The sequence below is a fragment of the Juglans regia genome, chromosome 9 (assembly GCF_001411555.2).
Source record: "Juglans regia cultivar Chandler chromosome 9, Walnut 2.0, whole genome shotgun sequence".
Taxonomy (NCBI): domain Eukaryota; kingdom Viridiplantae; phylum Streptophyta; class Magnoliopsida; order Fagales; family Juglandaceae; genus Juglans; species Juglans regia.
Genome location: NC_049909.1, coordinates 11,020,335 through 11,092,423, shown reverse-complemented (window position 1 = coordinate 11,092,423; position 72,089 = coordinate 11,020,335). Strand labels below are relative to the sequence as shown.

General features: G+C 37.8%; 2 protein-coding genes and 1 non-coding gene across 4 annotated transcripts; 1 reads left to right on the top strand and 2 right to left on the bottom strand.

The window, feature by feature from the left end:
• Positions 1–15,580: 15,580 nt before the first annotated feature.
• Positions 15,581–15,687, bottom strand: LOC118349503. The gene has a single exon (XR_004802460.1). It is a non-coding gene; the product is annotated as a small nucleolar RNA R71 (small nucleolar RNA).
• A 28,543-nt stretch (positions 15,688–44,230) lies between these two features.
• LOC109000293 (protein EDS1B-like) lies at positions 44,231–51,106 on the top strand. The gene is made up of 3 exons (XM_018977126.2): positions 44,231–45,012; positions 49,143–49,910; positions 50,156–51,106. The coding sequence occupies exons 1-3, from the start codon at positions 44,671–44,673 to the stop codon at positions 50,867–50,869; spliced, it is 1,824 nt and encodes a 607-aa protein (XP_018832671.2). The 5' UTR covers positions 44,231–44,670; the 3' UTR covers positions 50,870–51,106.
• Positions 51,107–59,864: 8,758 nt separating this feature from the next.
• On the bottom strand, positions 59,865–61,603 carry LOC109000292. 2 transcript variants are annotated; one of them, XM_018977124.1, is made up of 3 exons: positions 61,370–61,603; positions 61,195–61,261; positions 59,865–61,030 (listed from the first exon to the last, which is right to left on the bottom strand). In XM_018977124.1, the coding sequence occupies exons 1-3, from the start codon at positions 61,442–61,444 to the stop codon at positions 60,144–60,146; spliced, it is 1,029 nt and encodes a 342-aa protein (XP_018832669.1). In that variant the 5' UTR covers positions 61,445–61,603; the 3' UTR covers positions 59,865–60,143. The 2 variants fall into 2 exon arrangements, with proteins under 2 accessions (XP_018832669.1, XP_018832670.1); XM_018977125.2 differs by having other exon boundaries at positions 59,865–61,035; positions 61,370–61,592.
• Between the last annotated feature and the right edge of the window lie 10,486 nt (positions 61,604–72,089).

Genomic DNA, 72,089 nt, shown 5'->3' with positions numbered 1-72,089 from the left:
TTGTAATTTTTATAAACTTCATTAAACACAATAAAAACATATCACTCTTATGTCTTTAATTGTTTATTTCAATTATCTTTATTAAAAAAGAGTTTTGGATATTTATCCTTTGTTTTAGCTTGGTTAAGACTAAGCAAAAATTTGAAAATTTGACTCTGGCTCCAACTCCGACTCCGACTCTGACTCCGACTTCGCTTTGGCTCTTATTCATCTCCGATAAGTCAGAGTCAGAGTCAGAGTCTAAGTTTTTTTTAGTTTGAAAGTTGGAGTTAGAGTCGAAGTTGAAGTTGGAGTTAGAGTTGAAGTTGGAGTTAGAGTCGAAGTTGGAGGTGGAGTTGGACCGACTCAAACTCCGACTCTGACTTTGCCCTTTGACTCCGACTTTGACTCCACCTCCTACTTCGATATTATACATATGTTATGTAAATATGTATTTATATATATATATATATTAATCATATATATTTTATATAACTATAACTTACATAGTGAGTTAAATTCAATAATATACTAGTATGAGCTAATTATTATAAAATAATATACTTATACTATAATAATAGTTTAGTATATGTAAACACCTTAATATTACTATCATGTAGCTCTAATGTATAATAACATTTAATACTAATGTATAAACACTAATCTATAAATTTATAATAACATGTAATACTAATGTATAAACACTAATGTATAAAGTTATAATAACATGTAATACTAATGTATAATAACTAATATATAATCACATTTGATACTAATGTGTAAACAATAATCTATAAGTTTATAATAACATGTAATACTAATGTATAATAACACTAGTATAATAATATATAATACTAAGTTTAGTATATAATTAATTTAGAAATAAGTTAGGAATTGATACAATAACATGTAATTAAACACTATAATACAAGTCTATAATAGGAATAAGTTAAACATTAATATAAAATATTATATTACATGTTATTAAATATACTATGTTATAACATGTAATTATATACTATGTTAAATAGTAATTGTTAATAATCAATACTAACAATTAAACTCACAATTTAAAGATTATAAAAACCATAAATACAAAAATTTATGGCTAAAACAAAGATTAAAATTGGTTTAGGGTTTGATGTAGGGTTAAGGAAAAAAAAAGGCCCAAAACACGACTCGTATGAAGAGCCCAATACCCTGCAGCGGTGCAACCTAGGCTAAAGGGGCCAAAACAGACTCAAAACAGCGTCGTTTGACTCTGTTTCGGTCACAAAACATCACACAAAACGTAAAACGACATCATTTTTGGATGTAAAAACAGCACTGTTTTACATGGTTTCCCCTTATTTCCTCAAGGCTCCCCCCCAGATTCCCAAACCGCGTCGTTTGACTCTGTTTTGGTCACAAAATGTCACACTAAACGTAAAACGACATCATTTTTGGATGTAAAAACAATGTTGTTTTACATGGTTTCCCTTTATTTCCTCAAGGCTCCCCCCCAGATTCCCGAACCTTCAGCCTTCATACTTTGAGTTTGTGAAGATTTTTCCTCTAACCCTAGCTGGACTCCCTCCCTCAGCCGCAGCCAGTGGTCGGTGTCGTCTCTCTCTCTCTCTCTCTCTCTGTTGTTTTGATGTTGTGTTGTGTCTGAAGTTTTTTCAGGGTCTTGAGGCTAATGAAGTTGCAAGGTTTCCTTGAAATTTTCTCTCTCTATCTTTCCCTCTCAATATCACGAAATCAGAGTGATTTTATGTTGGCTTTCTTTCGTTTTGCTGTTTGATTTCAAAATTTGAAGTGCAAATGGTTGTGTAAAATCTATGTGATTTTGTGATAATATGGTTGTGTAAGATCTATGTAATTTTGTGATGATATGGTTGTGTAAAATTTGTGTAATTTTATGACGATATGTGTAAAATTTGTATAATTTTGTGATGATATGGTTGTGTAAAATCTGTGTAATTTTTTGATGATATGGTTGTAGCTTTTATTAATTCACTCTTTATGTGTGCATTTTTTGTCTGCTCTACGGTTCTGAATCATTGGACTCTAACTATCCATGACTTTGTGAATCTATAATTTGTACTCTAATGTTAACTTCATGCAGCAGCCTTTTCCAATAATTTTTTGTTCTCTATAATATGTTCTCTTATGGTTTTTAGGGCAAATGATTGTTGACCCTTTTCATAAATCATTTAGGGCGTTGAAAGCACACATCTACCTTTGCCCTAAAAATCGTAAGAGTAGATTGGACAAGAGTCAATAATTCTTGGTCCTAGAGACAAGAGTTGAAGGAGGAGAATGGGAGAAGACACTAGGAATGAACAAGTATAACGAGAAAAAAAAATAGAACTACCCTTGCTAGGATGGTGATTGTTAATGAGTTGCCTTTTTCAGTTGTTGAAGGCCGGAGGTTTTGGGACTACACTAAATCCCTTGATCCTAGGTTTCCTATTCCTTCTCATTTTACGATAATGAGGGATTGTATGAGGCTATTCTTGAGAGAGAATGATAGTCGAGGGGACATTTAGACCCCTGGGCTGAGAGCCCGTCTAAGGCCAAGCCCATATCTGAGGCTGAGTCCATCCGCGAGCCCAGGAAGACTTGTGGATGGCTTGAGGCTAAAAGCCTTATAAGTAAAGGACTCACAACCACAACTACGGGTGAGATAACCTCGAAGAGTTGGGGATGAGGCCCAAGGAAAAATACAAATATCTTGCATGAGATAACTCCAACAAAACAGGAGATATCCTCTCCATTTAAATGATGGATCACGAAGGATAAGCATGAAGGACTGGTGATCAGAGTTAGTTGCCACCACGCCGCATCCTTCTATAAATAACTTGATGGAGGTAACATCTTCTATCATGATCTCTACTTTTATATACTTATTCTTATATTGTTACTGACTTAAGCATCGGAGTTTACACAGGGCGACTACCGCTGTCTCTTCATTGCTGCATGTGTCATCCATGCGATTGCTGGTATGAAACACGTACTTAACAGTGGCGGTGTCTGTTGGATCTTTACAGACTTCAACGTAATTTTCACATGCCAACCATCATGAGATCACAAGTCGACTGAGATCCGGGACCGAGCATGACGGAGGCAAAAGGAAGGTTAGCGGAAGTGGAGAAAAAGCTTAAGCAAGTCATGGCAGTTGTTGAACAACTGCAGAAAGAGAATGAAGAACTATAGCGGCAGAGGGATAAGCTCCTTGCCCAGAACGAACAACCAGAACGGATGCACACAGTGCTGAAGGAGTTAATAGTTAAGAAATGGAGAAGAAGAAGATGCATGACGAAATACGCAGTTTAGTAGTCAAATATGAGGAGATTGCCAAAAGGATGGGTGGCTTCTCCTCCGTGGAGCAACTCCTCACATTCACGGACCTCCCTTACAGCGAGGAAGTCATGGCGGTCCCCCTATTGGCTAAATTCAAAGTACCATAGATCGACCTGTACGACGAGTCTAAAGATCCTATTGATCACCTTGAGAACTTCAAAGCATACATGACTCTCCATGGCTTCCCAGGGGAGGTAGCTTGCTATGCCTTCCCGTTAACTTTGAAGGGCCAAGCACGGGGATGGTTTGAGGCCTTTCGGGCCGGAATCATTTGGCAGCTTTGAGGAGCTCGCTAAACAGTTTCTTACTCAGTTTATGGCTAGTAGAAGACATTGCAAACCGGTGGCCTATCTGTTAATGATAAAACAAAAAGAGGTAGAAAATTTGAAGAATTACCTAACACTCTTCAACAAGGAGAGACCACTGAGGATCAGGATGAAAAAATCATTTTAGCTGCACTATTGGGAGGAGTCTAGCCTCGAAGCCCTTTCATGGCTGAACTGGCTAGACGAACTCCATCCACCCTAAGGGAGTTCATGGATCGGGCAGATGACTTTGTCAATGCAGAAGATACACTACAAGCTATGATAGAACAACGGAAGTAGGAGGCAAAGGCAGAAAATAGACACTAGAGCAACTCTAAGGAAGACAAAAAACCAAACGGGTGAAGCAACCTAAAAGATAGATGAGATCATGGGCTTTGACTTATGCATAACAACCACAATGTGCAAGAAGATGGTAGAAACACGAGAAAGGAAGAGTTTGCACCTCACAAAGGACAACACCATTGCACCTACCACCAAAGTTACACCCACTGGATTGAAGAGTGCATCACCTTGAAAATGCAGATTGAAGAGATGACTAGCAATGAGGAGTTGGAAAGAATGGTGACTGATTACATAAAGCCACCGAGGGAACCAAATCGGAAAAGATGAGGTAGGAGCCCCATGCGCCAGAAACAGGAGGAGCAGAGAAGAAATAATTCCCCGCTACTCAGAGGAGATCAGGCGCAGGCCCCCTTGGGCAAAATCTACACTATAGTAGGCAAATTTGCTAGCGGCGGCACCACGACATCCAGAAGAAAGGCCCATGCACAAAGAGCAAGATATCATGAGGTATATATGGCAAATCAGCCGCGAAAGTACCCTATAGCATAAACAACCCCAACCATCTCATTTGGGGACAAGGATTGCGAAGAGGTTATGTACCCTCATGACGACGCCTTGGTTGTTACATTGTTGATCGCCAACTACATGACCAGACGAGTCTTGCTCGACAATAGAAGCTCTGCTGACATCCTCTTTTGGGACGCATTTGTTCGAATGGGGATCCCGATGGACAAGTTGCGACCATCTCCCTTCCCACTGAAAGGGTTCTCAAGAGAAGCTGTTCAACCTGTCGGTGCCATCGCCCTTCATGTAACTACAGAACAAGGCGCCCACATAGTCATCAGAATGACTACCTTTCAAGTAGTCAAGGTCCCGTCATCTTACAACACCATATTGGGGTGCCCAACCCTTAATAAATTAAAGGTGGTCACCTCCACATAACACCTCAAGATGAAATTCCCAATAGAAGCCGGAGTGGGCGAAGTCCAAGGAGAGCAGATATTAGCCTGAGATTGCTATGTTCAAGAACTGACGACAGAAGCACCGACGGTATGCTCTGTAGACAATTTAAAAGAGTAATTACCACCAACACCTTAACTAGAAGAAGGGCAAGACATGGAGACCAATGATGAAGGTAGCCTGTTACAAGTCGAAGCCAACGAGCCCTTGCATGTAGTGAAACTGCATCCAGAACGCCTAGTTGCTACCACAAGGGTTGGCTCCAAGCTCCCGCCAAAGTATCAAGAAGCCCTGGAACAACTGTTGATCGAGAATATAGATGTATTCACCTAGAGCCACGAACAAATGCCCAAGATCGATAGTTCGATCATAGAGCATAACCTTTGTGTTGATCCTGAAGCCATGAAAGTATGGCAAAAGATGAGGTCATTCAACGTTGAGAAGTGCACGGCTGTAGCAGAAGAAATCGAGAAACTCCTGGCGGCAAGCTTCATATGGGAGGCACACTATCCAGAATGGCTTTCCAACATAGTACTAGTCAAAAAGGCCAATGGCAAGTGGAGGATGAGCATAGACTTCACCAACCTTGACAAAGTTTGCCCCAAATATAGCTTTCCATTGTTGCGAATTGACGTTATCGTGGATGCCACAGCCGGACACCAATTTTAAAGCTTTATGGACGCCTACTCTGGGTACAATTAGATTAGGATGAACAAGGCAGATGAGGAGAAGACGGCATTCATAACTAACAAAGGACTCTACTGCTACCAGGTGATGCCTTTTGGGCTAAAAAATGTCGAAGCAACATATCAAAGGCCGGTCAACCGGATGTTTAAACACCAAATCGGAAAGTCTATGGAGGTATATGTAGACAATTTATTGGTAAAAAGTAAGGACGCCGAACAGAACCTAACGGATCTTAGGGAGTTCTTTGCGGTATTGCGAAAGAACCAAATAAAGTTGAACCCAGCCAAATGTGCGTTTGGGATAAATTCCAGCAAATTCCTAGGGTTCATAGTCTCACAGAGAGGAATAGAGGCCAACACTAAGAACATAGAGGCAATCTTGAGAATGGCGCCGCCCTGAACCATCAACGATACTTAGCAACTGGCGGGGAGAATAGCGGCTCTAAACAGGTTTGTGTCCCAGTCCATTGATAAATGTCTCCCTTTTTTTCATGTTCTGAAGAAAATGCACCATTGGAACGAAGAATGCAACCAAACTTTTCAAGAGCTAAAGAAATATTGAGCCAGCCCACCCCTATTGAAGTAACCTAATCAACGGGAAGTTTTGTACGTGTACCTGCTAGTATCCCCCAAGCCATGTCAGCTGTCTTAGTAAAAGAAGAGGAAGGAATGCAGACGTCAGTGTGCTATACAAGCAGGGCCCTGTGAGGCACCGAAATCAGATACCCGCTAACCAAAATTGAAAAAATAAATCATTGTATAGATTAATGTTATTATACATTAGTATTATATGTTATTATATATTAATGTTTAGACATTAGTATTAGATGTTATTATAAATTTATATATGTGTTTATACATAATACATTAGTATTAAATGTTATTATACATTAGTGTTACATGGTAATAATAGTTAATAGCATTGTGTTTACATATACTAAACTATTATTAGTGAATTTAGTATATTTATATTATAGTATAAGCATATTATTTTATAATAACTTGTTCATACTAGTATATTATTGAACTTAATTAACTATATAAGTTACAATTATTTAAAATATATATGATTAATATATAAAAAATACATATATTTTTATAAAATATGTACAATATCGAAGTTGGAGTCGGAGTCGGTACATTGCCATCTCTGACTTTTTTGGTTAAAAAAACTCAAACTCCGACTCCAACTAATCGGAGTTAGAGTGGAGTTGGAGGCAGAGTCGGTGTGGAGCCGGAGGCAGAGTCGGATTTTCAGATTTTTGTTCAGCCCTAGTGTGAGGGATGAGGGAGAGGGTTTAGGGTTTCGTAATGGGGGGTATCTAGTTCCTGGGAGAGGCAAAAACTAACCATTTTCTTTTTTATTAAAATATTAAACTTAGTTTAGCAAGAAAAAAGAACGAAAACACCAGTGATGTGCGGTGTAAGCAACTAGATAGCATTCCACTTTATCATATCTCAGACAACTACCATTTTCCTATGGGAAATGTTAATGCCACCGAGAAAGGATACAAAGTCTATTGATTTTTTAGCCTGATCATGACCCGGGCTAAAATCTGAATGAATCCGAGTTTTGTTCTGGGCTGTACCTTTTTTTTTATTATTTTTTTATCAAAAGTCTATATGTTATTAAATTTTTTCAAAAAAATAATGTTGAAAAGTATTATTTGTTAATCTAAAAGCCTATATTTTATTACAATGTTTTCAAGAAATATGTTGTTGAAAAGCATAATTTTATTATTATATAAAAGCCTATATTTTTATTGGACAATGATAAAAATATATCAAAATGAAAAACTAAATTTATGTCAAAAATAGCTAAAGCTATAAACAATTAGTTAACTTTTTAACTAAATGCATGTAAAACAAAAAAATAAAATAAAAATTCAATATTCATCATGTAAAATGCATACGACGTACGATGTACTTCACTACATATTACATTATTGGAACTAATTTGCTAAGAACATTACAAAACACATACATTTCTTTAATCAAACTCTAATACACAACAACAAACATGAACTAATTTTCCAAGAGCATTCATGCTACCTCTGCCCGCAAAGGACTATAAAAATTGACATTGCTCTTCAAAAATCCAATAATAGTACAGAGAAAGCCAGCACCATAAACAACATTAGGAAATGGTGCAGTCCAATAATTCGAGCTCTCAGAGTCTCAACAAAGGTTTGAGGAAGTTTCTCATTCAATGCTAGGAGTAACCACTGACCAGTATCAGGAAGAGGAGGCGTCTCACTATAAAAAATTAAGAAGCCAATCAATAATCTCCCATTGTAAAACTTTAAGCTAATAGTCAAAGCAGAAATGGCATGGAAAATGAAAGGTATCCTTATAATTCAATGACATAGGAGCCACGAGATGGTTGAGCTTAAAAATCCTAAAATATGCAACTGGTGGATCTTACATTCAGAAATAGATTAAACTACTAAACCGCTTACATGTTTATTATCTCAGGAAAAGTTACACTATAAGAAAAAAAGTATTTGTGACTAATTATTTGCGATGATAATGACTATTTGCGACGAAAACATATTACTTTTAGCAGTAAATAATTATTTTCGTAAGAAATAACTGAGTACAAATAAACAATTTTCTTGGTTTTGTCAGTCAATAACACGTACACATCAGGAGCTAGGCAGCATATGTATCTATCAAGGCATATCCATAACAATTCAACACATCATGAAAGTAGTCCCATTTTGTTAATTTGTGGCTCATGTACTTCAAGTAAAGTGAATGAAAATTTACAGAACATACATTGACATATCAGAATTTATGAATGCCTCAGCCATAAGATAACAAATTTTAAAATTTGCAAGCATTATGTCTAATTTTTAATTCCATAAGATAACAAATTTTAAAATTTGCAAGCATTATGTCAAATTTTAAAATTTGCAAGAACTTAAGTTTGGGAGGATACATAGCCTTTGCATTACCTACACATGTTTGCTACTCTATTATTGAAATGCAACCGTAAGCATGTGAAGTTTCACCGAAATTACATGCCCTTGTGAAGCTTTCAATTCTTTAGCACTAATGCAATACGACCATCTCTTCTCCAAGGATTAGTCATAGATTTGAGATGGGCTTTGTGTCAAGTTTGAGATCTCAATGAACATCTTTAGAGGCTGATAAAAGAACAGATAAAGAAAGTTTCATCTATCCCACAAAATTGAAAGATTATAATTGTAAAGGACGTGTCCCACTACCAGTCGTGATCGTTAACCTGTAAATTGTTAAGTGGACAGTTTGGTGTGCCTGAGGCCCCTTCGATACTTTAGTCAGCGATAAGTGAGAGATAATAATTTAAGAATGCAAATTGTTAAGTGGGCGGCATTGTGATCGAAGATTACCTATCGCCCCTATATATAGGCATGGAGAATATTAGATGAATACTATAAACTGATTAACTTTGCACAATACTTAACCATTGGGAGGCTTATCCCTGATGTCGTCTACTCACCACATGGTCCATATTCATAATGTGAGGTTTTATCACTCCCTAATAGATAGGGCGGCTAGGGTCTTCATTAAGTTACACGATTCCTTTGAATCCTTTATGGATGATGGGACTTGCTTCCTCAGTTTGGGTTAGACCAATATTAACTCCTCCAGTTACCTTGCTAATTCCTCTTGCATGTAAGCGTGGGGAATTCATAATGAAGGAATTATAAATATCTTTCTTTTACTCAGTCGAGGATGTTTGAAACCCTAGACTACCCCACTAGGAATTTTAGATCTATGGATTACCCCGTTGGCCTATTTATTACTTTATTTGTCGTTTCCACTTATTAAGAGGCTGGAATTTCAAACTTGTAAAACGTGCGTACGTTACCCAATAACCGTCGCCACGTTCTCTTTTAGTCACATCATTTAGTCTGGTAATAATGGTTTGCAACTATCACCTACTCTTCATTTCCCTACTCCTCATATTTTGTCATCTTCTTCTTTATTTCTTCCTTTGTTCTTTACATTCTTGAGATCCCACTATCTCGAGTTCTTTATCTGCGACTCTAACCTTCCTCATTTCTTCCTTTCTTCTGCTTCTTTGTCATCCTCAGGGCTCAACGAAACACATCCCAAACCCTTGTTGTCCTGGAGTCTTCTTCTACTAAAGATGTTCTATACTTCAAAGGTTTTAGGTGGCGCTCCATCCTCATTGCCAGAGACTTGACGAATCTATGCAAAAGCTACTGGATCCCAAATTCAATACTTCTGGAGCTCCCTCGCCGGGGCTGTGTCGATGAAGAGGGATTCTCTGAAAAAGTTGTTCTTCCCATCTGTGCCCTAACCCATGGTTTGCGATTTCCTTTTTGTCACCCAATACGTGATGTTCTTAATCTTCTTAGGCTAGCCCTTGCGTAGCTTTATTCTCATGCGTGGCTGGTTCTTCTTTGTTCTTGCATTGTGTTTCGCTTGGTTTTAGAACCCGCTAGGGAAGAATACCCAGATTTAACCGCCCAAGACTTCCTAGCGTTTTATTCTTTGAGGAGCTCTCCAGGCAACATTTGCAGCTTTCAGATTAGGAAGTAGCGTAGCCTGTTTTGAAAGCCATCACTCAAATGCCAAACAATGGACTAGGAAGTTTTTTTTTGGTCTCTAGAGTAGGTTGGGAATTTCCCAACTCGAAGGCTATGCACTGAGAGTTCCCAATTCGAGCTACCTAGAGTAAAATTCCAAATTACAAGGGCTTGATGGTGGCTTTGGAACTTCTATCTGAACGGGAGCAATCCCGTATCGCCATGGTTGCTGCCCACTTAACAATTTGCAAGTTAACTATCATGACTGATGGTGGGACATGTCCTTTAAAGTGGCACTGTCTATGGGATCATGTAATCTGTGATTTCAGTTTTTCATTGGACTCCAACGTGGTTCCCTCATGCCGACCGTGACACGTTCTTCAGTAACTCGTGAACCGGGAGCGACGCCTATAGACATGGAAACACGATTAGCAGCAACTGAAGAAAAGCTAAAGATGAAGTTAGACACCATGGAAAACCTAAGGAAAGAGAATGAGGAACTCAAGAACCGCAACATTGAGCTCGGTGATGCTACGATACCCGACCATAGTGAATAGGGAGAAGGAGAAACACATAGCAATGGGGGAGTGAACGTGGAGGATGTGAAAAAGAAGAAGTTGCATGACTAGCTAAGCAGCCTCGCCGGCAAGTACAGGTAGATGGTGAAGAAGATGGGAGGATCTTCCTCAGTAGAACAACTGTTGAGCCGCACGGATTTGCCTTATATCCCAGAAGTAATGGTCGTGCCGCTCCTGTCGAAATTTAAAGTGCCACAGATATAGATGTATGATGGGTCTAAAGACCTGGTAGATCACTTGGAGAACTTCAAAGCGCATATCACACTTCACAGTTTCCCAAGAGAAATTGCCTGCCAATTTTTTCCCCGAACACTAAGGGGAATGGCGAGAGTATGGTTTGGAATGCTCCAGACGGGGTCGATTGATAGCTTTGAAGAGTTAGCCAGGCAATTCTTAACATAATTTATGCCTAGCAGGAGGCGTAAGTGCCCAATGGCATACCTCTTGACTATCAAACAGAGGGAAGATGAGAGCCTAATGACATACCTCACCCACTTTAATAAAGAAAGTTTAACGACAGATGACTAAGACGAGAAGATAACTCTAGCCGCCCTGTTAGGCGAGATCTGGCCACGCAATCCGTTCATGACTGAATTGGATAGAAAGACCCCTTCTACCCTAAGAGAGTTCATGGATAGGGCGAATGACTTCGTCAACGCTGAAAATACATTAAAGGGTCATGTGGACCTAATGAAAGGGGAGCTGAAGGCGGAACACAAGGGTAATTCGGGAGACAAGAAAGTTGCACCGAACCAAGATATGAGGCATGAAAGGCGACAAGAGCATAATACCTGACTCATCCAAAATAATTTGAACGAACAAAGAAAACGAAGAGTCAAGAAGAGAATACCGCCAGCCTAGAACAGGCAAGCGCTACTGTAAATTCCATCAAACAAGCTTACACTGGACAAAGGATTGCACAACCATGAAGAAGAGAGTGATCTAGCTAGCAGGCACTGGAGAGCTTGAAAGTATGCTCGCGGAATGAGCAAAACCCAAACGACGATTTGAGAGAGGACACAACCCCTATAAAAACAACAGCCCGGATAGGCGGCGCCCCAGGGCCCTTTGGCAAAATCAGAACAATAGCAGGCGGATTTGCTGGGGCCGGCTGGTGTCACAGGCAACCAAAAATAAAACCTATACTCCTAAAAATACATGTAGTAGTGCAAGTAAGGATCGTCCCCACGGAGAGTATTTAATCTAGTTTTATGCTACGTGAACAAGTATTGGGGGGATGAGTATAACGAAAACAATTTTAAGAATAACAACTAAAAAACAATTCAAATTAAAGTATCGAAATCAATCAAAAGAACAAACCTTGGTCTAAGTCAACATCCACCATCGGAATTTTACAACTGATCATCGATGCAAATATATATTAATTCATACTTTGAATATTTACCGTTGGAATTATTTTCCTATCTCTCATTAGTCGTAGTTAATTAGAAAACAAGCGATCTAATTAACCTTAACCACTAAACAACCCAAGACAAGTGCTAAAGGTTTAATCTAGTAGCAACCTTAAGAATTAGAAAGATCGATGAAGCTAAACAACACAAGCACAAGCGGTTGCATTTAATTTCGTCGAGCGTTCTTCCTAAGATCTAATAATTTCTGACGCAACAAATCATCAAATCTTAGTTGCTTCACAAATTAGAGGGATCAAACAATTACGAATTTGATGTCTAATCTAGTAATAGATTGCAACGAATAATAAACTAGTAGGCCCCCTAGTAATTAAATGAGACAATCATGAAAATAGGTATATAAAAACATTCGATACTCAAAGCATAAATTGAACACTAAAAACAAATCAGATCTCACAGTTTTATTGATTCCGAGATTTCTGTTTCCTTCGACCAAGTATTAAAGTTTAGCCACACAAAACCATTATGAAAACTTGAAGGAGGAGTTAGAGAAGAGGGGAGAGAGATGCCCTAGTATGATCATTTCTTCTTTTAGACGTTCATGCCCTCTTATTAGAATCCTACCAAATCTCGTAAAATATTCTAATATTATCCTCAAATAACCATATCCAAATCTGACTTAATTAAGGGAAATATTAAAAATAAAATAGAGTCCTAGTATAACTAGGAAAGTGGTATTTTCCAGCTTTAACTTTCGTGCACCAGATCTCCAAAACATCTATAATTAAATTGCATATTTGAATTGCACGATAAGGCTGAACGTTCTGAAACCTCAGCAGTGCAGGTGTGTCAACTTCAAGCCCGATTTCGACCTTTATGCAGCCATTATCTTTCAAAAATAAAAACATTAAAGTTGTAGCTCTTTGTCTTAGTGTTCCATAGCATCTTGAATCGTCTCAATATGAGCTCATATGAGAGCGTTATGCCCTTATTACAAAGCGATGTCGAAACTGTCCAAAACCTCCCAATTAACTTTGTTTTGCATTTGACGACTCCATTTGCTTCCTAAATAAAAATATAAGAATAATGAGTACATTTAGGCACTAAATAAGTATAAAATACTAAACATTAAGGGAGAAAAATATGACACTTTGCATTCTCTTCAGTGGCGCATCCTCGTCTAGTAGAAGGGCGCATGCCCAGAGGGCAAGATACGAAGAAATTTATGTAGCGGACATGTCACCCAAGCACCAAAAACTTGACGCCTCAGTAACTATCTCTTTTGTAGAAGAAGATTGTGAAGGAGTATTGTACCCTCATGATGATGTGCGAGTGGTAACCCTCCTGGTTGCTAATTACACTACTAGACACATCCTCATTAACAAATGTGAGCTCAACAGACATTATTTTGGGAGGCTTTTGTAAAGATGGGCATAGATGTCAATAACCTGAGACCCTCACTGACACCGTGATAAGTTTATTACTCTTTTATTTATGAAAAGTGTCAGTTTTCCTTCAATTCTGTTGATTTTATTTTATTTCTATTTATTTTTGTTTATTTTTTGAACATGAAGGAAAGAGACAATTTAATGCAAAATGAGAGTATATTGGTATAAAAAAAGAAACTATAGATCCAGATTGATGAGAGGCAATTGCATATGAAGAGAGTCGAGGAGATTTTGGCAAGGAGCCTTGTCCCATGGGCAGCAAAGAGATGTATCTCGCCAAATGACGAAAAGACTTACCCTCGGTAGGCGAAAAGTCTTTCCTCTCAGTAGCCGAGGAGATCAGTATATTCAGCACACACGGCATCTATCCGATGGAACCCTCTCGAGTTTCGTAATAAATCTGCTGACCACCAAATCATCCCAAGTTCTGAAATTCAAGCCGCATATCACTGAATCTTCCATTTTAGAATAATCTCGTTATTTTTTGGATAATTTTCATTTATGTTAACATCTATCTTTAGAAACTATTTTCTAGATTTTTAGGCTAGACTATAGTCGCATTTATCATGTTTCCGCATTTAAATTTTTGACATCTATTTATTCCCAGCTTGTGGGATATGGATAAGGGAGTCTGAGTTTTAGAGGCCAATAGTCCAAACTTTATTCTTTAAGATTCTTTCAAGGAGGCAGATCGGGGGAGCAGAGGCAAGAGCTACATGCTTCATCAATCGACTCCAACGAAGAATAACAGTTTTATTCTTTTTCTTTTCAGTTTCATTATGAACTAATTTTATTTTCTAAAGCTTTGATGTAGTCTAGCATTGAACATATAATTTATATTCTAAGTTATTTTTTTTCAATATTTCTATGATTAAGTGTTTATTCCTTGTTCGTAATGGTTGCAATCTTCTAGCTAATTATTATTCGATCTATTCAATCGCAATGAGACCGATAGGTGATTTGTGATTAGAGCTCTAGGATTAAGCACCACTAGTTGAGCGAAAGTAGAGATACTTTATCGTAATTTGTGTGATTTTCAAGAAAAATCCAAAGAACTTAATGAGTCTTCAATTAGTTAAATTCACATAGAGATATAGAGTTATTATTCAAGAGAAAATATTGAACAGTTAAGGGATTTTTATCATCAACTTGGGATAATTGGAATTCTATAATAAGAAAAATAAATTGTGTGGGATTCATTATGTGAAATCAAACGCTCTAGATCTATTCTTATTATCTTTTTTAATGTTATTTTCTTCGGTTTAATTTAGATAATCTATTCTTTAAATTTTGATTTTCTAAATAGTAATTAATTTAGTAAATTTCAGTACTCAATAGCATAATTAATCTATGTGAGTTCGACATCCATTTTCAAACACTTTACTACTTGTTACGATTCTGTGCACTTGTAAATATTTTCAACATAATAAGTTTTTGGCGCCGTTGCCGAGGATTAGTTATTCGTTATTGATGTTGATACTAGTTCGATTTTTACTACTTTGGGTTTTATTTTTAACGAATGGGTTTAAATTAGATCTCAGTTTGGTTTTTCTTTTTAGTAATTAGAAGTGCATGCTCCAATTTAAATCATTAGAACATACACTTTTCGATTCCAAGATTGGAAGAACGTTACGCCGGATTAATAAAGAGAAGAAGATATAGGTTGCCGCATCTAAAGTTAATATGGCCGACTAGGAGCACAAGATGTTATGAGACTATACTATGCCCTCTGTCGATGGGGCGACATCTAGTATAAGGCGGCCAGCTATACAAGAAAACAACTCCGAGATCAAGCCGATCATCATTCAAATGATTCAACAAACCGTCCAGTTTGTGGGCTATCACAAAAGGATCCTAATGTCTATATTGTAAATTTCTTAGAAATTTGTGATATTTTTAAACACAAATGAGTGACAGATGATGTCTTCGATTGAGACTTTTTCCTTTCTCACTTAGGGAAAAAGTAAAAGTTTGGTTGAACTCTTTGCTACCCGGCATCATCACCACCTGGGAGGAGTTAGCACAAAAATTCTTAACAAAATATTTCCCTCTGACCAAGACAGTGAAGTTAAGGAATGATATTATTAGCTTCACCCAATTTGAGGGAGAATCATTATATAAGGCATGAGAGAGATACAAGGATTTATTGCGCAAGTGTTCGCATCACAACCTCCTAGCATGGCTTCAAGTGCAGTCATTTTACAATGGTTTGGGACCCACAAATTGATATATGGTTGATGCGGCCGTGGGAGGAGCATTAATGAGTAAGACCCATGAAGCCACATATGAACTTCTGGAAGAATTGACATCCAACAACTGTCAATGGTCTGCAGAGAGAGCAATGCCAAGAAAGACAGCTAGAGTTTTTGAACTTGATTCTGTTACCACGTTGGCGGCACAGATCGCAAATCTATCACAACAACTAGGTAAGATGAACGTTAATGCTATTCAAACTAATGTTATTTGTGAGTCCTTTTACCCAACCGAGTTATGAACAAGCCCATTACGTGTCCAATTTCCAACGTCAAAACAATCCTTATTTAAACACGTTCAATCCCAAATAGAGAAATCACCCTAACAATAACAGGTGCCGGCTTGACCACCTCAACAATCTCCATAGTAAGAGAAGAAACCAACACTTAGCATATTATCCAAAAGACCGATATGGTGATCCAAAACATCTCGGCTTCAATCCACAATCTTGAGGCACAAATCAGTCAGCTGTCAAACATGCTTACCGAAAGGACAACGGGAACTATCGAGCAACACTGTGACCAATCTGAAGAAACATGTCAAAGCCATAACATTGAGAAATGGGCGGACACATGACCAGCCACAAACAATAAATATTGAGTAAGATGCAGAAGCTACCAAAAATGTGGAGTCTGAGATGAAGGAAGCCGAGTCCAAGGTGAAAGAAGTAGAGTAGGATACGACCGACCAGCAAGCTGAAAAGACTAAGGAGAATAAAGGGGTTGCAAAACCCAAAAAATTCAAGGATTTTATATCTGAAACTTATTCTCCTTCAATTTATGATCCACCAATTCATTTTCCGCAGAGATTAAGAAAAAATAAGATTGATAATCAGTTCTCTAAAATTTTGAGTATATTTAAGCAACTGCATATTAATATTCCTCTCATTGAAGCTTTAGAGCAAATGATTAAATATGCAAAATTTTTATGGATATATTATCAAACAAGCGAAAGTTGGAGAAGCATGAGACTGTAATGCTGATCTAGGAGAGCAGTGCAATTTTACAAAAGAAGCTGTCACCTAAGTTGAAAGATCCGGGGAGTTTCATGATCCCTTACACTATAGGAAATTCCTATTTTGATAAAGGTTTATGTGACTTAGGAGGAAGTATTAATCTAATGCATCTCTCTGTTTTCAGGAAACTCGATCTTGGAGAAGCAAAGTCGACCATCATCTCTCTATAGTTGGCGAACAGATCTATTAAATAGCCTAGAGGACTCATAAAGGATGTACTGATGAAAGTTGATATGTTCATCTTCCTAGCCAACTTCATTGTGCTTGATATGGAGAAGGAAGAGGAGATCCCTTTGATATTGGGCTGACCTTTCCTTGCGACGGGGAGAATCTTAATTGATGTACAACAAGGGAAACTCATTTTGAGGGTCGGTGAGGAGCAGGTCACTTTTGAGGTATTTAAATCTATGAAATTCCCTTCCGGGTATTACATCATCCCCCTTTAAAAAAAATTCGTCCTCGAAATTTGCTACACTTAAGCAAAGTGTTTCCACGCCTAATTTAATCCTCAACAATTGTGTTGAACCTAACATTCAAAAATTTTAACTTTCCCATGGTTTATGCCTGGTGCCTTAAATATCACCTAATCTTCTTGGCATCCATATTCACACACCCAGTGTCAATCATCGTATACCTCAAGGTCTAGTTCAAGTAAAAAATATGCATTTCCACAATGAAATTGAAGCCTAATAATAATCCCATTTTTTTTCTAGCTAAACCTCACAAATAACTAAAAGAGAACTCCCAAAAAGAATATTTAAAATCTTCGAAATAATAGTACAATCAAAAGTTCCAAACTTAAGTCTTGAGAAAATTCATTTCTCAAATTCCCGAATTCCTCAGAAAATCTACTTTCAACCATAAATTTTTCTAAACTTCTCACTTCAAACACATACTAACTCATCAAACACCTAAAGCTAGAGCCTTGTAGATATAAAATATTGTGTCTAATCCCTTTGAAAAACCTCTTCAACCAACTTCAATATTCTAAGCTATAAAACTAGAAAAGTTCCATGCAAGCTTGATTAATCCCAACTCAACTAAAACAAAAAGCTTTCAAGAAGAAAAAGAGTGGGGTACTTGTGATCGCATTGTTGTCGTCCTCAGCATCTTCAGATGTCAATGCAAACACTCGAGCCTGTTCCATTCTACGTTGATTATTTCCCTATCTCGTCTGTCGGGGACCTGGAAGTGTGTTGGGTTTATTCTTGTCGTCCAACAGTAATGGGCATTCTCTGATGAAATGCCAATCTTAGCACATCGAATACATGCCCCCATTTCCTTTTTGCACTCTCTAGTGTGTGTGCGGTTACAAAACCTACAGGGGTTATTCGTTTGATTACCCTACATTTGAGTCTGACTTGAGTTGTTCCTCTCATTTCTCTTCTTCCCTGGCCCTTGGTCCATACTAGAGGATCCTTGTGGAGTAGCTTTCTTTCTCTCTTCTTGCAACTCGGCACCTCTCATAAGATTCTGCTCAACCAACATCGCCTTATGCATTAACTCTGAAAAACTTTGAATCTATAAGACCATCACTCATTCATATATCTTGTGATTCAAACCCTCCTCAAACTTTATGGCCTTCTTCTCTTCATCAGGAATCAGGTATGAGGCGAAGCGCAATAATTCTGCAAATCTTGCAACATACTGGTGCACAGTCATGGCCCCTTGCACCAAGTTGGTGAACTCTCGAACTTTAGCTTCCCTGCTCGCTTTAGGGAAGAAACGGTCAAAGAAATTCTTCCTAAAGTGAGGCCAGCTAACTACTCTTGTCCCTTTTGCTTCCCTGATGGCTTTCTCAGAATTCCATCACCTCTTAGCTTTTCCAGTCAATTTAAAGGCTGTGAATCATACTTTCTAAGGATCTGTGCACTCCAAGTCACTAAATATTTCTTCCATGTCTTGAATCCAATCCTCCACTGCGTTTGAATCGCATCTTCCATCAAATGTGAGAGGATGGGTACGATTAAATTGCTCGAATGTGCAGCCTCGCTCATTGTTGTTTTCATTCAAATCTTCAAGATTTTGAACTCGACGACAAGCTGCCATCCGATGAGCTTAAACTTGGTTAAACATTCTAAAGAAGAAAAAAAAAATATAGGTATCAATAAAAACATATACATGTCAAATAAATACTTCAAAAAAGATCATCATTTTTTTTTAGAAATACCCAATCCTAACAATATCTTTAATAAACTCATAAAGCTCTCATTACCATCTATAATAATAAACCTAGCATCACTTTAGACTTACATACGTCCTTAGAAATTAAACCTCAAAAATCATGAATTTAACTCTTAACATCTGCCAAATCTACAACCTCAAATTCTACAAAACACAATCCTTGACACTTGCATATTCTAAGACCTTAAATGTCTTCAAAAATAATCATTTCTTAAAATCTAAAACTCTAAAACCTCAGATTTCGTAGGCCACCTACCATGAGTTTGCAAATGTTCAAACCAAATATCTTCAAAATCATATCCTGATGCCTAAAAGAAAATTCTAAAACCTTAAATGTCCTCAAACACTTTATTATATTATGCAGAATCTCAAACCTATCTCTGATACCAACTGTAACGTCCCGTCCCTGGAGGTCCGGAGAGTTATCTCTTGTAACCTAAATCCATCTTCTATAACATATTTATATACTTCAATATTCACAAAAAGTACAAATCCATTTATTCAAAGCAAAATATATATTCCTTTACCAGGACACCAAATAAATACCTCAATGAAAGAATTTAAAAACTCCATAAATATTTAGAAATATCCATGACTCCAAATATCAAATAACATAAAATCATAAACCTATTAAATAAGACTATCCAATAAACTTGTACTCTCTGACATTTATTCCTCTATGATCATTAAACCTTACTCTTGATCTCCAGCTAATGCATCAAAATTATCTGAAAAATATTGCGAAGATAAAGGGTGAGTTATCAACAACTTAGTAAGCAGAGGACATATACCGGTGTGTAAACATTAGCATTTTCAGAATTTAGAATGCAGAACAAAATATTTACTATCAGAATGCAGAAACAAAAACATTTATTTTCAGAATGCAAATATCAAAACATATTTCAAAACGAAACTTTTAGAAAAACATTCTTATTCAAAAATCTTTTGGTATATCAAAATCTAAGACCTCATCTTTATCAAATCGGAGCATCACAGTGGGACATATACCATGTTTAACCCTCATGGTAGGGTTAAAAATTCCAATTATAACCAGTAGAAGGGTCGTATCCATTATTATAACCCGTGGTTGGGCCATATATTATGTTTAACCCTTGTGATAGGGTTATAAACCACATTTATAACCTGTGGAAGGGCCGTATCTATTATTATAACCTATGGAAAGGTCGTATCCACTATTATAACCTGTGGTTGGGCCGTCTCCACTATTATCATCCGTGGTTGAGCCGTATGCTACTATTATTACCCGTGGTAGGGCAGTATCCACTATTATCACCCATGGTTAAGTTGTATCAGAACATAACAGAAACATCAGAATCAGACTTTAATCAGAATACAGAATTAGAATCTCCTGCCAGGTTTTCATGTGCCACATCATATCAAAAACCAAATATTCAACAGATTCAGATAATTTCACATGTTCGAAATAAACAGAATCAAAACTTCTTCATTTATTCACAACAAAAATTTTTAGATTTCATGCATCAGAACATCTTTATTTCACCAAAACTTTCAGGAAAAAAAAGACTCATATTCGCACTTTTCTAGATCAGAAACAGAAAGCACAAATTAGCTCATGTTTATACCAATCATGACAGAAATTTTTTTCTCTTTATACAGCTTTCATGCACATGCAGAACACATATCTAAGGTTGTTTTCAAATTTCTTTTCACAACAAACATGCGTATTTTCAAAATCAACCTTGTTTCATTTCATTTTATGCAAAATCTAGCATAGGAACACCACTTACCTAGACTTCTTAGTTTTTCATAAATTTCTTCAAAAATGCCGAACAAATATTATTCGCCACCTATAACATAATAATGTAATTTTCATAAATTTCCAATCGAACACATATTTTAATATTTAAGCCTAAGATACTAAAATAACCTATTTTAATTCCTCAAAAACCTAAATTCACATAATCCTAAATATCATCACATTTCTAAATTCATCAATGTCCAATTAATCAGTCCGACTAAAACACAAAATCTAACTTATTTACTAATGAAATCAAATTATAAAGTTTACAAGCTAATATATTTATACCAAAATATTTTAAAATTAAACAACTACCACTTACATTCATTTTAAAAATTAACTTAATCATATTTAAAACTCATATATTTAGTAATTTAACTTCAATCCATAAATATAAATTCTTATACTACAAAAATCCTATGCATAGCAAATGATAAAACATGATCAATATATACTCATTCAAGGTCATTTTGGGAAAGAAATTCATAACTTGCATGGCATTTTGAGAAAATAAACTAGGATCTAATATTACGTAACAGGGGCCATGCATACTGAAAGCTATGTGCAGTAGTGGCTTGGGTGGAAGTCTACGGCGGCACGGTTGGGGACAGCGGAAGGTCACAGTGGTCGACGGTGTGGAAGGGCACGGAGAGAAAGAAAGTGATTAGAGAAAATGAGACATGAGAGGGAGAGAGTGCACCGTGAGAAAGACGGAGAGTAAGAGAAAGCGAGAGGGACTTACGTACTGTGGTTCAGGGGGTATTACGACATGCTGCGACTATGTGATGTAGCTGTTTCTGGCAAGGAACAAAGCCTAACAAAGGAGGGAATGTGGGTCTACAGTGGTGTCCAAAGTTGCTCTGTTTCTCTTGTTTAAAATAGGGACTTACTTGCTCTATTACATTTGCTGAAAAGAGAGGCTAGTTGGGCAGTGAAGGGAGGACCGAGAAGGTTGTTTGGTGGTTTGAAAAAGCCTGGGTGGTGGTGGTGCAAGTAGGTTTGTGCTCGAGTGGTTGAAAACTGGGCTGCAGTGGTTCTAACGGTGGCTGAGCAGTGGGCTATCAAGGTCGTTTTCACGTTTTCGTGGTTGTGGGCAGTTCCTACGGCAACGTTGATTCTAGTTTCACATTGCACTACTGCTCAGTGTGTGATCGGGTGCAGCAAAGCCACGAGAGTCGATTTCTTCCTCTCAATTTGTACAAATGCCACGACGGGGTATGGGTTCACTGTAACGAGGCTAGCGGCTTCGTGCATGGAGGTTGAAGGGGAAAATAGGTTGATGATGGTGACTGTGGTTGGGAAGTTTTCTCTTTGCATGAAATAATATATGTATATATATATAAGTGAGTGATGGTAAAACCCTAGAGAAAGGAAAGGGAGAGACATGCATGGCATGGAGTTCAGTCTTTGGTTCCCACGACTTGGGCTCTTTAGCCTAAAAAAATTTGGCCCACGTCTTGGATCTTGAATTGGATTAATGCATGGGTTCAACATTTGTTTTCTTCAAAACACTTTATTACTTATTACGATTTTGTGCACTTGTAGATATTTTCAGCATAATACTCCGCTGAAGGGATTCTCTGGGGATCTGATCCAACTGGTAGGCGCCATTACCCTCCCAGCCATGGTGGAAAAAGGGATGCGTACCACGACCACCATGATCGATTTCTTAGTCATGAAGGCACCCCCCTCAGATAATGCTATATTGGGGCAACCAACATTGAACAATCTCAGGGCATGTACATCCACATACCACCTCAAGATGAAGTCCCCAATTGAAAGAATAGTGGGGGAAGCATGAGGGAGCAAGCCCTAGCACGGAAGTGATATGTGCTGGAACTGGGGAGCAAAGGGGAAGAAGTATACACTATCGAAGGCGGTGATGACCAAGCCGCCCCAAGAGGATTGTTAGAGCATATTGCCTCCACCCCCCATAGCCCTTTTGGGCAAGGGCGAAGAGGTGAGGGATGAGCTAATCCTATAGCAAGCAAAGGCGAATGAGCCCTTGGAGATCGTAACGTTATACCCAAATTGCCCCAACGCAACAACGCAGATTGGAACTAAGATCCCCCTAGAAGACCAAGAGGCCCTAAAGCAATTGTTAGTAAAGCATCGGGATGTATTCACTTGGAGTCATGAAGCTATGCCTGGGATTGATAACAACATTATCAAACACCGACTGTGCATGGACCCCATGTACAAAAAGGTGCATCAAAAGAGAATATTGTTCAACACGAAAAAATACGTAGCCATCACAGAGGAAGTAGAATGTCTACTCGTTGCAGGGTTGATCAAGGAAGTCCATTATCCTAAATGGCTATCCAATATTGTTGTGACATCCCGAATATTTTGTAAGGAATTCTATTTATATTTTTGTATGGATGATGATGTGTCTTTAGATTTTTGGTTAAGTATGGAAGAGCCCATTAGGTTAGTTTCTATTTTTAGGTTGGATATGGATCTTTTAGTATAAGGCTTATTAGCCCTCAAAAGGAAATAGAGGGACTTAGCCCAAGGAAATAATCCCACGAAGGGTATTTGCTTTAGAAAGCCCAAGTTAGACCATGGGACAAGAAAGAGGTGCCACATGGCAAGAGAATGAATTTTTGGTCTTTCTAGAAAGGGACTAAAGTGACACATGTCAACCCCACATTGGAAACTTGGAAGAAAAGTGGATGAAGCCCAAAAGGGCATAGGGGTTTTTGGATGAAGTGTTAGGCACCACATGCATGGCACAACCTTCTAAATTGGACACATGTCAAGCTAGGATGAAGGAGTTTTTGTGAGTTCCAAGATTGTGTCATACTAGGGAAGACAAAAAGTGAGCTTCTAGAAGACTTTTTGAGGAAAAAGATAGGCATGTAGCTGACGAGAAAAGGGGGAGAGGGAGAGACACAAAAACCTACCTAGGGATGACACGAAAGTCACCTCAAGCTTGTCAAATTCGGCACCCAAGACACACACACACTCCTCACGCCAAGTGTCACCCATGCATTGGAGGGAAATCCTAGGAAGATTAGGGTTTTGGAGGAAGTTACCATTTGACCTTTTGGTACACTGACCCTAGACAAGAGTAGAAGGGCAAAATGGAAAATGGAGGCAAAAAAGGGTTTTAGTTTTGAGGAGGGAAGGCTACACGACACCCGAACCCCAAGTCACCCTTTGGTCTTCTCCATGCAAGTCCCATATTGAGGGAAAAGGGAATGAGGCTTTGCTACTTGCATTGGTTGGTGAAAAAGCATGGAGAGAAACTATAAAAGAAGGTAGCTAGAAATGGGGGAGTCCTTTCTGCAAAAAAGTTTTCTTGTCTTCCTAGTGCATTTCGGCCACCACATTCATTCTCTCTCAAGTTTCTATTTTCTCTCATTTTCTCACTAGCCAAACACCACCATACTCACCACCATTTTTGTATATTGCCAAGAAATCATCCTCCATATTTCAAGTGGGAGCATAGCACATGGAGGTAAGGACCTTTTCACCCTTTCATGTTGAGCATGCATGGCCAAAGTGGCAGAAACTATTTCTTCATTTTCGATTTTAGGGTTTTTCAACACAACCACCCATTTACACACTGGAATCTAAGGTTTTCTCTTCAAGAAGAATGAAACCCGAAGTGTTCTTAATATTTTGAACACATGAACGTGACTTTTAGAGGGATCTATGATTCAGTTTTAGCTTAAAAGAAAAACTAGGGTTTTAATCTTCAAAGGTTTTGGCCATAGGATTTTTAGCTTGAGAAAAAGATTTCAAAAATGGAGGCATGAGTATAGAAGTTGAAATGATGAAAAATGCATGTCTTGGAGGGCCTATGTGATTCGGCCTAAGCCTCTTTTGTAGTCTTAAAAATTTGTTTTCATGTTTTGAGGGGTGAATCGAATATTTTTGTATGAAATTATTCTTGTTTATATGTTCTAATATTTTCAACCTATATTACAAGATGCATGCTATGGGATGAACCATGTTATCCGGCTTTTACATATTGTATGAACAAGATTAATGTTTCATCATGAGTCTATGTCACATGTCACATGCAGTTTGATCCATGTTTTAAAAGAAAGAGTCAAAGATGTTTTAGAATGATCCCAAATTCTAGGATGGGAAAATGCCCTAATGGAACTCCCTGTCCACTTTGGAGTGTCTAAAATCGAGTGGAAACCCCTGGGTCGATAAAGTATAGTTGACGAACCTTGAATGGTTCCTATGGAACGATACCAGAGTGGGGTTGCACCTAAAGCTAGTAGGTGTGTATTATGGTGAAGGCAAAATATGTGAACTGCTATAAAGAATATGTTTATGTCTATGACGTAGTCACTTCGATCAAGTGGATCGTTGGTTGATGCGGCAACTAGCCAAAAACACATGGTGCTTAAGGGAGCTGCGAGGTATCCATATATGTGAATGATATGATATGAACATGACATTTGAGCTCTATGATATGATATGTCATGATATGATATGACATGATATGATATGTTATGACATGATATGATATGTTATGCCATGATATGAAAGAAGGAAACCCTATGGAAATTAGTTATAATGACCAGGAAGCCAATGAGCTTCTGAAAGAATCCCATAAATTTTTTGTAGCAAATAATGTAGTACATCATGTCACTGAGAGGGAGAGTAATTATTTGGTTTGTGTGGTGGAGAAGGATGTGCTGGAAAAGAATTTGGAGTGTGGAGTGGAGAATAGGTTTGATGTGAAAATTGGGCATGGTCTTTCTTCATTACAATGCTTAGATGTATCCTATTGCTAGGAGCTAACTATCAAGGGATTGTCAATTGTTGCTAAGGATTGCTATGAACTGAGAAGTCGGCATCTTACTGATTGTAGATATGTTACAGAAGAATTATTACATGCTCTTTCCAAAACCTGTCAAAAGTTAGGGCTGCAAGGATGCTCTAATATAACTGATTTTGGACGCATGAATCTTGTCAATGGTTGCCAACATATTAAATTTTTAGATACCAACAAATGGAGGAGTGTTAGGGATGGTGGGGTTTTAAGTGTTTCTAAGGCCTGTGCTTCTTTTCCCAAGACACTCATGTTGTTGGATTGTTACAAAATTGGGAACGCCTCTATATTTTCCTTGGTTAGATTTTGTAAAAATCTCAATACTCTTATTGTAGGTGGTTGCCGAGACATCTCTGATGAGTCTTTAAAACTACTTGATGCTTCTTGTGAAAATAGTTTGAAGAACTTACGGATGGATTTGTGTACAAATATCTCCAACTCTGCATTGAGCGGCATCATCAATCAATGTGTAAATCTAGAGGCTCTCGACATTGAGTGTTTGAGGGGGTGATGAGGGAAATTGTTAATGTTGTGCATAATGGTCACTTTATGGATGTGATGCATAGGGACCTTTAGCCTAAGACTTTCTTGTTATCTATCAATGGATGAGAATGCACTTTTGAAGGGCATGGGTTTTGGGATGTCTATTTTCATTGAAGAAGGAAAGGTGTACTGGGATATAGCTGGGAGTGTTTATTATGTTGCACCTGAAGTATTATAACAAAGATATAGGAAGGAAATAGATATTTGGAGTGCAGTAGTTATCTTGTATATATTACTCAATGGCGTACCTCCATTTTGGGCAGAGACGGAGAAGAGGATTTTAGATGCCATTTTGCAAGGGGAAATCGACTTTGAAGGCACCATGGTCATCTATTTCAAGTAGTGCAAAGGACTTGGTCCACAACATGCTAACACGAGACTCTAGAAAAATGAGTGCTTCTACTTAGATTCTAGAACACCCGTGGATTAAAGAAGATGGAGAAGCATCAAACAAGCCAATTGACAGTGCAGTTCTTAAGTATGATATTGAAGATGCAGAGCACATACCCTAGTTCAATGGAGAAGCCGTGAAGCTGGAATTGGATGGGCTTGTTGATTTTGGTTGAGAAAACTCCAACACTAACTCACACCTCCTTACTTGGAATTGTAGGGGTAAGAAAAAATTTTGCACCTTATCTATTTGATGTATTGACTTAAATTTATTTTTGCACCCTTTGATAGAGGACAAGAAAGAAATCTTGTGGATTGTATTGTTGGTGTCGTGGTCTTTACTATAGATTTGACTAAGAGAGTACTTGGGTTGGCTAAAATTCTTGAGTTGCTGCTATCCTGGGAAATTTCTATGTAAGTAGTATGGAAGTTGTTCCACAATTGCAACTTTGCTCTAAACCTTAAGGACAACATCCTTTAATGGGAGGAGATTGTTATGATTCTGTCGTGATGTTGCATCGTTTGCTGGGAGGTGTTTTGGCATGCAACGAAGTGTTCAGACTTACGGCAGGAACAAGCAAGAAGAGTAAAGTAATTTCTAATACGAGGTCGTTTTGAAGGAAATTCTAAAAGCAGCAGTTAGTTATCAGTTTCCTCATCACATTCATTGGACACGCGTTTTGACATGATTCCAACAATTCCAATTATTTTTGTTATTTTATTGCTTTCTATTGTCCAAAAGGGGATTTTTATCCCATATATAAGTAGTAGAATTAAGAGGGATTAAATGTCTTTTGTCTAGTTGAAGATTCTGAATTGTACTGGAGGTTGAGCACCTCGAATAGCTCTTATCCCTTTTTATCAATGCAAACTTATGACTCTTAGAGTCCTTTTCATAAACATCTTCTAGGCGTCTATCATTTTCATTACAACAACCTTCCTTCCATCTCCCATTCGTTTCCTTGTTACATTACAACAATTCTCAATAGGTTCCTAACAAAATGTTATGATCCTAAGGGTTAAACGTTTAACCAAATTAATATCCAATAGTCCTAGGGCTTTTGGATCAATGGTTGGGTCTTTAACAATTGGTATCAGAGCAGGGACCACGTCATGCGTTCAAGTCACAAAGGGGGCAACCTATAGGCTGGTTTAAAATGTCTTGATACTTTGTACGGGCATAGTGTTAAGTTATTGAATATTGATATATGAGTAAAGCGCCAAATGGGAAATAGTTACCACTGGATCAGCTTTGATAGAGTGGGCCATCGTAGACATCGGATTCGGAAGGTTGGTGGAATGTTATGATTTTGAGGGTTAAAGATTTAACCGAATTAATATCCAACAGTTCTAGGACTTTTAGATCAATGGTTGAGTCTTTCACAGAAGTTGGCATCTCCTCGAACACAACATTACCAACACTAAGAACTTAGACATCTCCTTGAACAATCAACCCTCATGATTATCGATGTGCATTCAGGGATCATCAACGGCTGTCAGATGCAACCCAAGCCAAAGGAACTTTTTCCAAAGCAGAAAAACAAAATAACCTTGGTAGATCTGGCCAACCAAAACACTATTCATGCACTACGACACGTGAAGTCACTGTATTTGGCAAGATTATGCTCTTTAGCATAATTTAAAAATATATTTGGGTAGCCAAAACATAACAGGTTATAGATCTGTGCAACGAAATAGAACCCAAAAGGAAAAATCCAGATCTAGCCAAACGACGGCCTCTGCTAGTCACCGGAGGCAATGGCTAGGGTTTCGACGCTCAAGACAGACAGATAGACAAAGAGAGAGAGGAACATACTGAGAGTAGCAAGAGGTATTTTGTGGATGGCGGCTTCTAATAGCATCGACGGCGATGGTTGTGGTTTCGGGGCAAGAGAGAGTGTAACACTATGCTCCTTTCTAACGTAAGCAAATTTCGAGGATGGAATTTATTACAAGGAGAGGATGTAACTGTCCGCCCTTCTCTCTAGTGACTGTGTGCCTCATTATGCATGCCAAATCTCGATGACGTATTTTTAAAGATATTATGTGATTTCTAATGCTAGCTTAGTATTTTAAAGCCACGAGTATTTTAAATGGGATGTTCCTATTATTATTTGACTAAGCCTGATTTTATGTAAGACAATTATAATATTTTATCATTTTAGAAAATCATTTTTATTAAAATGATTTCAGTTATTTAAAATATTATGAGATTTAAATTATGTTGAAAACTCTAATTAATTAGATGGTTTTATTCTCATAAATATATTAAATAATACTTCATCATTATATTAATAATGAAAAAATATTATTTTATAAACTAAAGTTTAGTTTAAATAATATTCTATCTTAATTCCTCTTAGTGTTTTTAGTTAAGTTAATGTTTACGCATTTTTAAACTCAATATTTAAAGCCTACGGTTAGATCGTCTTGAAGATCTCAAGATGAAGGGTCTGGATAAAATACCCAAGCCCCTAGCCTTTCTCCCTCACTCTCCCTTTCCCACTCTCTCTCCTCTCCCTTCAGCTCAGCCTGGCGCCGCCATGAGCCACCTAGCCTCACCGCCACCACCAGCAACTCCCCCTCAAGCTAGCAACCAAGCCAGCTACCACTGAACTCCCCCACATGTAGCTCTCTCTCTCTCCTCCTAAGGTAACCCAACCGAAATGGGTTTCACCCATTTCTCTCCCTCTTGCACCGCCATACGCAGCCACCCAGGCCACCGCACCGCCACCAACGGCCTCTCCTCTCACCGGCGACGCTTCCACTCTCCAAGCCCAGCCTCCCTCTCCCTCTTCCTCTTTGTCACACACAAGCACACTACCCATAAATGGGTCTCACACTGCTTCACCACCACCAACGACCCTAGTGCCGGTTCTAGCGTCACTACACCTCCCTCAGTTCCTCACGGCCATCATGAGCCCTTCCAAGACCACACCTAGCTATTTCCACACCCAAACAACCACCATACACAATGGATAGCCACTATACATGGCCTTAGCTGCCACCCACGGACTCCCCACCATGTCGGCCACCCTCGCACAACCTAGATCTAGTAGCCAAAATCCTAGATCCGGTCTCCGAGATAGTCTCGTTCCAAGGTCACAGCGGTGACCGCTACTGCCCAAGCTACGCCACTGGCCAAGTAGGACAGTGACCTGGTAACGTGTCGAAGTGTGGAATGGGAAGAGTACACGTGGAGTGTACTCAATGTGGCATAGCATATTGTGAAGGGAGTACAAAGTGTACTCCATGAGATGAAGCGATACACCGTGTGATGTCTCGCAAAGATAAAGACGGTTGCGTAGTTGATGGGCGTAGAGCGTGATGAGTAGTGTCGGGAACTATTGAACAGTGTCCCGAAATAGTTATGATGTGGCCTGTAGTCCGAGGTGACAGGTGTCACCGCGTAGTTAACTTATGGCCGGGAGTATGTGTGAAGTGACAAAATAGTGTAAGAGTAGCGCAACAGAAGCATGCCGGGGGAATGTCACGAAGTGACATGGTTAAACAAGAAGTCGTGCTTGTGATGGGTGAGGAGTTAGTGTAAGAATGACGTAGCGGGATGTCGAGTGACGTGACAAGGTCACGGTGTAGCTTGGGAGTAGTCTCGAACTATGACTTGAGGTAAGGTGTAATTATGAATGGAGTCTTGTCATGTCAAGTGTTGGGATGAACTGTTAAGAGGGATGGGTAGCATGAAAAGTCATGCTAGCCGAGTTAAGAGAAGGTTGGTATCGGAGTATGAGATTGTTTACACGAGAAGGTGATCAACATATTATATGTTGGTCTTAGGTGATAAGGGGTAAGGTAAGTGTGTAATCTAGTTAGACACATGTGCCGGAAGAATTTACCATGTGTAATGGATAATTTATCTTAAGCATGGTTATACGGTGCTTAAGCCTCAGAGTTGGCTTAAAGCCATGTGGCGTGTATGGATGGGAAAAAGGATTTAGTGTGAGCTAAGATGCATGAAGGTATTGAAGGGTATGTTGTCTAGGATTGGGATGCATGACTTCATCAGTCAGAATCATGTGTCGGAATGTGGTAAATAAAAAGAGTAAGATGAAGGTCTTAGTGTCTTAATCCTAAGGTGAATCGTCGGGGTTCACTCAAGTGGATAAGCACCTGAAGTAAGACCTTGAGTTTGAAAGAGGTAGTGACTGTCAATGGATCCCGAAAGTTTTAGCACAGTAAGGGACACATAAGAGCACAGGACAGAAGGAGAGTGTTTCTAAGTGAAGTGTAGTTTTATCTCTAGTTTTAGTTGCTTATGCATTAGATGGAAAATGACGCTAAGGTTATGTGCATGCATGTAGGTTGACATCTGACACCAACATGAATGGATTGCATGATATGAATGTAGCATAGAGTCCAGGTAAGTATTATGTTCATACTCTTCTAGAGTTTTCTAAATGATATGAAATGAAAATGAAATGTTTTTTTTTTACGATGTTTTACGAAATGAAATGAAATGATGTTTTATGAAAAATATGCTAAGTGTTTAAAGGTATACGTATGTATGACCCTTCTTGACAGCCCCTTTTTATGCAACCAAAGTATTAATTATATGCATGTGAATGAATGACTATATGCAATATCTATTGTATGTATTTTCACGAAATGAGATGTGAGGCTTATGCCTCGTGCTTTAAGTGATACTTTAAACGATGCGAAAAAAGTGTTTTAAAATATCCTTATGAACTAATGCTTTATGGATGCCATGAAAGATTATGTTTAAACTCGTGCTTTTAAATAATGTTTTTTCATGAATGAATTGTTAAATGAAAAGGTCTGAAAAGGAAATGACTGAACTAAAAGGAAATGACTGAAAGGAAATGAACGTTTCAATGCATGAAAATACGTAACTACCATATGAATGAATGATAATAGCAAAGGACTAGGCAGATTGCAATGCCGGATAAGTAGTACTAGTAGTGCACTCAGTGCTTCCCCCTGATTGAAAGGGATTCTCAACTCGTGGTCACAGGCATAATCCAAGTTCAAAGGAAGACCGCTAACCCCAACACACGTGGTGTAACAGTATGTATCGGCCAAAGAAAATGATAAGAAAGAATGTAAAAATGTATGAATGCATCAAACTCTTTGAGAAATGAAAGCACTGATGGGAGATGCTTTACAAAAAGAAGTCTATTTTTAAAGAAAAATCCCGCCTAGTGATGTTTCCAAAACGAATGTATGTCTTATGTACGTATAGCATGTATGGAGTGATGAATGCATGAATGAAAACCTATGTTAATATATTTTAACTGTATGAAGTAATGCTTACTGAGTATTCGACTCATTTTAGTTTTTATGTATGCCCTTCCCCCCACAGGAACTAAATGAGCAGAACACGTCAGGACAGACACGGCCCAAAGGGAAGAGCACGAAAGTCTAGGCATGAGAGTTTTAATTATATGAGAGGCCTTTTTATTTTAAGGTTTGATATTTTTCGCTGTAAACCTCTTTTATTCTCAAATCACATTTTATTTCATAACGTAGAGTTTTACATCCTGAGTATGGAAGTAAAAAGTTTTAAAATGAACAATAATTTCCATTGTCTTTTTTAAAATCATCACAAAGACAGGCGTTGCAATGTCGGATAAGTAGTACTAGTAGTGCACTCAGTGCTTCCCCCTGATTGAAAGGGATTCTCAACTCGTGGTCACAGGCATAATCCAAGTTCAAAGGAAGACCGCTAACCCCAACACACGTGGTGTAACAGTATGTATCGGCCAAAGAAAATGATAAGAAAGAATGTAAAAATGTATGAATGCATCAAACTCTTTGAGAAATGAAGGCACTGATGGGAGATGCTTTACAAAAAGAAGTCTATTTTTAAAGAAAAATCCCGCCTAGTGATGTTTCCAAAACGAATGTATGTCTTATGTACGTATAGCATGTATGGAGTGATGAATGCATGAATGAAAACCTATGTTAATATATTTTAACTGTATGAAGTAATGCTTACTGAGTATTCGACTCATTTTAGTTTTTATGTATGCCCTTCCCCCCACAGGAACTAAATGAGCAGAACACGTCAGGACAGACACGGCCCAAAGGGAAGAGCACGAAAGTCTAGGCATGAGAGTTTTAATTATATGAGCGGCCTTTTTATTTTAAGGTTTGATATTTTTCGCTGTAAACCTCTTTTATTCTCAAATCACATTTTATTTCATAACGTAGAGTTTTACATCCTGAGTATGGAAGTAAAAAGTTTTAAAATGAACAATAATTTCTATTGTCTTTTTTAAAATCATCACAAAGACAAGCGTTACATAGAGAGAGATGTTGCAAAAGCTCTTCCGAAGGAGACGGTGAGAGAGAGATGCATTTCAAGAGATGCATTGCGAAGCAGGGGTGGGGTAACTAGAGTTTGATGATTTATAAAAAAAAAAAAAATTATATAAAAACCAGGTACCTAGGTGTCATACCCGTGTCCGGACCGTGTATGTTCGACAGTTCGAGTTGGGTAATGCGGCTTTCAAACTGGGTAAAACCCTAGCCGAAACTCACAACCGAAATTCGGTTATTCTGGACGGGGCCGGATTTTAGCCTTGAATATGCCTATTGTCTAGATGGCCCTAGCATTGTCCTTTTCCAGTTGTCTTTTCCCCGTAGTAATACAGTTTAACGAGTCAATCATGGAGGAAAGAATTATGGATTGTCAAGTTTGCACAACTTGTGATTGAATAGTTATTTCATCTTTAATAAAATATACTATTTACTATTGTTTTAATTATTATTTTTTATTTCTCAAAAAAAAACAATCTTTTAAATCTATTGTTGTGATATAATTTAATTAAAAATTATTTAGCATCTTCTTATTTGAAGTCACAAAAATAATAATATAAAAATAGATAAGTAATATTTTTTCCATGTCCAACCATTGCTTATTTTCTTTTTCTTTCCATAACTTGCTTATAATTAGTTAACTACAAATCGTTCAACTGAAATAAATCCTAAAAAGCCTTTACTATCCGCTATCTGGAAAGATGAGTTTCCTCTCCTCTAGTTCCCTCCATCCTCTAGTTACCTCCATCTTTAAGACCTTTACCTAACCTACCTATTAGTCCATCTTTAAGACCTTTACCTAATCTACCTGTTAGTCCATCTTTACAAACTTTACCCCCAACTTCCTTTCTAGTAAAGCCCACCAAACCTTTCCCTTTTGTCCTCATCAATCGCTTTCCAATTATGTCAAAGGAGAATCATGGCATTGAGCAACTCATTGAACAAACAAAAGCTTTGACTTGGGAGGACATCATCCTGGTCCAAGCAACTGACACTGCAACAAAAATTTCAAACCATGCTCTTATAGGTAAGTTGGTATCCACCAAAATCCTCAATAAGCATATCTTTCACTCGACTATTAGTGCGGTATGGAGCTTTGCACCAGGTTTGCATATAGAAGACTTGGGTATAAACACTTTTCTGTTCACTTTCTCCTCGAGCATGGAAAAGAATAGAATTTTTTAGCAAAGACCATAGAATTTTAAAGGATATCATATGGTCCTAAAGGAATGGCCACCTGGGCTTAGCATTCAAGAAATTGATGTTTCTCACTCAGTCTTGTGGATTCATATATGTGGTCTTCCATTGGAAATGATGACAATAGAGAATGCAATACAAATTGGTAAAGTTTTGGGACATCTGATAGAGATTGACTACTCTTATCTTCCTGAGAACAGTGTAAAACCTTTCATGCGTATTCAAGTTGAGATCAACACTGAAAAGCCACTTTATGAAGGTTTTAATTTACCCAAAATTAATAAGAAGCCAGCGAAGATCAGTTTTAAATATGAAAGACTTTCTGAGTTCTGTTATGGGTGAGGTCGATTGGGACATCTCCATCAAGCCTGTCCTATTTACACTAATTCATCAGATGATCCGTGTTATGGTCACTGGATGCGTGCGGAAACAGTGGAGAATCGCCAAATGCATGCATGTTTGGTAAAGGTGGATGACTCTATTAATAATCAGTTGCAGTCCACCCTTTTCATTGATAATCCAATTCTCCCACCAGTTTCTTTCAAAGACACAAAAGACAATTTGTCTCTGGCCAAGAAAAATTCTCCTGTTGAACACTTGGGAAAAGGTAAAGTTGTGTTAATAAGCACTGAAAGCGGAGACAAAAAGGAGTTATGTATCAAAAAACTCTTTTCCAGCAACTCTATAGAGCTCTCAAACAATGAAAAAGACGACACTCTTCAATTCCCAAAAAACCAGTTTCTTTGTCCCATAGGCATGAATCCAGCGGAAGATATCTCATTTCCACGTGGCGCTCACAAAAGTCTTCAGCAAACAAATCTGTCAGCATCATTTATGGAAGGAAATCATCTGGTCTCCTACTTCCCATCTAAACCGCCAGGTGATGTCAGCAGTCCATTAATTCAATCTTATCTCACAGTTGACAACATTAACTCATGTCTCCCGAAGAACCCATCACTCCCATCGTCTGAAATCAACTTCATCTCCCCACCGACTAACCTTGAGCCTATAAGCCCAAATCTAATGAGGCCCAAATCCAACCCTTCCTTCCTTAAACAAGTCATAGCCCAGCTCCAAGCCAATAAAATCCCAATCATCTCTGAGCTTTCTAAACCAAACCCGAACCTATCCCTTTTGGTCAGCCCATCCGGTCGAGCATGTCTAGCTTTTAATACTTTCCAACTCAACTCTGGTTCCACGTCTTCTTTCACTCATAATCCTCCATTTCAATCCGTCCATCTGAGCAATAACCAAACCCTAGATATGACTTCAGCTTGCACAGAATCTCTATCTTCCCCAGCCTCATCCAATGAGTCAACTAGAAAGAGGAAATCCATTAATCCAGTGAAGTCAATACCTCAATACCCCCACAAAAAAATTTTCTTTTCTTCTATTGTCACAGTAGCAGAACCTGATTCGATCAACAAGGATTATGAAGGAACTAACAGTGCAACGCAAGACATACCAGAGTTCAAAGATGTATCTGGTGCTCCCTCAGATCAGACTCCAATCAGAAAAGCAAAAATGGATCGCACACAACGAAAGCACAAAAGAAACAACTCTACTGCTCATTATGCTCCATACCAGAGGCAGGCCTTGACAGTTTCGGGTAACACAGTCCATACTCAAACCATGAATCTCTTTCCCACTAATCCAATGACTAGAGTGGCAGGGTCCTTACTGCCACCAAAAAATCCATGAGGCTCCTTGCTTGGAATTGCCGAGGTATTGCTCGACCTCGTGCAATTAGATCTCTTAGAGCAAATATCAGGATCTATAATCCTGAAGTTATTTTCCTTTTAGAAACTTTATTATCTCCTTGTGAAAATGAACGTATTGTAAATATGCTTGGGTTTTCGTTTTTTCTTCACTCCCCACCTACTAGAAAATGGGGAGGTCTTTTGGTGTTGTATCGTCCTAGTTTCGATACAAAATATGTGAATATTTCTAGTAATATATTATCTATGTTGGTCTACTCAGATCCCACTCATATGCCATGGCTTCTGAACCTTGTTTATTGTCCTGCACCGTTTAATCAAAAACAATGCTTTTGGGATCTTCTTAGTAGGACGACTAAATCTTTCTCTGGACCTTCTCTTGCAATTGGTGATATTAATTCAATCATTTCCCAATCTGAAAAACTAGGGGTAAACCCTTTGCTCAGTCCTCCAAATTGATTGGACTTCCTCTTTACATGAACAGATATGGGTTTATTGATATTGGTTCAAATGGTCCAAAATATACATGGTCAAACAAGAGGGATGGTTTCAATCTTATCAAAGAACGGTTAGATAGAGGGATTGCCAATTTAGCTTGGCTTGATCTGTTTCCTCAAGCATCTATCACCACACTCACCTGTGACTCTTCTGACCATGCACCAATTTTACTTGATTCTCTAAACAGACAGAACTTTCCCAAAGCCTTTAAATTTGAGGAATTTTGCCTGAGGGATTCTTCTATTTTTGGCACAATTAAAAAGGCTTGGAATAAGGAGTTCACAGGTACCCCTTCTTTTATCCTTTCAAAAAAACTCAAGCATACCAAAAAAGCCCTTCGAGAATGGAACATCAAAAAATTTGGTCATATCCAAACTCAAATAAAAAATCTCTCGAAAATTCTTTCCTCAATCCAGGGCCAAGATCGACTTCCCTCTCCCTTGTCTTTAGAATCGGATCTTCAAGCAAATCTTCATGAACTTCTTCTTAGGGAAGAATCTCTTTGGCGTCAAAAATCCAGAGTGACTTGGCTCACTACCACGGATTTAAACACAATTTTTTCATGCCACTACTGTGATCAAACGAAGAAGGAATAATATTGAGTGTCTGAAAATGGGTAGAAATCAATGGTCCTCTGATCCATCAATTATCTTTGCTTCCATCCTGGAACATTTTCAAAATATTTTCACTTCTTCTAATCCCTCTCTAGCGGTCAATATGAATCAACTTTTCCCGAGAAAAATCACTGATGCTGAAAATGACTACCTTTGTCATATCCCTTCTGATGAAGAAATTTTCCTTATTGTTAAAGCTCTTCCCTCCTCAAAAGCTCCAGGTCCTGATGGTTTCACTGGACTTTTCTACAAAAAATTCTAGGAAATCATAAAATCTGATGTTTTGGCTACTGTTAAAAATTTCTTCATCCATGGGAATTTGTTAAAAGAGCTTAATCATACAAATTTAGTTTTGATTCCCAAGTTGGAAAATCCAAATGATATCAATCAGTTCAGACCAATTAGCCTTTCAAATGTTTGCTATAAAATTATAGCAAAAATCCTTGCCAATAGATTTAAGGCTATTCTTCCAAGCATCATTTCCCCTTATCAATCTACCTTTTTGCCAAACAGACTTATTCAAGAAAATACAATCTTGGCACAAGAGATTTTCCACCTCATGAAAAAAAAGAAGAACCAGAACTTGCATTATGGCTATAAAAATTCATATGGCCAAAGCTTTTGATTCTATGGAATGGTCATTCATTTTGGATGTTCTTCATCACATTGGTTTCAACCACAAATGGATCAATTGGATTAAAGAATGCATTTCTACTGTTTCCTACTCAATCATCATCAATGGCTCTCCACACAGTTTCTTTCATCCCTCAAGAGGCTTAAGGCAAGGCGATCCTCTATCTCCATTCCTCTTCACTTGGCATGGAAGTACTATCTAGACTCATCACTCTCAAAGAAAATCTTGGTTGTCTCAGAGAAATAAAATTTTCAAGAGAGGGACCCTCCATATCTCATTTGCTCTTTGCTGATGATCTTTTCCTTTTTGTTACAGCTAATGCTCATACTGCCCAAGCCTTTGCTGATTGTATTTCCACTTATAATTCCTGGTCTGGGCAAAATATAAATCACAAGAAATCATCTCTTCATTTCAGTGCTAACATTCGTTCTAATTACATCAATGATGTCAAAATTTTCTTTGATTTCAAAATTTCACCTCCAAACTCTAAATATCTGGGTATGCCCCTCCATAATGGTGTTGAAAAAAATAAATGCCTTTCCGAGCTCATTGAAAAAATCAAATCCAAACTTCAAGGTTGGAAGACAAAAATTCTCTCACAAGCTTCAAAAACTGTCCTCATTAGGTCAATGGTGAGCTCCTTACCATCTTACGTTATGTCCACTTTTCTCCTTCCCAAGGAAACGGCAAAAAAAATTAACACTATGCTGAGGAGGTTTTGGTGGGGTTATGATGATAACCAAAAAAAGAAGTTTACCCCAAAATCTTGGAATTCAATCTGTCTCCCCAAATCTATGGGTGGTCTGGGCTTGAAACAAACTGTCATTTTTAACTCTGCTCTCATATCCAAACTTGCATGGACTTTCATCAATGGAACCAATAGCCTTTGGAAAGAAATTCTTTCAAAAAAATATCTAAAATCAAACTCTTTCCTCGAGGTCGCCCCAAAGTCTTCGGATTCCAGGCTCTGGAGAAGTCTTCTAAAGCAAAGGGATTTCTTAAATTCCAGTTTTTGTTATCAGATCAATAATGGAGCTACTGCAAGAGTTTGGATTGATCCTTGGATTCCCACTCTTTCAACCAATATCCCTCAATCTCATCCTGATAATACTTTTATTGATCATTCCATGATTGTTTCGGAGCTCATCTTAGAACAGCCAAGACGTTGGAATACCCTTCTCCTGAATACCCCTATTCTCAGAAGACGCCACCAGAGAAATCCAAAAAATTCCATTAGCAGACCACAATTTCCAACACATTTCTGATAAAGTCAATTGGAAACATCATGCCTCTGGAAAATTTTCTGTTAAGTCAGCCTATGCAACCTTAGTTCATCAAAATGATTCTCCTTCTACCAGGAATTTGCCGATCAATTGGAAATCCCTCTGGAAGATGAAGATTCAGGATAGATTAAAATTGCTCCTTTGGAAAATTAGTCATAACATTCTCCCAACAAAAACCAAGGTCAATAATGTAATTCTTCTTGATGAAGATCAAATCCGTTGTCCTCTTTGCAAAACAGAACCTAAAGATCTCCCCCATCTATTTCTTAATTGCATTTTCTCTTGAGTAATGTGGAGATAGTCAAAGTGGCCAATTGATACCTCCCTCTTTGCAAGTCAACTGATATCAGACTAGATCAGCATCATCATTAACCCTTTTGACAGTCTAAAAATTCCTGAAAAAGAGATACATGACTTCCAGATTTTTGCAACAGTGGCAATGGATCATATCTGGTTCCTGAGGAATTAGCTTGAACATGAAGTTGTAATTCCCTCAATTTCTATGTATGTTGAAACTGTTTTTAAGTCCTTTAAACAGCACTCAAGAGCATGGGCAAGACAAGAAAATCAGATTGAGGAATATGAGGAAAGACAACCTGATGGATTTTATCTAATCACTTTCGACGTAGCCACGAGGAAGGAATGATCTATCCTTGCAGCTCTCTGTTGGGCGGACAACGGGGAGTTAATTTTTGCAAAAACATATCTTATTAGCAAGGTAAGCGCAAATGTTGGAGAAGCATCTACAGCTTTAATGGTTGTAAAAGAAGCAGAAAAATTGAAGCTTGACAAAATAATCTTAGAAGGCGACTCAAAAGTCACTATCCAAGCAATCTCCAATGTCTCGGCAATTCAAGAATGGATCATGAGTCCAATAATCAACGACATCAGATACAACCTCGACCATTTCAAGGAATGGAAGGTAAGAAAAATTCATCGATTTCAAAATTGATGAGCGCATAACTTAGCGCATTGGGCAGTGGCAGCGCAAGCCTTTGGCAATATTCCCCATATCCAAATTCCGCCATCACTTCTCAAATTCCATAGTGGGAAGGATCCTCCCAACAATGATGTATTTTGTTAATTTCCAGTTACCTAGACTACTTTGTAATGTTATTTCTACTTCAATATAATCTTGCTTATAAAAATAAATAAATAAATAAATCCTAAAAAACAAAAACTTAAATACTATGGCTATGGATATTGAGATAATTTCAGATGATTTGAATTAATATATAAATAATAATGTTTTGCGAGTTTTATTGAAATATGTGTTTGAATATATAAAATAAGTTGAGATAAGTTTAACTTTTTATGAAAAGTTGAAAAAGTAATAGATTCCATCAATGATTAGTTTTGAGATGGAGGATGATCTTGATATTCATATATAGCCTAGATTATCTCAAATTATCTGTAAATAATAATGTAATAGTAGTGTAAATAATTTATAAATAATAATTAAGTGGTTTAACGGTTTGAATACATAGCTCAGATGAGATGAGATGATATGAGACATTTTAAGTAGTAATGAGATTTTTTGAGTTAAGATCAGATGAATAGTTTGTAAAAAAATATATATATTTAAATAATGAAATGAGATGAGATAGTTTTGACTTTTTAGGATTTAAAAAAGGTGTGAGTCTCACAGTATTTATAGAGTATCTAAATCCTTAAGATTTTGCGTTGTTCACATGAAGTTGTAATGTTCATTTACTATTTAAAATTGTTCATTGTCAATTTCACATTATTTATTTATTGTTTATTTAAATAGATGTTTTTAAAATTTAGAGATGAAATATGATATTTGAATAAACAAAACTCTGAAAGCGTACAACCAAGAGGATATACATATGAATGTCTGAAAATAATTATATTCTCGAACAAGCATACCCTAATAAAACTCCGTCAAACAAGGTGGGTCAGGAATCCAACGAGACCTTCAAGTATGACCAAGATTAGAACCAACCATGTTGTGTTCACCAGGCGATGGCCTTCTATGCTTCGGATCCATTAAATTCAACCGCAAAAGACTTGTCTGCCGAAAGCCACAATATGCCAACCGCTACCATCTGCATCAATCAACTCTACATTATTATGGGTATACAAATTCTGGTCAAAAGCCCTCTCGGTGGGGCTGTGGATTTAGGTTGCCTTTTGTACAGGGAGGTATTGTATTTTGTGAATATTAGTTAAAAAGTAATAAATATTAGTAAAAAGTTAATAATAAATAATAATAAAATAATAAATAATAGTAAAATATTTTAAAAATACTTAATACCTTAGTATCTAAATTAGTTATTAAAGTCTCCTCTCAATTTTTATAGGTACAAATTCTTAACTTTAGAGGTGCTTTATTTAGTTAAGCACTGTCTAGCCATTTGCCTTGGCATTTTTTATAGTAAAGTTTCTACTTTTTAGTGGTAGACTTTTAACTCTTTTTTCCTTTTTATAAGAAGATTTTGGTTGATTATATCTTATATTTTACTTGTACCATAAAATCATGATCTTATTTTTTTTAACAGAATAATTACAGTAACAATTTGCACCTATTGTTAAAGGGTGATGCTAAAGCCCCCGGTGGGAGCTCCCGCTGGGGGCTGTAGTATTATTTAATGTGTTTTGTTTAAATAATTTTTTATATATATCTTTTAATATTTTAAAAAAATAAAATAAATTTAAAAAATTATTAAAAAATATTTTCTTAATTAGAAAGTAAAAAAATATATATTAAAAAATATTTTTTTAATCACGAAGTAAAATAAAAAATTATAAAAAATATTTTATAATTTTTTATTTTACTTCATGATTAAGAAAGTATTTTTTAACAATATTATGATTTTTTTAAATATTTAAAATGGACATGCTACAGCCCCGTTGGGGGCTCCCGTTGGGCTTATTATGTACTTTTCTATGTGTATTTTTTTAATTTATTTTTTATATAGGTTTTTTTACACTTTTAAATATTTTTAAAAAATAAAATAAATTTAAAATATCATTAAAAAACATTTCTTTAATCAGAAAGTAAAAAAAAAATCATTAAAAAATACTTTCTTAATCACGAAGTTGAATAAATATTATTTTTTATTCTATTTCGTGATTAAGAAAATATTTTTTAATAATATTATAATTTTTATTTTATTTTTTAAAATATTTAAAATTATTAAAAATATCTATATAAATAAAAAAACTAAAAATAATAAATAAATAAATGCTACAGGCCCAGCGGGAGCTCCCAGCGGGGCATGTAGCATTTTCCATTGTTAAATGAGATGTGAGGCTTATGCCTCGTGCTTTCAGTGATGCTTTAAAAGATGCGAAAAAAGTATTTTAAAATCTTCCTATGAATTGATGTTTTATGGATGCTATGAAAGATTATGTTTAAGCTCATGCTTTTAAATAATGTTTTTCCATAAATGAATTGTTAAATGAAAAGGACTGAAAAGGAAATGATTGAACTAAAAGGAAAGGACTGAAAGGAAATGAATGTTTCAATGCATCAAAATACGTAACTGTCATATGAATGAATGATAGTACTAAAGGACTAGGTAGATTGCAATTCCGAGTAAATAGTAGTAGTAGTGCACACAGTGCTGCCCCTTGACTGAAAGAGATTCCCAACTCGTGGTCACGGACAGAATCCAAGTTCAAAGGAAGACCGATAATCCCAACACACGAGGTGTAACAGTATGTACCAGCTAAAGAAAATGATAAGAAAGAATGTAAAAATGTATGAATGCATCGAACTCTTTGAGAAATGAAGGCACTGATGGGAGATGTTTTACGAAAAAAAAAATCATTTTTTAAAGAAAAACCCCTCCTAGTGATGTTTCCAAAACGAATGTATATCTTATGTACGTATAGCATGTATGGAGTGATGAATGCACGAATGAAAATCTATGTTAGTATATTTTAACTGTATAAAGTAATGTTTACTGAGCATTCGACTTATTTTAGTTTTTATGTATGTCTTTTCCCCTACAGGAACTAAATGAGCAGAACACGTCAAGACAGACATGGTCCAAAAGGAAGAGCACGAAAGTCTAAGCACGAGAGTTTTAATTCTATGAGAGACCTTTTTATTTTAAGATTTGATATTTTCTGCTGTAAACCTCTTTTATTCTCAAATCACATTTTATTTCATAACGTAGAATTTTATATCTTGGATATAGAAGTAAAAAGTTTTAAAATAAACAGTAATTTTTATTATTTTTTTAAAAATTATTTTTTAAAAATCTCACCACAAGATCAGGGGTTACATAGAGAGAGATGTTGCAAAAGCTCTTCCGAAGGAGACGGTGAGAGAGAGATGCATTTCAAGAGATGCATTGCGGAGCAGGGGTGAGGTAACTAGAGTTTGATGATTTAAAAAAATAATAATAATAATAATTATATAAAAACCAGGGACCTAGGTGTCATACCCGTGTCCGGACCGTGTATGTTCAAGTTGGACATGCCTACTGTCTAGATGGCCCTAGCATTGTCCTTTTCCAGTTGTATTTTCCCCGTAGTAATACAGTTTAACGAGTCAACTCAAATCATGGAGGAAAGAATTATGGATTGTCAAGTTTGCACAACTTGTGATTGAATAGTTATTTCATCTTTAATAAAATATACTATTTACTATTGTTTTAATTATTATTTTTTATTTCTCAAAAAAAAAAAACAATCTTTTAAATCTATTGATGTGATATAATTTAATTAAAAATTATTTAGCATCTTCTTATTTGAATTTTTGAAGTCACAAAAATAATAATATAAAAATAGATAAGTAATATTTTTTCCATGTCCAACCGGCAACCATTGCTTATTTTCTTTTTCTTTCCATAACTTGCTTATAATTAGTTAACTACAGATCGTTCAAGTGAAATAAATCCTAAAAACCAAAAACTTAAATACTATGGCTGCGGATGTTGAGATAATCTCAGATGATTTGAATTGATATATAAATAATAATATTTTACGAGTTCTATTAAGACATGTTGAAATGTAAATAGATTGAAATATGTGTTTGAATATATAAAATAGGTTGAGATAAGTTTAACTTTTTATGAAAAGTTGAAAAAGTAGTAGATTCCATCAATGATTAGTTTGAGATGGAGGATGATCTTGATATTCATATATAGCCTAGATTATCTCAAATTATCTGTAAATAATAATGTAATAATAGTGTAAATAATTTATAAATAATAATTAAGTAGTTTAACGATTTGAATATACAGTTCATATGAGATGATATGAGATGAAATATTTCAAGTAGTAATGAGATTTTTTGAGTTAAGATTAGATTAATAGTTTGTAAAAAAAATGTATATTTAAATAATAAAATAAGTTGAGATAGTTTTAACTTTTTAAGATTTAAAAAAAATGTGAGTCTCACGGTATTTATAGAGTACCTGAATCCTTAAGATTTTGCGTTGTTCACATGAAGTTGTAATGTTCATTTACTGTTTAAAATTGTTTATTGTCAATTTCACATTATTTATTTACTGTTTATTTAAGTAGATGTTTTTAAAATTTAGAGATAAAATATAATATTTGAATAAACAAAACTCTGAGAGCGTACAACCAAGAGGATATACATAAGAATGTCTGAAAATAATTATATTCTCGAACAAGCATACCCTAATAAAACTCCGTCAAACAAGGTGGGTCAGGAATCCAACGAGACCTTCACGTCAAGCAGCTCGTCGTCGAGGGGCAGGGCAAGAGAAAGAAAATGAAAAGAAAAGAAAAAGAAAAAGAAAAAGTAAAAGAGCAAGTTGTAGGATGCTTCCTCCATTTACAAGGAAAAAATATCTCAAAAAACTCGCCCATTTTTTTAACTCTTCACCTTCTTATAATCTGCTGAACACCCAATATAGATAATTTAAAGGATAAGGGTACTTTCTGCAACTTCAAACTGATTCTTTCAATCTGAACCGGTAAAATTGCAGAAGAAAGAGCTCAAAACCATGGCCAGTGATGGAAGTCTTAGGCTCGGAGACGTCATCGAAATGGATGAGAAGCTGATCCAGAAAGCTTGCTCTTCTGCCACCGAATCTCAGAAGTCTCCAGAGAAGCCATTTATTCAAGAGAAATTCCCTGTTTCTACAGTCATTTTCAGCTTTCCAGCAGGATCTTGGTCTGTGGACGATTGGGTTGCTAAAAACCCAGTTGGAGAGACAGAAGTCAAAGCCGAGCTTTTTCGTTCTGTGATCAGAAGTATAGGCACCGATGAAATTGCCAAGGTTAATAAAGCTTTTCTGCAGAGATTTGAGAACAAGATCTTGTGGAGTTCGGATTTCCAACAAAAGGTATAATCTGCGTCATTGTCTTGTTCTGTATCTCTTTCTACTTCTGATTGAGTGGGGCTACTCTGTTTTTTTTTTTTTTTTTTTAATTATTATTATTATTTTTTTAATACATTTAAATATTTTTAAAAAATATATTAATATATTTAAAAATACTTTCTTAATTATTAAGTTAAAAAAAAAAAAATTTTACCAACGGTCAAATTAAATGGACAAAATGGAGAGACAGAGTAGCCTTTTTCCTTCTAATTTGGTTGTGTTCCTGCTTGCTTTGGATTCTGCTGACAAAAGTACCATTCTATCTGTTTTTGGACAATCATATATAGCCTTCTATTTTTATCCCATTTTCCATTTATTTCATGCCATTTGTTAAATTTACACTGATTTTGTCATGTTTTCTGTTAGAATTCTTGAAAGGGATTCGGATATCTAAAAAAACTTAGCAGAATTCTGTACTTTCAATTGGTAGAGAAATCGAATGAGTTGAATAGAACTTGGATCGTGTTGACTTTATCTTTAACAACTCATGAGAAATTTTACAGATCGGCCACAGTAAATATCACATTCCACACTTATAATTTTTTCACAGAGAGATATTTTTCATAGAGTATAAAGATATTTTTTATAAAATATGGAGTGTAGAATAATAAATAATTGTTGATGAGAAAAATTTTTCTAAATTCATAAAACAATTATACTTGCACTTAAAACTATTAAGAAAATCATAATAAATTATAAAATATGACTTGTTGAGGTGTTGACAATTTCTCACCGTATCATACCGTATCATACTCTTTAAATCAGATCTCAATATTCATTGACTCTCTCTCACGAATAATTCGGTACACCATCAAATAGTAATATTCATTTATAAGAAGTGATATAGTCATAAAAAAAAATCATAAAAATAAACTCGTAAATTGACATAATTTCATATAATACATTAGATCTATATTGTAATAAAAATAATTTTACAATCTAACGTATCACATCAAACAATATCAATTTGTAAATTTATTTTTGTAAAATCTCTTTAAGACTAAAGTATTTCTCTTTATTTATTTATTTATTTGTATCATATGTAAGAAAATAAGTCAAATATCAACATACAAATTTGACATGATTCATTCATTTCATTTAGGTTGTAAACTTCATGTATACTCTTCAAGTGATTAGGCCCCTTATGCAGATTTTACTTCTCTAAGTGTGGTAATATAAATTAGGATACTTATATACTTTAAATGGAAAAAATAAATCATAATGCACTGAAAAAATCACAAAGAAATAGGATTATTAAATGCTATAAGTATTATGTTCATTTGTAAACCTATGCAATGCACATGAATAAATAAATGAGTAGTTTGGATTCAAAAATGACTTAAGATGGTTTGTGATTAGTAAAATAAAAGTTGAATTATTTATTATATTTTATGTGAAAATTTAAAAAAGTTAATTTGAGATTTGAAAAAGTTAAATTGTTTATTATATTTTGTATGTAAATTTGAGAAAATTATAATGGTGAGATGAGATGAATTGAAATAAGTTAACATACATCTTGAATTCAAACTAGGCCTTATATCTGGTATTGACTTAGCCATATGTTAGCGAGATCCATTCAATAACTAATGGAAGCTAATATTGACTTTCATAGGATTGGACAAGATGAATTTATTCTAACTTTTAGCTATAGGAACTTAAAGAGGTTCAATAAATTTGACCTCAATTGTTTGACCTCAATTGTAGAAAAGTCATTTTACGTTTTAGTTGTGGTTTGAATAGTGATATGAGATGAATTGAGATGATTTTAGATGAGTTGAATAAAATATTATTATAATATTATTTTTTTAATATTATTGTTGTCTTGAGATTTGAAAATTTTGAATTATTTATTATATTTTGTATGAAAATTTGAGAAAATTTTGATAATGAAATGAGTTGGAGTGATTATTGAATCCAAACCGAGTCTTATTCTTATTTCACCCAACAAACAGTACAACTTACAGCTTACAAGAGAAATTTTTACAAGTTAATTAATAACTTCATAGAATTTTAGATATTTATGGTTAGATTCTCACTTGCAAATAATAATTATTGAAAATATAAGCAAAAAACGAGAATTTAGTTAGAATGAAAGATATAATTGTTATGTTACAAAAAAAAAAAAAAAAATTAGCAGAAAAAGTGCACCTTATAAATTAATAAAATCATATATTTTATTTGATTAAAAATAATTTTAAAAAAATAATAAAAAATTTAAAAATAAATAATATTTTATTCTTATATAGAATTTAAATGGATAATTCAATGTGGGGTTAAATTTTGAGTGTGATAGGCAAGAGGCAAAAAATATATTTAGATAAAATGGTGCCAATCCAATGCTATTGCTAAGACATTATAGAATATCTAGAGCTTTTAAAAGAGTGTCAATGTTAGTGTTTTGATTTCAAAATTTTGGTCGAGTAAAAATTCCAAAGGGTTGGCCCAAGTGGTGAAGGCTTTGATCTTAGGAAAACACTCCCTTCAAGGTCCAATGTTCAACCCCTCATAGGTGTAAATAATTATTTGGGGCCATACTTCTTGGTGAAAAGCCAGTGATTTAATCAATTCTGTGTAGGGAAACTTTCAAGGGTGCGGTGCACGGGTTTAAAGTTTACTCTGTAGGAGTGGGTCCGAAAGGTCCTGCCTTGAAGAAGTTTCCCGACTTAAAAAAAAACAACTGTCGAGTAAATTAATCTTCTATCTCTTTACTTTGGTTTATTTTTATATTAATAATGAGAAACTTCACAAACGTTATTTGATATTAAGATTTATTTATATAGTGTGCCAAGTCGCTGACCTAAAAATGCATACGTTGATAATTAAAAACATATGCATTAGGAAAACTAAAAGAATATTAATTTTACATAAATATTAGAAAGTTTATTAAATATCAAAGTTCATTATCTCTGATCACCATTGAGACCCTCATTTGCACATAGAACTAGTTAAGTTCAACGTTCATTAGAGTAGATATCATTAATGCCGAGAGCTATAGATTTGAATCAGGTAATTTTATGATTTTAAATAATTTTTTTTTTCATTTAATAATTTGTTTAAAATGAAATTAGTGGTTTACTTTGATATATTATTTTATAAGTTTATCTCATTATATATACACATTACATAATAATAAAACAAATGAGGAGTGGTTGATTTGGCTTTATGGTACCAATGGTCATCTAATAATTATATAGTGAAATATTCGTTGACATGATTTATAGGAGTAGATTTAAAATTATAATTTTATTTAATAATAATAATGCAGAATAAAGTTTCATGCATTAAAAGTTATATAAATTTATGAGATACAATATTTAAAACTTTTAATAACCAAGTTTATTTTTATAATAAAAAATTGTGTTATCTATTTTGCCATTAAAAATAAAAATAAAAAATAAAAAATAAAAAGAAAGAAGCCCTAAAAGAGAACATAAAAATTGTAGATTTTCTAAAATTGTAGATAAATGAATGAAGGTCTATATTTCTTTCAAAAGATAAACACCTCAAGATTGTTGTTTTACATTAAACCAAAGTCTACATTCTTATGTTAACTTATTTCATTTACTAAATGGATAAATATAGTAAATAGAATATCTACTGGTAGAACATGAAAGACTTAAAAAATTAGAATGTCATGCATTAGTCACTATTTACTCTCATATCCCATACCTATAGTTTTTTCATAGGATGAGGTATTTTGCATAGGATGTGAGAGTGTTTTTTATAAAGTGTGGAATGTGGAATTGTTAATAGTGGGTAATAAGAAGAATTTTTCTTTAAAAAAAAAGGCAAATAACATTTTTTATATTTTGTATGATATATCTATTAATCCTTTTTTTTTTTTTTTGTTCTTTTAAAGCTTAAAAGTGATATTTGAACTTAAAATTCATGAGTTATTATATTATTTATTAAATTAAAAAGTTTAATTTTGAATTTTGCCTTAAGCCTCCATTCATACTGTGCTGCCCTTGTTCAATGAAAGGAGTATAATCCAGCATTGTAACATACTGTTATGGAATTAGAAAACATATAGAATCTTGTTGCTGATTATAAGTGTGTGTGTATATATATATATATATATATATATAATTCAGGTGGATGTGGCTGTGAAAGCGAAGAAGCAAATAGTGTTTACAGGACACTCAGTGGGTGGTGCAATGGCCATCTTTGCAACACTTTGGTTCCTGGAAAAGTACTCCAAACCTAAATCACCTCTTTGTCTGACGTTTGGATGTCCTCTAATTGGAGACCACATAGTTTCCCATGCTCTTAGGAGAGAGAACTGGGCTTCCTGTTTCAAACATTTTGTCATGAGATATGACATTGTCCCTCGGATCATGCTTGCTCCCATATCATCCATTCAACAAAAAATTTCACCAATTCTGCAATTCTTTTCTGCAAGATCCAAAGTTTCTGCACATCAACCCCCTCCCGCTTCCGACTTTTTTAAAACTGTAATGGAAAATGCATCGGCCCTGGCAAGCCACACCGCCTGCAATCTCATGGCGAACACAAATCTGCTATCGGAAACTTTAACAAGCTTCATCAAGTTCAGCCCTTACAGACCTTTTGGAACCTACATCTTCTGCAGTGGGAATGGAAAACTGGTGGTCTTGACCAACCCAGATGCTGTTCTGCAACTACTGTTTTACTCCTCTCAATTGAGCAGCGAAACAGAGGTGGAATACATTGCCAGCAAAAGTCTTCAGCAACATTTCCTGTACTCAAATGAATCGCAAGATTTGCATAAGAAAAATGTATACGATGTTAACTCGAACCAATTGGAAACCATCCCTTTGTCTGGAGAGGAAGTAGTCGGTAACAGTACAGCACTTAACTCAGCCTTGACTGACCTTGGCTTGGTGAGTTTTATTTCTTTTGTTATCAAAATCTTTTATTGGAGTTCAACTTACAAATGCCAAAAGTCTAGACTCTCTTAAAAGAGTTTGTTGCTCAACTTTGACTTGCAAAAGACTTAACAAAGATAAAACACGAAAGTGATAGTTCATCTTGGTATATGTATATGTGTATGATAAACTATTTGTACTCGTAAAAAAAAATGTATGATAAACTATTTGTGATTATTTCTCTGTGCTTGAGGTTCTAGAGTACCAGAGCTAGACTGTGTCTTCGTTCTGCCGGGGAGTTAGAGAAGCGAAAGCAGAAAAATAAAGCTGATATTATAGCGAAGAAGCGTGACATGGAGGAAGCAATGAAGGTGCTAGAAGACTACAGAGAGAAGAGTGCAATTCGCAAAGTAGGCTGGTATGATGCCTTCAAGCTTCAAGAAGCAGAACCCGACTTCATTGCTAATGTGAAGAGACTCGAGCTAGCAGGTATATGGGATCAAATCATGGAGATGTTGAAAATATTTGAACTCCCAGATGGATTCGAGGGCGAAAAGGAATGGGTAGAGCTCGGAACTAGTTACCGCCGCCTTGTCGAGCCTCTAGATATTGCTAACTTCTATCGACACTTGAGGAATGAAGTATCGGGACCCTATATGATAAGGGGCAGGCCAAAACGTTACAGATACACACAAAAATGGCGTGAGCATAATCTGAAGATGGTTCCTGGAGCCAGCGGAGAATCACATTTCTGGGCAGAAGTAGAGGAGCTCTGCCGTAAAACTAGTAGCAGAGAAGAGTTTGAACGTGAAAGGGCTGGAGTTCTGCAGCTAGAAGAAGATGTTTGGAAATGGGCCAAGGAAAAAGATTTGGGTGCGGATGTGTTCTTGGAGAAATCCACCCTGGTGAAGTGGTGGAAAGCGCTTCCTGAAGAGCATAGGAGGAAATCTCGCCTTTCAGAATTCATAAAATGATAATGAAACGGAGATTTTTGCTGTTCACCTCTGCTTCCATATGTTTGAATAAGAAATATGCTATGAGTGCTATTTTTTTACCCCCTTTTTGGCGAGAGGATGAGCGCTATGATGTGTACTAAATAGAGTATCTCTATAACTTGAGCTAAACGAACTTTAAGACTTAAAGGCAGCTATTCGGTTTTCTCATTTTTGTATGGACGTGAAATCTGAAAAATAAATCGAAGAAATTCTTAACATGAGAAGTGTTGATCTGCAGAATCAAATTCCTATGCTATTATTGGCTATGATCAGTATTATTTCATGAATTCATGTTTATATATGTATGCATGTATGAACTAAAATTTGAATACAAGTCTATCTAATGCAATATTACTAAGCTAATAAATCTGGTAGGCGACTATGAATAATCTGAGAGTTCCAAAGACAAAATGATCGCCATATTACAGTTATACCAACATGTACAAACCTTTGGCTGAAGATAAAAGCTCTTTGTTCATAAAGCATGAAAGAAGCTGCTAAAATCCACCCTGAAATTAGTATAGAAATTGAGGTGCACAATCACAACAAAAATCGAAGTTACAACAAATAGTAATTGCAGCCGGATCTAGTGAAATAAAGTGAACAAGGTGTAGAAATTAGAAAACCCAAAAAGCAACTATCTCGGAATCAATTATAATTAGGTGAAAGACCCATCTAAAATCTAAATGAATGTTGAGGGGAAGTTAAATTCCTCAAGTCCCATCTGAATTTACAGAAGGTTCGAAACATCAGACTGCATAAGAGAAAAGGAAGAGTGTATAACTTCATCCTGACATAATCCGTATGTCACACCAAAAAGGAATGCTACTTCACCTATGACATACCCAATCACAGTCAAATCTTGAGGAAAAATATGTTCCAATGGAGAAAAAAAAGAGTCCGACTCCTCAATAAAAGGTAGATGCCACCCTAATGTAAAATGCAGAGCCAACAATATTATGTCAGCATGCTGGGATTCATCAGGCTAATTAGAATATAACTAAAAATCAATAACTCTTCTGGAGATTTTTTTTTCTTTTTCTCGAGTGGCGCTTCCAGAGGACCAAATGTACCAGCAACGCTTATCAGACTTCGAAGCAAGAAGAAACACCACAATGATTTCACTAGTAAGGTAAAAGGCTCAAAAACCAAGAACATGTGTAATTGTGAAGCACAGAAGAGTAATTAAGCTAGGTACAACTTTTCTTTCAGTAGGATTCTTGATTCTCATTAATGAACTCCTGACCTGAGACTGCAAAACTGTGACCAAAAGTGCTACACAGGTATCATTAGATTCATTATGGACAGATCTCGTTTGGATCTAGTGTTCATCTACCATAATTCATAGAGGATAAGAAAACTCTATTTTTCTACGACAATTTACCTCAAGATCATACTTTGAATATCTTTGTAGTACCTAACAGATATCGGAGCCCCTTATATTTATTTAATCATTAAGGTTTTATTATCGGAAGTACATAGAGGGTATACAACAAATTCGATCTAGGAAGAGAGAGAAGAGAGCAAGAACATCTTAGAAACTGAAACTAGAGAGACACAGGTTGTCTATCATCCAATGGTACGCTGCAACAAAAAATAAAGCCTTGAGATCCTACATATCAAGTGTACACAGATTGTCTATCATTTCATTCCACCTTTCATACGCACCAAATATCAGAACCCGTAAATTTGGATGAGTAATCATAAGATGTTTAATTATGAAAATTGTTAGATAAATTTTTTTATTTGCTAAGATACACATCATAAGCTGGCAGACACCCCACCAAAGGAAGAAAGGGTAGAAAGAGAAGCACGTGCTCAAGGCTTCACTGAATTAGAGATGGGGGAGAAAGAGATTTAGCACAGATACGCATTTAACACAATCCAGCGACAGCGACAATGAAATACTTCAAAAAAGTCACCTTCCAATAGATGTTGAAAAAGAAGTGGCAACACCCAAACTGTATCAACTAATAAACTAAAAATAATTTTACACCAATAAAAAAGATATGGAAACGAGCATAAACAAGAAAAGTTAAAAGTTTTCACTGCGTATCCCCATGCAGCAAAGACAATAAGGAAGTTATGTACACCACGTCAGAAAAAATCAACAGCTGAATGAGGATCTAACAGTAATGGGGGATACAAACTGCAAGAACTATTGTACTAGCCTTCGAATGCCCCACTCACCACATACCATGGAACCAATTTGAGAATCCTCAAGGAACACAGCCAAAATGGCAACAGTCGCTTTAAAAGTATAAATAAATATTGGGGTAGTTAGTCATCACAAGAATTTTCTTTTCAGATGGGCAAGTAACATATAACCCCAATGCTGTTCAAATCTATTAGAGGAAACACCAACAATCTCTCCTCTTTTTTTTTTTTTTTTTAGATATCATTTCATTTAAAATGATCACAGTATACACGAGATAACCCCTTTACTGATTGAAGAAACAAAATCGAAAAAACAGAAATATGAGAAACAGGAAAGATATTATACACCCCTCCAGCCTCTACTTTGTTCAAATATAAGCACTAGGTCCCGTTTGGATAGTGAAAGTGTTTCATCTCATCTCATCCCATCTCATCATTACAACTTTCCCAAATTCTCACAAAAAATATAATAAATAATTCAACTTTTTCAAATTCCAAAACAATAATAATATTAAAAAATAATATTCTAACAATATTTTATTTAACTTTCAACTTTCATCTATAACCATCTCATATTATTCTCACTATCTAAACTGCACCTAAAACTTCCCTTACACAGTAACTGAAGCAAACCATGACCAACATATACAGGAACTGAAGGAAAAATGCAGAGTATAAGGAACTCCAATTGAATGAGTATCCACTAAATATATATATATATATAGCTCACAGTGCAACCACGTTTTACTTTTTCCCCTTCTTTTCTTCTCCACTCTCCACTTTTCATCAGTTTTCCTGAATCGCTGAAACTCATTTGTACCCTCTCCTTTTTAATTCTTTCTAGAGTAAGCCACTATACTCAAAGCCGCCCTCCTCCACTTGATAAGTAATTAAGAAAAGTATTAAGAATAACAAAGTCCCAAACCGTACACTTGTGACACTTGTGACACTTTTGGTACACTTGTGACACTTTTGGTATATCTTTGTAACATAAACTATAGGAGTGTATTGGTGAAATCCAATAATAAACAGCTGCCCAAAAGAAAAACTGCCAGGAAGTCCGAGACCTTTAGTACTGTGTCCTAACCCCAAAATAGCAGCTATCACACCAAGCAAGACTTCCCTTGTCCCTTTCCTTTCTCCATTCTGCCTCCCTCTGCTTTTGGCTTTTGGCAGAATGGTAAATCCATAGTACAAGTAAAACAGGACATGTAAAACATTGAACCATAATACTCGGTAAGGGAATCATTCATGAGAAAGAACACCATTCAAACCTTCAATTTAGGGAATAACAACGGAAAAGATCCTAGCATAGGCTTCTCTCAAAAAATGACTACACCACTTTTTTAGGCCTGACATGACATAGCAATAAAGAGAATAAGAATCAATCTTTAAGAAGATATGTGGAACCAAATAAAAGGGGAGATTCTTCAGTAAGCATGCAAAAAAGAGATATCTGAAGGTATGTGTGATGGATCAGAAAGCAAGCAATGGGATGAATGACTCTTAAAGAATCTAAAATGCTACCAAGTTAGAATTTTAACCTCACCTGAGGCAATATAACTTAGTAACCTGGGCAACATCAAGAAAGTTGGCTGACCTGCCAATGACACTTCCCTCGGCCAAACGGTACATCTTTTTTGATAGGTAAGCAAGAACTTTTATTGATAGCAATAGGCATAGCCCATCTACAAGGGTCATATATAGAGAAACACCTAAGCATGATTAACAATTGATACAAGAAAGTTATGGATGCTCAATCCATTGAATTCTATTACAACTGACCACTGGAATAAAGTATTGAAAAAGAAGTTCTAAGCTCATCCCTAGTCCGTTTGCGATTTTCAAAACTTCGATCGTTTCCTTTCCCTCCAAAGACACCACCAAAAACATCTCAAATAAAGAACATCTCTAATTTTTATTAAAACTGAAACAATAATAAATATTTTGAATGAGTGAACCATTAATACAAAAAAAAAAAGTTAAGGCATGTAGAACTTAATTTTTTGAAGTCAAGAGCTCATTTGTTAAAAGAGAGCAAGTGCACAAAGTTTTTCCATAGTGACCAACACTAATTAGAGAAACAATACTATTGAGATGCTATTGGTTGATGGCTCAATGTCTACCGATTGGACGACATTAATAGCCATATCGCACAGTTCTATGTTTACATGGAGGCCTAAGCTTGATGGCCTAGCTTTTAAACACATTGGATAGGAGAAAGGCTTGTGGCTTGAGAGGCCTTCTGAGGAGAACGTTATGTATGAAACGCTTTAGTGAGTGGGATTTAAAGATCATCTCTAAACTTTTTACTAATAAATTTGCATATGGTGAAAGAGAATCATCTCGAAGTCTCAAAATGCCTTTGTTGGGGCAGGCAAATACTGGACTCCACTCTTATTGCCAACAAGAGCTTGTGGATAATAGGCTAAGAAGCCTAGGTGCTTCATGAGGGATATATTGAAAAGGCCTCAGATTTTGTCAAATGGGGACTCCTTCCATACATAATGAGATGTGGTTTTGATAAATCAAAATGACTTTAGGATTCCACATTGTATCTAAATTCCATACCGTGTGCTCTGCTGTTTTAGTGAAGAGCTCCTTTTGATTTTTCAGTGGACCTCATGGCTAAGGCAAGTAAATCTTTTGTCTCCTTGCTTTTTGTCATTGACACGGAGGCACTTAACAAAATTATATCTACTCTTGCTGGCAGAGGTTTTCCGTCTGGTTTTTCGGTAGGGTGTAGGAACTCCGAAGTACTTAACACATCTTCTATACAAATATGGTCCACTATTCTTCTGTGGAGCCAACACAAGCCACACTCACTGTTTGCATGCTCCATTCTTATGCTTCAAGGCAATTTTGGGTTGAAAGTTAATATAGGTAAATCTGAGTACGTCTCAGTGGGTCCAGTAACCAATGTTGACAGTTTTGCTGATACACTAGGGTGTAGAGTATCCTCTCTACCAATGAAGCACCTCGGTCTTCCTTTGGGACTGCTTTCAAGGACAAGTCAATTTGGGATGGGTTATCGAGAGGATCAAGCATCGTTTGGCTAGCTGGAAAAAGATGTAGTTTATCTAAAGGTGGTAGACTCCACTTTGATTGAGAGCATTCTTTCTAATCTACCCACGTATTACAGGTCTCTCCTTCCACTTCCTTTTAGGGTGGCTCACCAACTAGATAAAGTGCAACGGGAGTTCCTCTAGGTTGGGTCAGAAGATGAGTTAAGACTCCACCTAGTAAGCTGGTCCAAGGAATGTTGTCCAAGCTTTTGAATTCTGAAACCTGCTCTTGTTTAATAGTGCACTCTTGGGAAATTGGTTTTGGCGCTATCAAAATGAGGGAGAGGCCTTGTGGAGGGATGTGGTAGATACTAAATATGGAAGCCAGTAGGGTGGATGGTAATGAGGTCCAGTGGCCCCATGAAGTGGGATTACGAGAAAACATACCAAAAGGTTGGAGACAGTTTTCTAACCATACTAGATTTGAGCTTAGAGATGGTTCCAGAATTAGATTAGGTAAGGCTCTCAAAGAAGCTTTTTCGAAGCTGTACTACGTTAATCATGCTAAAGCTGCTTCCATGGTAGACTATTTAGGGATATACTAGCTTCCCTCAGTGGGATGTAACCTTTACCAGAGCAGCTCATGAAAGAAAACTGATGACTTTTTTTTTTTTTTTTTTATAAGTATAAAAAAACTGATGACTGTTGTTTAATCTGTTAAATTCCACTAGATTGAGATGATTTCTATGTTGATCTTTCCAGCTCTTAGCTTGTAATTAAGTGTTTTCTCTTGTATATTCCTTGTGAACTGGCGCTATGCCTAATTATGTGGATTAATAAATTTTCTTACTTCTAAAAAAAAAAATCCACTAGATTGAGGAAATAAAGGGTTGTTCAATGTTTGTTTTTCTACAATGTCCTCATTCCTTATGATAAGGTCACTTTGAGAGCTGCATTTTTTGCTTGGGCAGCCTCTAAGAAAGATTCTCACAATGGATAATCTAAAGAACAGAAACATCGTTGTGACTAATTGCTGTTGTATGTGTAAGTAGAGTGGAGGGTTGTATTTCCTCTTGTATACTTCCTGTGTAGTTGGGCTATGCCTATTCTTGGAAATAAAATCTCTTATTAATTATCAATAAAAAAATAGTGGAGGGTCTGTTGATTCTTTTTTACTCCATTGTGAGATTGCGAGTGTGTACTGGAATGACTCTTCAGTCAGGTAGGTTTGACTTGGTTAATGTCCGGAAGAACCAAGGACCTTTTAGTGCTTGGAGAGGGTTAAGTGACAATCAACAGATTGCAGTCATGTAGAGTCCATACTTGCCTCATTTGGTGTATTTGGAGGGAAATAATGATAGTAAATTTGAGAACAGAGAATGGACATTACAGGAGATCAAAATTTCTTTTTCAGTACTCTTTTCCTTTAGACAATTGCTATAAACTTTAATAGGCTTCTTCATAATTTTCTTCTATCTTTTTCTACTTCTAGATAAATGTTTCTCTCTCTCTCTCTCTCTCTCTCTCTCTCTCTCTCTCTCTCTCTCACACACACACACACACACACATATATCCTGTAAACCTAGGTTGAGCCTTTTGTTCTTTTTAATAAAATTTATTACTTATTCTAAAAAAGAGATTAAACCAGTAACCATAGACAGCTTAAGATAACCTTCACCCCTAGATAACAAGGTGACAAATAAATCAGAAATAAGTTCCCACAAACCTTCACCATAAACCAATGAAAACCAAATATAAGCCTGGAGATATAAAAATGCAGAGAGAGAGAGAGAGAGAGTAGAAGCATCAAGCGAGAACTTCAAGATAAAATTCGACATGGCATTCAATTCCAAGACCTCAAACCGTGATTCAAATAAGTGAAAACTATGTTTGTACATTGTAATCCATGTATAATTGATATGGTTATGGAAGCCTTGAGTAGAATGATTGAGAGGGCTGTGGAGGGTAATCTGCTGTCCAATTTTGTGGTGGGTAATGAGACTAGGAATTGTTTAAAGATTTCTCATTTGTTATTTGCTGTCGATACCTTGATTTTTAGTGAGCCTGATTCGGATAATTTTCGTGTTTTAAGAGCACTTTTGCTATGTTTCGAAGCTGCTTCGGGATTAAAAGTTAATTTGTTGAAGTCTGAAATTGTTCCTGAGGGTAATGTTCAGAATTTATCAGACCTGGCGAATTTACTGGGGTGCAGAATCTCTTCTTTGCCTTTGAGGTATCTTGGGCTTCCTTTGGGAGCCTCTTTTAAAGTTGTCAATATATGGGATGGGGTGATTGAAAAAATTGAAAGGAGGTTAGCGGGTTGGAAGAGGATCTACTTGTCTAAGAGGGGAAGACTAACTCTTATAAAGAGTACTTTGTCCAACCTTCCCACCTATTTCCTTTCTCTTTCTCCTCTTCTGGCAAGTGTTGAAAAGAGGATTGAGAGTTTATTTCAAAATTTCTTATGGGGAGGCTATGGTGAGGAAAAGAAGTTTCACTTAGTTAGTTGGAAGAAGGTTTGTCAACCATTGGATCGTGGTGGTTTGGGGATAAAAAATTTAAGGGTTTTTAATAGAGCTTTATTTAGAAAATGGCTTTGGAGATATCATTTGGAGAGTAAAGCCCTGTGGAAAAGTGTGATAGAAGTGAAATATGGAAGTTTGTGGGGTGGTTGGTGTTCTAAAGCTTCCAGTGGTGCTTATGGGGTTAGTTTGTAGAAATTTATTAGAAAAGGTTGGGATTCCTTATCCAATAATTTAGATTAAAGGTGGGAGATGGTAAGAGGATTCTCTTTTGGAATGATTTGTGGTGTGGAGATACTGCTCTCAAGCTGGTTTTTCCTTCAATTTTCAGAATTGCCAGGGATCATAATGCATCTATTTATTATTCTTACTGCAGTAATAATAACCAGGTTGAATGGAATATCATTTTTAAAAGGGATGTCAATGATTGGGAGGTGGATGAAGTTAAGGCTCTGCTGGTTAATCTCTACAGTTCATAGTTGGTGCATGAAAGAGAGGATAGTATGGTGTGGATCCCTGCTGGAAATGCTAAGTTTTCAGTCTCATCTTATTACAGATTTTTGTCAAGTCATAGTAGTTGTGTTTTTCCTTGGAAAAGTATATGGAAAGTGAAAGTTCCCAGTAAGGTTGCTTTTTTCTGTTGGGTGGCATCTTTGGATAAAGTATTGACTACTGATAATCTTAGAAGGAGAGGTCTGTTTATAGCTGATTGGTGTGTCATGTGTAAAAGGGCAGGAGAATCTGTAAATCATCTTTTTCTTCACTGCGAAGTGTCAAGATTCTTGTGGACTGAGGTTTTGAGTTGGACAGGTTTACATTGGTTAATGCCTAGAGAAGTGGTGGATTTATTGGAAGGGTGGAAGGGTTTGAAGGGCTGTAAGAAGGCGGTGAGAGTTTGGAAGATGATACATCTTTGTCTTATGTGGTGCATATGGATTGAAAGAAATGGGAGATGCTTCGAAGATAAAGAACGCTCATTGGGAGATCTTAGGGATTTTTTCTTGAGTACTTTGAGTTTTTGGGTTAAAGTGTTTGTAATGGAGGATAATTTTCTGCACTTGTTTTAGTTTTCTGGCATTTAGTTTCTTTTCGTTTGTGGAAGTTGTAGGTGTTTCCTTTGTATATATCCTGTGTACTTGGGCTTATGGCTATTTCTTGAATAAATTATTACTTATCAAAAAAAAATTAATTGAACCCCAAAAGGTCTGACCCCAGTATGGCCACAATGGCGATCACATCAATTATCTTTAACATAAAGTCCAAGCAAACAGTTAAGCATGAGAGGGCATATGCAGAAAAAAGACCAAATCATATTGTAATAATCTGTTATGTATTGAATTTCTATACCACCTTATGTATTCACATACCAAGCTAGGCCCTCTACACCAACGAATGCACCGTACATATAACAACGGAACTCATAAGAGAAGTAGCTTAATTCCCGGGTGCTCAAAAACCCTATGCCAACATCTACCTCTACGGAGAAAAAGAAACGAAACAGAGTCTAAGAACACACAAAACACGTAGAGAAAGACCCGACATACATAATTGACGAAAATAGAGACTCTTCTAAGACCTTGTGATCATGCTGCAAGAACGAGCCAGCCGGAATGTCAGACTGCCCTCATTAACACTTGCCTCCACTTCGACAGGATTCTCATACGGCTTCCTGCAGCCAGGGCAGCGACCATCCTCCTCAATAATCCTCTTGTGGCAGAAAAGGCAGAGCCGAAACCCGCACAAGCAAGGTAAAAAGCTCGAGTCCGTGAAATCCAAATCCTCATAGCATACAGGACACGAAGACGGTGCAGGCACCGCACTGTTACAAGCCCACGCGATCCCTCCGCTATAATGCCGGTGCGGATTAGGCAAGCTTTGCTGCTTAGACAAATTGGGCAAACTCTCAGGTCGAAATGCATCGTCAGGCCTCCATGCCCGGCTGTTCCCCCATGCCCCAGGAACCGTTTTCGGACACTCCGGCTTCGGAATCCCCCCTCCTAAGCCCATGCTGTTATCCGTCACTTGGCTGGGAGAAACCACTTGACCAACGGAGTCCCCCTGAGGAGGAGATTCGGAACACGGGTTTTGGCTTTGGCCCTTGCAGTCCTCGTCAGCCGCTAAAGCATCTGCCACGGCCTCCCAATCGTCCAAACACCCATCATCTTCCCCTCCTCCTTCCTCATCTTCTGTAATGCACCCGGAACAGCTACCACCACTGCTACTGCTGCCACTGCTGCTACTGCCAGTGAAGTTTGTTCCCGAGTCGGCAGCGCCTAATACGCTACCAATCTCGCTGATGGGACTGTTCGACGGCGAATCCAAATCGCTGTATTGACGAATCGATCCATCCATCTCTTCGCCTCTGGAATTCATCTCTAAATCCTCCAACGACCGGTTGCCCCCATTGAGGCGCTGAACGCCGCCGTTGTTTTCATCCTTGCATCCCTTGTTCTTTGCTGTACTTAAACCCAAATTTCATCCCAGACACGATAATCGATTAAGCAAACCAGTATTTGAAAATTAAATCAATAAGTAGAATCAAAGAAGTACGTTTTTACACATGCATACACGTCATTAAAAGAGGAAAATATATTCAAGGGATAAGAAATCGTGGGCATACATTGAGAAAGCCATTGCTCGCGACGAGCGTCGAGCTTGCACTGCTTCAATTTGGCTGACCTGTGGGCCTGAAATCCCCAAGCCCAATCAACAAATCACGAGAGAGGGAGAGTGAAATGAAAAAACAAACATAAAATATACGTTTAAAAATAGAAAGAGAAGAATTTAATTCTCACCCTTTTCTTCTTGCCAAAATCCCTGGCGTTTTGGGCTGGTGGAATCGAAGCGGTAGTGATCGAGTCGGAAACCATGGCTGAGACAGTCGGATTGAGAGTCGGGTTTGAATTTACGCAGAGGTTCTCCCAAAACAAAAATCCCTAATTCTCGAGGAGAGAAAGAGAGCTAACTTCTAGAGAGAGAAATTAAGAGGATAACGGAAACGTCTCTGCTCCGCTCGGCCTTTCTTACGCAGATGACACAGATGGCCAAGTCCCTATATATAGTAATAATGTTACGAAAATGCCCCTAATTCTTTACCTGATTTCTGGCTTGCCCAGATGGCATAACACGTAATTTTGAGACAACATTATCCTAGTAATGTGCCGGGGGCAAAGCTGGGCAGAAGCAGGCTTTCGCTCTTGAGCGGTGCTACTCTATCGTCTTAATAACGTTATCGCTAGTTGTAAAAAAAAAAGAATTATTTTTTTATTTATATTTTTTTAATATATTTAAATATTTTTAAAAAATAAAAATAATATATCGATACATTTAAAACTATTTTCTTTATTATTCAGATTAAAAAAAATCGAGCGGTATGATTTGGACAGCATAATAGACTTTTCCTTTGCTCTTTGGGGGGACAGTGAGACTGGGAAATGTTGAAACGAGTTTATCAAATTTCTACTCTTTAATTGCTCATTTAATCATTTTCCTTAGTGTCAAGTAAAATAAGTAATTATAAGTACTATTGGAGTGATAGATAACCTCTCTAATTGTCTAAGTGGGATTTAGACAATTTAAAAATCTGATGAGTACAATAGTAAATGTGAAAATTTTGTACATTACATTTTTATCTAATTATATAAAATGTGGTATATTTATTATTATTAAATAATTCTTTATCATCGAGCACTAATAGTAAGCTAGCCATAGATAAAATTTAACCAAAATTTAGCTAATTAATCTAAAATATACTAATAACAAACTCTCTAAATCTATGATGAATTTAACTATAGCCAAAACTACTGGCCATATTTTTTTTTTTCACTAATATAGTCTTCCTGGTTTGTGCAGGTCGGTTTTTTTTTTCTTTTGTTTTTGTTTTTGTTTTTGTTTTTTTGTGAACTACAGCCTACACGTTGTGCAGAAGAGTTTTTGCTTTGCGATAATCCAGCAGTATAATTTGTGAGCTACAGGTTGTGGAGTTGAGTATACACATTTTTATGCATATTCAAGTTAACATTAAAAAAAATTAATTAGAAGCCCAAAATAATCTTTTATTTTACGTGAGTACATAGAGTGTTTTTTTAAGAAGGAATAAATATTTTAATTACGATTAGGATTAAAATAAATGAAAATTATAAATAGATATTTAAATGGAATAGTGAAAGATTTAGAGAGTTTGTTATTTAGTATTGTTGAAAAGTAGTGTTTGACTAAGAAAAGCTAGGCCACTACTAATCTTCTAGATATTGTTAGACTTAAATAAAATTCTCTAATGCGGAATAACACTTTAGAAACGAGAATTAAAGGGTTTAATGCCAAGAAATCTTACCTCCAGCCATTGATGCAATTCACTGAAAAAGTTTCGGTTTTCACTGTGTTTGGCTCTTCCAAACTCTTCTCTACTCTATTTAGATGGTGTATTACCGAAGGGAATTGAGTGAGTAAGTTTGGGGACCAAACACATGTATTTATAGCCGAAATTCCCATCAAATTTCGGGTTTACGTGTCCCACGTGATCCTATTTTCATGGGATCAATTTAAACTGATGGAGGAGTGTTGGACCACTTAAAGGACTCTTAAGGTGATAGACTCCCACTCATGAACGTCTTCATGAGCAAGAATCAGTCAATATAGTTTAAATAAGAGAGAATCGGTCAACAGATATCGCCTCCAGTTATCCCGCTAATTTTTTTTTATGCTGGCACATGAAAAATTTAACTTCTCAACTTTTTATGATTGTTGCTTACCTCGCTAGTGCAGAGGCGTGTGACTTACTTTGCTAGTGCAGGGGCACACGCTTGTACTTTTCCTTACCTGTTGTGGTTTATGATAGTAAGTGTGGTCTAGGTCATAGCCCTTTTTTTTTTTTTTTTTTTTATTCTTTTGAGGGATATGGCTTATGTTAGCGGTAACCATTCTCGCTAATTAAATGCATTTCAAAAGAAATGGCAACCGTCGGGGTATGCAGTCACCCTTTTGGATTCTCAAGAATCCTCATGATTACCTATCTTGATCCTTCTCGATTCTCTGCCTCCTGCCTATACTTCCTTTCTTTTGCATTTTCCTTTCCTTCACATATCTTCTTTTCACTTTTAACATATTTATTCTCCTTTCGCATTGCCCCTTTTTTCCCTCTTGTGCATTTCCTTTGCCAGTTTCTCACTCGTTACCTTCATCTTTCTTCGATGGCTGGTCGTGGTTCTGCCCATATCCCTATCCGTTCCTCTATCCCATCTCCAGCGAATAAGAGTCCCCCTCTAGAATCTTCCCACACTCGAACCCCAACCTACTTTGAGGGGTTTTCTTGGCACACTACTATTTTCAAGAAAGACTTAGTGAAGCTGAGGAGGACTTATCGCATCCCTGATTTCGTGAAGCTTTCTCTTTCTCCCACAAGATGTGACCCTGACAGTGAGTGCCCTGATGCATGGCCTGCGACTTCCTTTCATCCACCCCCATTCATGACGTCCTAGATTTCCTAAAGCTATCCCCCGCCCAACTTCATTCACACACTTGGCGTGTTTTGATGTGTCCTTACGTGGTCTTTCAAATGGTTTTGGAGCCCTTGAGAGATTCTTACCCAGATTTGACAGCGAGAGAGTTCCTTTATTTTTACGCAGTGAAGCCGTTGGCAAGTAACATTTGCAATTTTTGAGTTAGGTCTCAACGTTTGGCAGCCTTTGAGCCCCGTTATTCCAATGCCAAACAATGGCACAATAAATTCTTTTTTATTTCTGGTACCAATTGGGAGTACCTCACTGATGAGATGCACATTCGGGATTACCCTGTCCGTACCAATTGGGGGACGGTCCCCAACGACAATAGCATATTGCTGGATTTGACAGACATAAAGCGTTCTTGTGTGGACGTCGTCCTTAATTGGGCAAAAGAACATGACAAGACTAGTTTGGCAACGAAGGACTTGCTTTCCGCTGCCAATATTAACAATTTCTTGGTGACCCCCTACTGCGCCCATGTCTGGGGTCGCAAACTTATACCTGTTTCACCCTAACAACCCCTAGCAAAGAGGCACGCTCCCCAGCTCGGGGGGAAAATGAAAGCTTCTGGAACTGGCGATTCTTCACCCAAACGCCCTCGTGACCAAGTTGAAGCAGGCAAAGTTATTGAATCCGCCATGAGGGTAGATGTGGAGACTCTTGATGTTAGTGGGGAGTCTCTCGGCGTTTCCCCCTAGGAGGAGACACCCAGAAACTCCCCGGTGAAGGTTTCTCTTTCTTTGTCGCCAGGTCTCGATTACCTTACTAAGCTCATGGGGCAAGCCCTCAAGGACTTGGTGACGGCCTTTGATTTTGACTTGCCCGCCAAGGGCGCTGAATCCGTGAGTGTTGGCGACCTTTTGGCAAACATGAACAGTGCGTTTACAATGGGGTTGGAAGGGGCTGGGGCGCCTGCAGCTGTTTCCATTGGTGATGCCCAGACCCATGCCGAAAATGACCGTGGGGAGCAAGGGTCTACGCCGAGTTCTCTTCTTGCGACTACTTCTAGGGGTGAGACCCCGATTATAGACCTAGAGAGGGTCTCGATCCATTCTCCCTGTCCCTTCTCCTTTGGAGGCGAAGAGGAGCTCCCTACTCCACCAAAGGGGGATGGAGCTCCCTTAGAAGATGGTGGGGTTGACCTCAGAGACGGGGGCAATGAGAGTTTAGATGGCACCAACCTTAAAGGGCAGGCTGAAAGTTCAGGGGCAGGGGCGAGCGCGTTGAAGATTCGTGGGCACCAATGACTAGGTTGGGGAATTTGAGCATTCCCTCTATCCCTGCACACCCGCGCTGGAGAGGGGTGTTGTGGTTAAAGGACCAAGTGGGGTCGAGAAGGTTGGTCCCTGGTGCACTCCTTCCCCCTTAGAGTCAGTCATTGATATGTCACAGCGCTTACGAGCCATGCTCTTTCCGGTACTATTATTTCTTTTGCTTATCATATTTTCTTTTACGTCGGGGTGCCTTCTTAATCATTTGCTCGTGTAGGGTGTTAATGAGTTGGCAACGTGGATCGTGGGCGAGCGTACCGAATTGGAGTATGAGGTTAAGGAGCGGCAAAAGTTCAAATATTACACCAAGAAGGAGATGACCAGACTCAAGAATGAGAATATCGAAATGGAGTGCTACTTGGACCAGGTGGACGGGCACATCTGCGACTTGGAGGCTGATCTTAAGTTCCTTCGAGATGAGATGTGCGAGCTTCGCGACAAACTGCTTCTAGCTCAAAACATCCAGGCGTGTGACAGTTTCATCTTACAACAGGCAAAATCTGAGAGGGTATCTGCTCGGACTCAGATATTAAGTTTGAATGAGGCTTGGCCTCCTCCAAGCAGTCACAGGCTGACGCTAAGCGATGTTCCCAAGAGTCTGCTCAAGCATTAGTTGCTTTGGAGGAGAAGCATAAGGGGCTTGCCCTTGAACTGTTGGAGGAGAAAGCGTCGTGCGTGGAGGAACGTAGGCAGTTCAACCTCCAGATATCCAAGTTGAAAGGTGATTATGAGGGGTTGCTGTCCAGATTTGCTAAGTATAAAAAGGTGCGAGAGGATATTGACGATGCTCAAGACAGCATAGCTTAGAGTTTGCTCCACGTGAGTGATACTGCTAAAAAGCATAAGCAACAATTGGGAGAGTTAGGAGAGTTGGGAGCGTAGTTAGCTTCGGCCAACGAGGAGCTGGTTCATTTGCACCCTTAGCTGGCTACCGCACCTTCCATCAGAGATCGTGCTTTTGGGTATGGCTACGGGGCTAGTATGCTTCGCTTGCAAACCCACCTCTTAGCTTACGCTAGCACCAACCTATCGAAGATGGACTTGAAGTAGTTCTAGCCTGATGAGGTGTCTTGCCAGTTAGTGGACACTTTGGGGCACAAAGAAATGCCTGACTCATTCCCACGTCCCTCGCCACTAGAATGAATTTTACATTTGTTTGTGATGAATGTAGGGCCTCTATTTTGGGCTTTTCGTGATTTTTGGATGTTATATTTGAACACCTTATTTTCTTTTGTGGCCCTCGCATTGGCCTTACCTTTTATATGTAACTTTTGGGTTCATTCTGAACAATTGCACTGCTTTGTTTCTCCATGTAGTTTTGCTTTTGCCTCATGGTAGCTTAGTTTGTTTATCCAAACATTTGTTGTAGATGACTGCTTGTTGAGAAGGCTAGTCAATAACTGGTTGTGGGGTCTTCTTGCTCCTACACCCTTAGGCTTGTGAATTATACTCGAGCCTGGTGGATACTTGTTATGAAGTCGTGGGGTCTTCTGACCTCCACGCCTTTGTTGGTTGCACTGTGAGTGTGCCACTTGATCTTTGGTGGCTAACTCTTGAGAGAATCGTGTAGTCTTTTGACCTCCACGCCAGTTTTGGTTGCACCACGAGTATATAACTCGACCTTTGGTGGCTAACTGTTGAGAGGGTTATGGGGTCTTTTGACCTCCATACCCATTTTGGTTGCTCCGCGAGTATGTAACTCGACCTTTAGTGACTAACTGTTGAAAGGGTCGTGGGGTCTTTTGATCTCCACGCACATTTGCGTTTCACCGCAAGTATGTAACTCGACTTTTGGTGGCTAACTATAGAGAGGGTCATGGGGTCTTTTGAACTCCATGCCTGTTTGGGTTGCACCGCGAGTATGTAACTTAACCTTTGGTGGCTAACTATTGAGAGGGTCATAGGGTCTTTTGAACTCCACGCGTGTTTAGGTTGCACCGTGAGTATGTAATTCAACCTTTTGAACTCGGCTAACTATTGTTCGCCGAAAGCCTAGTCGTTCTCCTTTTGGTCAAAATGGCTGGTCCGGTAAATGGGCAGACCAACCTCCATAGGGGCGACTACTTCACTTTCGAGCATCAAAGTAAAATGTGTCTCCCCTATTAGGGTCTTCACCAAAGTTCTGTAGGTCCATAAGACGCCTAAAAACTCTTTTGTCCACTCATCTTTCTAGTCGACCAACTTTTTTTTCAAGATCCCAAGTAGGGATTTGTTTGTCAATTTTGCTTGCCCGTTTGCCCGAGGGTGCCCAGGCGATGAGTACCTTATTTTTGTCCCGAGTTTGTGGCACCACGCCCTGTAATGCTCCAAATCAAACTGCCTTCCATAAGAACCTGGTGACGGCTTTGGTTGTTATGGTGGCCAAAGCTTCTTCTTCCACCCACTTCATGAAGTAGTCTATTGCTACTATCATGTGCTTCACCCCGCCCTTTTCTGGTGGGAATGGTCTGACCAAATCAGCCTCTCACTAGGCAAAGGGTCATGGGGAGGTGATGGAGGATGACTTTTCTGGTGGGTAGTGTGGGATCAGGGCGTACGCTTGGCACTGAGTGCATCTCCTGGTGAACTATTTGACGTCCTTGAGGGCGTTGGGCCAATAGTACCCTGTCCTTAGGGCTTTCCTCGCTAAAGCTTTCCCTCCCAAATGGTTACAACAGATGCCCTCATGTATTTCTGTGAGGACATACTGCACTTCTTCGGGTGAGATGCACCTTAGTAAGGGTGTTGTGAAACCCTTTTTGTACAAGACACTGCTGATTTTAACTATCTGCTCCACCTTCCTTCTGATCTTCCTCGCCGCCTCCTTTCCTTCGGGGAGCTTCCCTGTCTTTAGGTAGTTTTCTATCTCGATGGCCCATTTTGGCGTCTCGGGGCCCACTTGTGTTACTGTGATCCCGACGGCTGGTACCTCGATCAGCCTCCTTTGTACCTCCCTTGGTAATTCTGCATCGTCCTTCGCTAACGCCTCCCTTGCCAATCTGTCTACCACTGAGTTGTCCACCCTTGGAATTTGTACTATAGAGAAGTACTTGAATTGGTCACGGAGTGCCAGTACTTGCTCAAGATACTTCTTCAGCTTCCCTCTTTTGGTGGCGTAGGCTACTGTTACATGGTTGACACTACCTAGGAATCAGCTTTTACCTCGACTTGTTTGGGTCCTAGCTCCTGGGCAGTGAACAATCCTACTATCAATGCCTCATACTCTGCCTCATTGTTGGTGGTCTTGAAGGTGAGTGTTGCCATATAGTAGTGCTCTTGGCCTGATTCTGTGATAATATGGATCCCTATGCTGCCCCCTACTCGACAAGCAGACCCATCGACAAAGACTATCCAAGGTTGGCCAAGGGTGGCGCTACGATTTTTGTTGGGAAACCATTCAACTTGGCCACAAAATCTACAAGGGCTTGCCCTTAATTGCTCTTTTGGATGCATAGTTGATTTCGAACTCAATGAGTTCTATTGAGCATGCAACCAGTCGCCCTCAAGAGTCTGATTTCTGTAGCACTTGCGAGAGAGAATTTTTTGTCAATACCTTTATTGGGTGAGCCTGGAAGTATAGTCGCAGCCTTCTGGCAGCTACTACTAGCACAAACCCCAACATTTCCATCCGCGGGTATCTGACTTCGGCGCCCCTTAGGGCGCAACTCTTGTAGTAGATTGGCACCTAATTTCCTTCTTCTTCCTTTACTAGGACAGTAGATACGGCTTGGGGGGATACCACTAAGTACAAATACAAGGTGTCTCCTTGATTAGGCTGCTTCAACAAGAGCGGATTGGTCAGGTACTACTTCAGTTCTTGGAAGACTTGGTCACACTCTTCGCTCCAAGGGTGTATTTTCCTTAGAACTTGAAAAAAGGGGAGGCATTTGTTCGTGGACCTCGACACAAACATGTTCAAGGTTGCCACCTTTCCTACTAATCGTTGGGCGTCGATGATAGTTTGTGGAGGCGCCATGTTCAGGATTGCTTCTATCTTCTTAGTGTTGGCTTCTATTCTTTTCTCTGAGACTATGAACCCCAAAAATTTGCCCGAGTTCACTCCAAATGAGCATTTGGCTAGATTCAGCTTCATTTTGTACTTGCGTAATACTGCAAAAGATTCCTTGAGGTCTACAAAGTGTTGGGCAGCTTCCTTGCTCTTTACCAGTAGGTCATCTACGTATACCTCCATGGTCTTCCCAATTTGGTGTTTGAACATTCGATTGACCAACCTTTGGTATGTTGTCCCCGCATTCTTCAATCTGAAGGGCATTACTATGTAGCGTTAGAGTCCTCTATCCGTTATGAATGTCGTCTTCTTCTTATCCGCCTTATTCATCCTGATTTGATTGTAGCTAGAGTAGGTGTCTATAAAGCTCAAAACTTTATGCCCTGTTGTGGCGTCCACGATGATGTCAATAAGGGGAAGTGGGAAGTTGTCCTTGGAACAAGATTTGTTCAGGTCGGTGAAGCCCACACACATCCTTCATTTACCATTGGTTTTTTTGAAAAGCATTACGTTTGAGAGCCATTCGAGGTAGTGCACCTATCGTATGAAACTTGCCGCTAAGAGCCTATCGATCTCCTCGGCTATAACCATGCATTTCTCTGTGCTGAATGACCTCATTTTCTATTGCACTTTCCTAGCTTCTGGGTTGACGCAAATACATCACTGTGTTCAATCAACAGTTGTTTCAGGGCCTCTTGGTACTCTGGTGGGAGCTTTGTACCAACCCTTGTGGTGGTGGTTGGGCGTTCTAGATGTAGCCTCACTATCTGTAAGGGCTCGTTGGCCTTGGCTTGTAGCAGATTGCTTTCATCCCTGGCTTCTATGTCTTGTTTGTCTTCTAACCGAGGCAGTGGCTGTAGCTGCTCACCTGAGTTGCCTACCGAACATATTGTCGGCTTTCCTGTCTTCAACTCTTGGACATAACATTCCCAGGCCAATATCTTCTCACCTTGGACTTCGCTAACTCTTGCTTCTGTCGGAAACTTCATTTTAAGGTGGTACATGGAGGTCACCACGTTTAAGTTATTGAGGGTCGAGCTCCCCAATATGGCGTTGTAGGATGACGAGGCCTTGACCACTAGGAAGTCTGTCATGCTGGTGACCATGTGGGCGCCTTGCCCTTCCATAACCAGAAGTGTGATGGCGCCGATGGGTTGAACGGCTTCTTCTGGGAAACCCTTGAGTGAGGAAGGTGATGGTCGCAGCTTGTCGGGATTGATGCTCATTCTAGTGAATGCATCCCAAATAGAATGTCAGCTAAGCTCCCATTGTCGACCAAGACTCTGCTAGTCGTATAGTTGGCTACCAGAAGCGTAACTACCAAGACATCTTCATGGGGGTACATGACCCCCTCGCAATCCTCATCCCCTAACGAGATGGTCAGGGTTGCCCTGTCTTGGGGTATTTGCATAGCATGTGTATACTTCATGATACCTTGCCCTACAGGCGTGGGCTTTTCTACTAGATGTCGTGGCACCGCCCCAGCGAAGCCACCTGCTATCATGCAGATCTCTCTAAGGGGGGCTTGCTCCTGGTCTCTCCTCGATCGAGGAGAGTTATTCCTCCCTTGCCTCTCTTATTTTTGGTGTTTAGGGCTTCTGCTTCGTCTATGCTCTCGTTGGCGATTCTCTTCGACTCGCTTCTTCAAATTAATTCTTCAGTCCAGTGGGAGTTGCTTGGTGATATGTGCAGTGGTGCTGGCCTCTGCCTGACAAGTGTTCTTCCTTCCTTGCCGCCCTACTGTTCTCATGTACATTATGGTTGTTATGGATTAGTCGGCACCCTTGGTTCTGGTGATTGGTGTATCGGTCACATTTATCATCTTGATGGCCCCAGCTGTTTGCTCTTTTGTCCTTGTCTTTAGAATTGTTCTGGTGACTATTTTCCAGTTTTACTTCTTGCTTCCGTGGCTCTAAGAGAGTCTGTAGTGTGTCATCTGCATTAACGAAATCGTCCGCTCGGTCCATGAACTCCCTTAATGTGGATGGAGTTCATCTGGCCAGCTCAGCCATGAATGGGCTTCGAGGCCTGAATCCTCCTAGAAGGGCGGCCAAGGTGATATTTTCATCTTGGTCGTCTGTGGTGAGCCTCTCTTTATTGAAGTGCGTCAGGTAAGTCTCTAGGTTCTCCCCCTCCTTCTGTTTTATGTTAGCAGATAGGCGGCTAGCTTACAGTGCCTTCTACTTGCCATAAGCTGTGTGAGAAATTGCTTAGCTAGCTCCTCAAAACTGCCAATGGATCCAAGGCATAGGGTCTCGAACCATCCTCGTGCTATTCCTTTCAATGTTAATTGAAAAGCGCGACAAGCCACCTCCCCAGGGAAGCCGTGGAGGATCATGTGCTCTTTAAAATCCTCGAGGTGATCAACAAGATCCTTGGATCCATCATATAGGTTGATTTGCGGTACCTTAAACTTAGACGGTAGTAGAACTGCCATGACCTTCTCGCTGTAAGGGAGGTTCGTACGTGTAAGGAGCTGCTCCCTAGAAGAGGAACCACTCATCCTCTTCGCCATCTCCTCGTACTTGTCCACCAAATTGCGCAGCTCATCATGCATCTTTTTCTTTTCCATCTCTTCGCTATTGACCCTTTCTGCACTATGTGCATCTCCTTCAGCTTGCTCGTTTTGGGCTGGGGGATTATCTTTCTATCGCTTTAACTCCTCGTTCTCTCTTTGCAGTTGCTCAACAACCGCCATCACTTGCTTCAGTCTTTCTTCCATTTCCGCTAACCTCACATCTACTTCCGTCATGAT

Coding starts and splice junctions, on each gene's coding strand:
- LOC109000293 (XM_018977126.2), top strand. CDS start 44,671: ATGGCCAGTGATGGAAGTCTTAGGCTCGGAGACGTCATCGAAATGGAT. Junction 45,013..49,142: donor GTTCGGATTTCCAACAAAAG/GTATAATCTGCG, acceptor TATATAATTCAG/GTGGATGTGGCTGTGAAAGC. Junction 49,911..50,155: donor CCTTGACTGACCTTGGCTTG/GTGAGTTTTATT, acceptor TTGAGGTTCTAG/AGTACCAGAGCTAGACTGTG.
- LOC109000292 (XM_018977124.1), bottom strand. CDS start 61,444: ATGGTTTCCGACTCGATCACTACCGCTTCGATTCCACCAGCCCAAAAC. Junction 61,262..61,369: donor ATTTTGGCAAGAAGAAAAGG/GTGAGAATTAAA, acceptor TGGGGATTTCAG/GCCCACAGGTCAGCCAAATT. Junction 61,031..61,194: donor CGAGCAATGGCTTTCTCAAT/GTATGCCCACGA, acceptor GTTTAAGTACAG/CAAAGAACAAGGGATGCAAG.